General features: G+C 41.7%; 2 protein-coding genes across 3 annotated transcripts; one reads left to right on the plus strand and one right to left on the minus strand.

Annotated features, from left to right (window-relative positions):
• The first annotated feature begins 14,071 nt into the window (after positions 1-14,071).
• On the plus strand, positions 14,072-24,855 carry TVP23A (trans-golgi network vesicle protein 23 homolog A). The gene is made up of 7 exons (XM_050317310.1): positions 14,072-14,194; positions 14,277-14,356; positions 18,490-18,634; positions 19,540-19,629; positions 22,129-22,254; positions 23,921-24,050; positions 24,472-24,855. The coding sequence occupies exons 1-7, from the start codon at positions 14,186-14,188 to the stop codon at positions 24,531-24,533; spliced, it is 642 nt and encodes a 213-aa protein (XP_050173267.1). The 5' UTR covers positions 14,072-14,185; the 3' UTR covers positions 24,534-24,855.
• A 608-nt stretch (positions 24,856-25,463) lies between these two features.
• NUBP1 (NUBP iron-sulfur cluster assembly factor 1, cytosolic) lies at positions 25,464-30,973 on the minus strand. Of its 2 annotated transcripts, XM_050317309.1 has the most exons (10): positions 30,759-30,973; positions 30,523-30,659; positions 30,271-30,339; positions 29,727-29,759; positions 28,902-28,992; positions 28,398-28,552; positions 27,228-27,338; positions 27,007-27,109; positions 26,205-26,288; positions 25,464-25,637 (listed from the first exon to the last, which is right to left on the minus strand). In XM_050317309.1, the coding sequence occupies exons 3-10, from the start codon at positions 30,292-30,294 to the stop codon at positions 25,585-25,587; spliced, it is 654 nt and encodes a 217-aa protein (XP_050173266.1). In that variant the 5' UTR covers positions 30,295-30,339; positions 30,523-30,659; positions 30,759-30,973; the 3' UTR covers positions 25,464-25,584. The 2 variants fall into 2 exon arrangements, with proteins under 2 accessions (XP_050173266.1, XP_050173265.1); XM_050317308.1 differs by lacking the exons at positions 30,523-30,659; positions 30,759-30,973 and having other exon boundaries at positions 30,271-30,456.
• Positions 30,974-66,154: the final 35,181 nt, after the last annotated feature.

The following is a 66,154-nucleotide window of genomic DNA, read 5'->3' on the forward strand; positions in this document are numbered from 1 at the left end:
ATCAATTTACCATGGAAAAAGCATGCATTCAAGGGTTGAGGAAAAACTGACCTTAGGAAACCGCACAGTTCCTGCTCTTTCCCTCTGTGTTCGGTACCAAAAAGTGAGGAGAGCTGCCAGTCCTGCCCAGGGTAAATAGAAAGTGACAGCAGAAAGGAGGAAATAAGCAAACCAGAACACTCATAGGGGGAATTCCAAAGAGGAAAATTAAGAGGAACCTCCCTTCTTGCAATCCCAGCACAACAAGCACTGTTACCTTCACTGGTCACTGCCACTGCTAAGAAGAGCTTGCTCGTGTTGCCAGTTTGGAATAGATGGAATTATTTGGTTGGAATTCATAACTGGGTGAGAGCCGACAGTGACAATTTCCACTGCTCCCCAGAATTCTTCCTCTCCTTTTTCATTCCAGTTCAAATCTGTCCCAAAGTCATCAGGAAGAACAAAGCAAGCAGTATGTGGACACTTACCTTGCAGCTCCGCTTGGGGTAGCAGAAGTGAAAGTGTTCACAGACTCTACCGGTGTAAAATTTGTTTGGTATATCAAGCATGAGTCTCTTGCCATTGGTCTAAAATGACAAGTGGGATGTTCTGTGAAACAGGAGCTCATGAATCGTGCCTGGCTTGCACATGGTGTTCACGGTTTGCTTGTAGTGGCATCCGACAGAACGTTTATTCATCTAATCATCACTTCCCTTGCCAGTGCCTACCTGGTGTAAGACAAACAGCCTTTTGAAAACCAAGTTCATTCATGAGCATTCCCATCATGATGCCTGTAGCTGCCTCTGTGTGGCTCTGCAAGTTTATCTGCTTGCTTTTCTCTTGCCTGGACTGATACCAATTAGCAATTAATTACAAAAGACACTATATTCCAAAGTGAGCAAATACTTTTTGTAGTATTATTCTGTTGGCTATAGCTTTAAAGAAAAGTTCCATCAAGGGAAAAGGAGGGAAGTAGGATCTGATAAACACAATGACATCCAGGATTTCCTGCTTCAGTAAGGCAAGATTTTGATCAGCTACTTGAAAACAACTGGCTTCTTCTGCTCCTATAAGCAAAGTAGCTGCTGACCTGTGTAAGCCTTTTCTCTTTGCAGAGGAGATCCACTGGATTCCATGGGAAAATGCTCCCTGAGAAGGGACAAAGCTGTTTTCTCCCTGGGAGTGGCTGATCTCTTCCCTGTATTTACAGACATGGAGCCCAACCTGTGGTGTGGAGCACCATCCTCTCCAACCATCCTGGCTGAGCTGGAATTCTTCTGTGCCCATTAGAAGAAAAGCAACATCTCAGGATAACAGCACTCAGAGCAGAAAATAATGCAAGGCTGCACAAATCCAAGTTCTGTATTTTAGTGCTCTGTTTTGATTGGAGACAAGAAAACAATCACACAAAATTTGTTTTTTGTTCTTATTCTAGTGTGCAGCACAACCCCTTAAGTGACAATCTCCCTCACTCTCCCTGCAGGTGAATTTCCTTACCAGTCTCTGAGGTGGCAGTCCCAGGAGGCAATCTCTGCACTTCAGGAGCAAAAATCTGTGGAACAGGAGTTCAGCTGTTTACTCAGCTATGATTCCACTTCATGACTGCAGCAAAGGCTGGTTGTCCACTTCTTGTACAACACTCATGAGCTGCTTGGAAACAGCAGAAAGAAACGGCTGGAGAAAATAATAGTCCATCCAGTGGAACAATCTAGGAAAGTGGTCTTACAGACAGGGAGAAGCAGACTGGAAAACAGGAGGGTGTGAGACAGCTGAGAACTGCCTAAGCTTTTCAGAGGACCATCAGCCTCTTTGCTTCAATGAGAAGCTGCCTACTGCAAAAAGAGGAGGCAGAGCATATTCAGCAGTACTGGAAGCACTGATGAACAGATGTCAATAATGCACTTTACAAGAGAGAGAAAGCTGGGACTTTTTTGTCCAGAAACTGTAAACATCTGTAGATAAAGAGGAACCCTGCTTATATCAATCTCTTCCTGACTCAAGTTTTATTTGCAGAGCTTCTTCAGAATGAAGCAATGATTGAACTTAAGGTTGACAAATGACCAAATTTCAATAAGAAATCCAGAAGAGAATTTGCTTCAAAGGAAGCTGAAGTCTCTAATAAAATTTGAGTAATTTCCTAGTGAATTAATGTCTTTGAATCTACAAAATCTAGAAAACAGTGACCGTGGTTGAGTATGTGATGGATGAAGACTGATGCTTCAGATATTCAAGATCTTTGAATGTAGACTTTAGGTGTTACATTACAAAAGTGGGAAGGAGCAGACACCTCTTCAAGCACATCAAGGATTTCATTAGAAGAAGAAAGCAGACTGTATATACTCCCAGCACAAGTGGCACTAGGCCACTGTGTACGGTATTCTACCTTTAAAATAAGAATTCTTGGCACTAATCTGAATGTAGGTGATAACAGATCTAGAACCTTCCAGGTCAGTATTTTGCCCTCTCATGAACTATCCTAATTTGTATCCTCAGCATTTCCTCCCATATTTTTACCCATGTCTTTAAGTCTTGCTCTGTCTTCTGAGAATTCCTATCCAAAGCTCTGGGAGATTCTGCATGACTGCAAATATTTGAGGCCTTAATCTGTCTTTGTACCTACTAGATTGGAAATTCTGAACCTTTTGAGTTCATAAATTCACTTGAGAAAATTACCTTCTAAGGAAGCTGCAGGTATGACCAGCAGCAATTCATGACAGGAAGTCAGGTTCATAATATGCATAAAAAGGTTTCCCCTGAGAGCTGCAAACCCTGGTGGAATTACTGAGGAAATCCCATGTAAGTGTGCATTCATGATGGAAGGCACAACATTGGTACCCAAAGCCTTCATTCAGAGATTTATCCAAAACAAGTTCCTGCACTTCTGCTTTGCAAAGTGTACCAAAGTCTGGGGATGGGCTGGTCCTTGGATATTCACCGAGGGCAGCGTTCTCTCCTGCTCATGGGCATTGCTGCAAAGTCCCTAGAGATTTCCATACTGTGTTATGATCAAGGAACTGTGCTTCCTTGAAAATTCCTTTCATGTTGACTGAGCTGTTGACTCTATATTTGAGCTCTGGTTTTCCAGCCAGCTACTGGCTTTGGCCTCTCTGGCCATAAATTTGTTTCCCTAGTAGAATTTTTGTTTGGGATTCCTTCCACCCAGGCTCCTCACACACAGCTTTCCTAGATAAGAGGGATGTTTCATAACAGCTGTATCTCTTCTAAGGCTTGTCATGTTCTTCTCAAGACCCAAAAGAAAAGGCATGCCTTAGCAATGGCAAGCAGTAGCAACAAAAAACCAACAAATAGTAAAAATGTATGGCCTGACTCAGTTCTCCTTTTCACATGCACTGTTTGTGCTGTGATACATTTTAAAGAGGAAAGTGAGTTGGAAAGAAGAAGTTGTGCTTTTGATTTCTCTGCATTGAGGGGAAGTATCATTTCTAAGTAAATATGATGCTGCCCAAAAGTCTACAGCAGATTTTGGAATCCAAATAATATTAATAAAATGTCACTGTTTTTCCCAGGGACAGTGAGGCAGCTGAAAGTGTACCAGTGTAGGCCAGTTATGTCCTTCAGTTCACGGCATCTGGGTATGACAGGAGCCTTTGGCAGATTTTATCTGGTGTCAAGACAGCAAGAAATTTTTTTTTTTCTAGAAATGCAAAACCAAAAGCAGAAATAGAAATCACATTTAATTATTGTCAATTAGGACTGTAGCAGCAAAAGTACTTGAATCAAGTTTTCAAAGCTTGAGCTGCTCTAGTCCCCTTTCCCTTATTTTGGCCTTAGCTACAAGATAATCAGTTCTGAGGTCAGAGTACTTCCAGCACATTGTTGCTTGGTATGTTTGCCTATAGCTTAGCAAAAGCCAGGGACAGCTGTACAGGAACTAGGCTTCCTCCCAGATTATGGTCTTGCAGATCTTGTTGGAAAACTCCTCAGAAATCCTTAAAACCTGTGGGAAGAGTAAAACAGGACCCAAGCTGGAATCTTTATATCTTAACACCTATGCAAAGGCCGTCCCACTTGTGATCTGTCTCCAGTCTGGACAGAAGAGAAGAAACAAAACTGCATTTGGGTTGAAAAGTCTCTAATCTCCTGCTCCTGGTGAACAACACCTGGGCACAGGCCCTTAAGGTGTGAAACACTTGCAGAAAATCTTTTCTCATGTTTAAGTGGCAATCATGATGATGTACCACAAGCTATTTGCTCTCTTGAAACTATCCCATGGAGGGGAGTTCTTTCTCCACAAGAAGTCTACCATTCTCACATTAGTATATCCCCTCACACTTCTTCCCTGGAGCTCTGAGCTTTCCTTATCTGAGTTTTGCATAACTAAGATGCAGCAGCTCAAGGAGTTGAAGGAACCGGCCAAGGATTGCAGTTTAAATTGAGTTTCCTCTTTTATTACACAGCTTCTCATGTGGCTTGAACTCTGCACCTCCCATCAAGAAAGAGACTTAGCCAGGACAGCTGGTGCCTAGAGGGGTCTTGAATGTGACTGATGATGCTAAGAAAGGATTCTGAAAACCTCCCTGGTCAAATAATCAAGACAATACTTTAGGCTTTTTGCTTGTTTGTTTGTTTGTTTGTTTTTTAAATCTGTTGAACCCATTCAAGAGCTCAGTGATTGCAGGAGAAGCTGAAACTTTGCCCTTCCACAAACTGTGGTAAACTCATTCAGGTTGGTTGTGACAGCGAGTGATTCCCAACTTTCCACAATGGAAACCCATAGCTGCCTTCAGCATTTCTTCCGCTCCAAAAGATGGCAAAATAAAAGTAAAGACATCTTATTCAGGGTAGCTTTATGGTGATAAAACTAAGAGAAAGAGTCTTTTTCATGTAATAGCCGAGGAGCAATGCTCTCCCAAATGAATTGGACCTTATTCCTACTCATACATCAACAAAACTAATGTTTCTTCTGTTTTAAATCGATGTAGGAAGCAACTTCAGAGGAAAATACCTTTAAAAGGCAAACACTGATTTAAAGGAAGACTAGAATATACATCCAAGGGATTTACTTCTTCCTAAGGAAAATCAATTAATTGGCTCTTCTCAGTTACCACTTACACAATTAGAGCAAAACTTGTTACCTACCTGCACTGCAAGTTAAAGTTGTGCTATTGGATAATGAGAGAACTTCTTTTTCCAGTGTTGTACTTTCTGATGTTGATTATAAACGCAAGTGTTTGGAAGAAGCAAGAAGCATCAAATTGTTCTTATTCTGAAAAGGTATTTTGGATCTGAAGCAGAATCTGCAATAGGGTACTTCAAATTTTAATAAAGATTTGACATTGTTTCTTCCCAGGTGGAATTACTGCTCCACTTTCAAATGTATCTGACGATGAAAGGAAATAGTGGCAATTTTCAAGACAGTAAAATAAAGAGAAAATATTTAGATTCTATTTGAATACATCTCCCATGTTCAGCCTCAGTCTTGTTTAGCCATGACTGGAGTTTAAATATCCCATCTGTAAGCCAGGCCTAGAAATTTTGCCCCAGTGTTTATTTCAAGGCTGTAGGTTCTGCTATAACAATCAGGCAATCTTTTTCTGAAGTAGATCTATACTCTCTACTGTCTACTGAGCACTGGGGTTCCCCTCTGTTGCTTAAACCTCTGTGTTTTAAGCCTCAAAACATGACAGATAATGAGCCAAGAGGAAGTATATTTCTGGTAAATTAGCTTTATTTTTCTTTTTTGCTTTGTTAAAGATTTACTTTTGTTTATTGCATTTTGAGAATGCCTTGGGGCACGCACAGTACAAAGTACATAACTGGGGACTAGATAAGGAGAAGAGAGCTGAGTACAATGCAAGAGCAGCTACAAAGACATTTACCCCTTCAGGGTGACTACCAAACACCCATTTTTATAGCTGGGCCATAATAAAAGTTGTTCTTTGCCACCTCTTGCAGAACCAGAAATGCAGAGTAGATTTAAGAGACCACAATAAGGGCAGTTTTTCTCAGCTGGCATGGCAGCCACCGACAGTCTGAGGAGCCCTTGTCCATGGCATATGCTGGCAACTCATGCAGGAGAACCTCTGATATTATTCTATCATACATGGGAGGAATGCTTTCCACTTGAAATTCCAGATGTCTATAAGCAACAAAACTGCACTGCCTACATGAAACTGCTGCAGATTTAAATAGGGGAAGTATTTAGTGACTTTGGAAGCTGAATTCAAGACTTGAGGATTTTGGTGGGCAGCGGGAGAGATAAAAATGCAGGCACATTCTGAGGGAGTAAAGTCACTTTTCAGTCTGACCCACCAGGGGATTAATGTGTGTGTGGGAGAAGAGGGATAGCTCTGGGGCAATTCTACTCTTGGAGAACAACAGAACCCCAGCTTGAATTATAGCATTCAGAATTACTTTTACAAAACCAAGTGACTTTAAAAGGAGAGTAAAAGAATATTGGTATAGACCTGTAAAACTTATGGAAGGACTTTGGGCTGCAATTTAGAGAGGAGTCTAATTTTTTTTTTTCTAAAATACAGTATTGGACATTACTTCTCAAGGTGATGTTCAGGTGTCAGAAGGATAAATCACTTGTTGGTAGAACTGCCTTCTTAAGGTTTAGGACTTGATATACTTCAATGACCTCAGACCTAGGAGAAGATTAACAAAGCTTGGGGAGAAGGAGGTACCTTCTATAATGGACACAAAGAGTGCAGAATTTATGGGCCACAAGGACACTTGGCAGAACTCCCAAGATAAGGCTGAGATGACTGTTTTACAAAATCCTGACTAACTTCAAAAGGCATGAAATTCCTGCAGAAATGACCTTGGCTTCTACTTTTATTAGGCTGGGATTTACAAGTTGGCTGCCAGTCTGCCACAAACACTGAATAAAATTCTTCTGTTTCTCTAAAATATTAGTGTTTAAAAACTCATAGGGCTCACGCTTTTTAGCTTGGTAACATCAATTTGTCAACACAGCTTGTGCAGCCTGGGTTTCACTGCTGTGCCAAGAGGGCACAGCTACTACAAAGCTCTCTGTGGGGAATTAGGCAGAGTTATGAAGACAAAGACACAAAGCTGTTTTTAGCAGCAGGGTATCAGCCAAGGAGGGCCAACCATGTCCTCAGGGGCATCAGGCATAGCATCACCCAAGAGAATGGCCTGAAGTTGTGTCAGGGGAGGTTTAGGATGGGTATTGGAAAAAGGTTCTTCCCCCAGAGGGTGGTTGGCACTGAACAGGCACCCCAGGGCAGTGGCCAGGGCACCAAGGCTGCCAGAGCTCAAGGAGCGTCTGGACAGTGCTCTCAGGCTCATGGTGGGATTGTTGCAGCGTCCTGTGCAGGGCCAGGAGTTGGACTGGATGATCCTCATGAGTCTTTTCCAACATAGAATATCCTGTGATTCTGTGAAATATTTTCTATGCTGCCTTTGTGTTGACAGGCCCATGTTTAAACTATGAATTCCATCACTTTCTTCCTCACCCTAATTCCAGTGATTCACCCACCCCTACCCCCAAAAAATTAACAAAACCTTCCTGGTTTAGTGATACTTTGCCAAAGCACTGCTGATTTATAAGCATGCTGTTCTCTTATTACACTATTTTTATTAGCACAAGGTATTTCATCAGGAAGCCAAGGATGGAGTGTGAAGCATTTCCACTAAAAGTTACCTGCTGCCTGGCCTACAGACAGAGGAAGAGACACTGAGAGAACCTCTTATGCCCTCCCTTGGTTTTCAAGAAGCCTGTGAGCATCACAAACACACAGATCTCTTAGCAGTAGCTTTGGGACAGACAGGGCACAACAGTATTCATTTTGCTACAAATGGACTTATAATTTATCTATAGCTAAGAAGAATTGAAGGGGAAAAAAAGAAGAAAATACAAGAAATTTGTATCTTTTCTGTCACCACGACTGGAACTCATGTAACTAGTCCAGTACACGGGTACATTGGAGCATGTGACATAAAACCCCCGGGATTTCCCTCACACTGAAATAAAATAGAGCAAGAATTTTATTCTTGCAGAATAAAATGGAACACAAATGCAAACCCAAGCTAAACAAAGGAAAGGATGCACACAAAACCACAGACTGTGTCAAGTTTCAGATTCAGGCAAAAATACTAAACTGACAGTTGAAGAAACCACATATTTTAGGGGCTTCCCTAGAGCATTTCTGATCTTTGTCAACTAAAACACACACCAGACACAAAGGCTACCATAATACATGTCAGACACAGTAGCTCTGCCTTTAGTCAGTTGAATAAACCAGCACTTACTGTGACTTCCATTCCAGTAGCTGTGCATTCCCTGAGAAAGAATAGGTTTAGGTTCTTGCCCTTCTTCCAAGGTTTATTTCAGCATTTTTAATTGGTGATTATATATAGATTCTAAAGATGTGTGGCTCATGAACTCAGGTCCATTCACAGGAGAGACAAATGCTTCACCCTCCAGCTGGGGAGTCAGGCAGAACAGCTTTCAGCTGTGGACACATCCAACACAGCCTGGAGCTCCCTCCTCTTCTCAGCTGGGAGGTTGAGGCTTGTCACCTGTGAGGACACAGAGGGAATTGTGGTCCCTTCTCAGTCTGTAAAAAGGGCTCATAGGCCACAGATGTGAGCCTTGCTTTCATATTTCCCAAAAGAGGTTGGGTCCCTGCCTCCAGGAGAGGTTCAGGGCTGTGTGCTCCATACAGAGTGAGTTTTATCCAGCAGCACCTGGTAGACCTTGTAAAGATGTGTCAGACCCATTTCAAGGCACTTAATGCCCCTGTGGCTTATATGGGGGATCTAGTGACCTAAAGACCAATTCTGAGCACCTTTTCTTCTCTGTACGATTCAAACACACAGAAATAGTGTGGATTTGGTGACTTTTAATTCCTCAGATATCCCTTCAATTTCTCTGTGATTGAGTACAAGGAATATTAGAGAGCTGAAAATATTTGGTGAACTAGAAAAGTAAGTATTAACAAAATAAGGAAAGATACTATTAAACAATAATGGAGGGACCACAGGCTGCTCCAGAAAAAAATTGCAAGTCAAAAGGCTTGAGAATGGTGGGTACAGGGTTTTCATTTCATTGCATCCCAAGATTAGGAACCCCTTTTTTGTGTTTTGTTTATATTCTTCTTTTTTTTTCCTGATAAAGTTATTGCCTTTACCACCCCCTCACAGACACAGTAATTTGGAATAAATAAGAAAATCAAATGTAAGCAAGTATAGCCAAAGCTGCTTAGCCACAGCCTCCACAACAAAAGGTGAAGTAGAAAGTGCCAGTGAAAGTGGTTGAAGAACTGTCCAACAGGCATCTCAGGAAGCTGAATGAGGCTACATGGGTATTACTAGCAGCTAGGAGAGGAAATAAAAAAAGAATACAAGAAATAAAGTTAATGAATAAGCAGCTTACAGCTTTTATAAGTGTCTCCTACTTTTATTATTTATTAACTTGTTTTTTGCAGATAAAGCAATAGGAGCAACAGCACTCAGTTTTTCTTCTCAGACTCCTATTGTACTAAGTTTCTCAACTGTTCAATAACCCTTAGGATCTTTTATTTAATAGGCTAAGATTATTATTATATTTTTTTTTTTCCCCTCAGCAAGCCTATACAGGACTGGCCTAAGGCAAGAGAGGTCATTGGATACTTGTGTGAGAGTGCACAGGTATGTTAAATTCATAGGGCAAAGAAAGGGAAGGGACTCGCAGCATCTCTTTCGATGAAATCACTGCCATTCCGGGAAAGGGATCCCAGAGTGCAGGGATAAGCCCCTCCCACTGCAGTGGATCTGGGATGTTACTAAAACCAAACTTCGGCTCCGTGCCCAAACAGTTCCCAGCTCGAGGAGTAGGGAATTATTTGCCAAAGTAACAAGTACCAAGAACTGCAGCTGAGAATGAACAAAGCTTTGAACATAACCAGAGATATATAAAGCTAAACACACCAAGAATTCTGTGTCCAAATACTGGGAAGCAATGCAGCCCAGGCTGGCAGAGAGCTGATGACTTTGCCTTGCCTTTGTTTTGGCTCTTGCTAAGTGACCACTGCACAGCCTGAGAATAGAAAAAGATGCTGAAGTAAACTCATTAATAATTTCAAAGATTTTGGATTCCCAGGTAACTGCACCAGAGATTCCTACAGCATGGGTTAAATATGGCCTAAAGCCACACAGTGCATATAGAAGATAAGGTATTTAATAAAAATATATAATGTTTCCTTGGTTTTCTTCCTAACTGAAAGGAATGCAGCTACTGCTGCACTTTTTAGAATGAAACCCAGTTACTGTGCAATGGTGGATGTTTATACTCCTTTCTTCAGATACTCAAAAATTATTTTCCACCTTTTAGGCATAACTGAATGAAGGATCAATACAGGCTTTGGGTTTATTTAATTTGCATTTATATTTGGGACCCAAACCTCTTCAATTATGACATATCTTTCTTACTGATGGCAGAACTTGATTACAGCTACACATCACCCAGCTAAGAGACACTGTCCTGATCTGTTAAGTGTATGCTGTGGCTTCTCCCCTGTTAAGACAGAGTGGCCAGTTACAGCAATTCAGGTATCTACAGCCAAAAAAAATCCATAGGAATTGGTTCTGGGCCAAAGCAGAAAACCATATTTTCCAAATGAATTAGAAAGTGATGCTATTAGAAAGTTATATATTTAGTACCTTCTCTGATTTGCCTTATCTCCTCAAAATGTAAACATTTTATTGAACCTCCAACAAACCCTTTAAATGTATCTAATGAAAGTGAGGTAAGAGTTATTAGTGGATTAACGATATTTTCCAACATTCAGAGGAACAGTATTCTCAACTGTAAACACCACTGAGATACTTAAACCAGAGCAAAAACTGTCAGGTTATTCACAATATCCTCGGGCAATTTACAGGGAGAGTCTCTGATGCCATATCCTGCAAGGTTTTGGGTGGTGCTCTCCAGAGAAAGAGAAATCAGCTGACTTCTTGGTAGCTGTGTGAATAAAACAGCATATTAACCTTAGAGGAGGTCGTATTTATTGTTGAAGCAGAGAATGAGAGGCTTTTCTTAGTTATTCCTATCAAGCCTTTGGCACTGATAGTGCTTTACAATACAGAGGCTGTTATTTGTCTGGGGAGAGGACTGATCGCCTGCAAGGTAATGGCAAGTGCACAGCAGGAAGTGATATATTTTTAATGATTTTATGCTATATATTTCTGTCAGCAATTAAGTGAAATCTTAATATATTTCATAAATGGTCAAGGTTTTCCTGTGTACAAACCTGAAAACCAAAGCACAGTTCATAAATTCGGTGTAACCATCTCCACTTTTGGTGCTGTTGAAGCAGTATTTGAGAACTTACATCACCTTTAGGGTGTTGCTAATCTTTCCAATGTTCAAATAATTTGTGGTTAAACCAGAACTCAGAAAAAGTGTTGAAAATAAGACAATCTGTTCTGTGAAATCCTAGAAAACACTGGAAGCTTTTAATGAGGTTTCACTCAGACGTACTTACTTAAAAAAAAAAAAAAAAGGAAGAATTCTTTTCCAGTAAACTCAAAATGAAGGAATTCTTGGTTTGAGCAATGATTCCTCTAGGGACCAAAGATTCTTTCTAGCTCTTAATTTGCTCTAAAAGAAAATGATGACCCATAAAATACCTCGAATAATCACGCTGCATAATTTGATATAGCTTTTTAGGGAATTTATTAAAAATGTTTGCATGGTACAGTGATAGTCTCCCATGGGAATATCTCATAGATTTTGTTAGGAAAACAGATAATCCCTGCAGTGAGTCAGTGGAGATAAGCACTGGAAGGAGGGAAAATTAGAGGAACCAGAGTAGTAAATCAGGTACCTAATGCAATGACAGGCTAATTGTTACCTCTCTCATGGAAGTTCTGCTTTATCTGACAAGGAACACAGCACACAGTTACTTCCTTAGAACAAAAACGCAATGGCTCAGACAATACAGCAACACTACAGAATTACTAAACTTAAACCATCAGATTTGCTGGCAGAACTGCACTGAGAGGTGCAAGAGGAGCTGATACAGTAGCTGAGATGAAGAATCTGGCAGCCAGGAAGATGCTGAAGGTTTCTGCCAGTGCAGTTCCGGGAGCTGCTTCCAAGTCAGAGCTGGTTCTGTTTGAGTTACTGTTAATATATTGCTTGTGAGCAGAGGTGCATGTTGATACAGTAAATGAAGCAGAGGTCAGCTCCAGGTATGCACAACATTATTTAATAATTGTACCTCATGACAGCTCTCAAAGTGTGGGAAACCAAAGAGATGTTCAGCCTAGAAAGCCAGAGGCAGCTGCCCAGAGAGAGGCCTCAGAGATAACGCTGGAATCCATCAAAAGGCCCTGGACACTCAGTGAGAGGGAAAGAAGCAGCTGCTAATTTCTGTGGAAGGATACCATGCAGTGAATGCCTGTTACCAAAGTGAAAACTGAGAGAAAAAACCTACTTATGCTGTCTTTATCCATGGACTATATATTGATTTGGAATTAGTAATAATAGATATTAGTAATAATAGATCATTAGATAAATGATACAAGTTAGTATGTAAAAAGTGTGTGTAATAGTTTGTTGAGTAGTTCCATGCATATTTCCTACCCTGCAGCCTGTAATATTCTTGTGCTAAGTGTGATAAATAAGCTTTAATGTAAACATTGCATTCCATTCCACTCTTTTTCCTTGGATGAAGTGGACCAAAGAATAAAACCTCTACTTTATTGGTGCAGTTAGACTGTCTTAATTAAGAATTGGCATAATATTAAAAAGTGAAACTGTGTCAGAATAGTTTTTAGGCATCAAAGAGTTTATATCTTTTCAGGGAGTGAGAGGTCTCCTTAAATATTTCAGTATTTTAGGCTGGGATGAACCATCCCATTATATAACAAATCTACTATATTTGCTAGCACACTTCAAAGTGTTGTTTTAACACTACCAAGGACAAAATATGATGATATTAAGATGATTAGTCATTAAAATACACCTTTCCTCCCTTACAGTTACAACCCTACTAAGAACAGCTCTACATTTTTTTTTTTTTCTGACACATTGGGTATTGCTTTGCTCCAATAGCAAATCTTCCACAAAGCTACTTTCCAATTAATGTTCTTGGAATGTTGACTTCAGTAACTTCTGTACTTACTCAACAGATGCAGTCTGGTTCAGTTAGATATTTTAGAAAAGACCAGGAAGTTATTAATTTGCAGGTTTATTTAATGCTAACAGCTAGTCAGACCTACACATGGCTGCAGTTTATCAGATCTTCCTTGACCCTCCACTTTGTGCTTAGCTGACCAGACTATTTCCCCCCATTATTGTGAAATCATTACGCCTATCCTGAAGTTCAGTTGTCTTGTTTCACTTCCCTGACTCTGCTGCATAATTCACCTGCAAATAAATAAACAAAACAAACAAACAAAAAACCCAGGAGGAATCTTTATCACAGAATCATAGAATACCCTGAATTGGAAGGAACCCAGAGGGATCATCGAGTCCAACCCCTGCACAGGACAGCCTCAAGAGTCACACCCTGTGCCCGAGAACAGTCCTTGAGCTCCCTCAGCTTTGGTGCTGTGACCCTGGGGGCCTGTTCAGTGCCCAACCACCCTCCTTGGGAAAAACCTTTCCCCAATATCCAGCCTAAACTTCCCCTGACACAACTTCAGGCTATTCCCTGGGGTCCTGCCACTTGTCACAGAGAGCAGAAATCGGAGCTGCCCTTCCACTGCCCCTCATGAGGAAGGTGCAGACCCCAATGGGGGGGTCTCCTCCAGGCTGAACAGAACAAGTAGCCTCAGCTGCTCTAACAGAAGGGCCGAGTTACCCACACCACACCAGTGGAACACCACGGTGCTGTGTCCTACCACCCTCCCCACCGCGGTACCCGACGGGGGCACGGGGCCGCTGAGGGGGGACAGCACTGGCAGCACTGCGGGTGCCCCCCAGATGCCACACGCAGGTGTGCTCTCACATTTGCACAGCTACGTTCAGCCTTTCTCTCCAGTCCTTTTTCCTCTCAGGGTTTCTCTTGAGCACGAGATCCCAGCTGATGCTGCCGGTGGGGCTGGGGCTGCCCTGGAGCGCTCGGGCTCCCCTCGCTGCCGCCCAGCCCGCGGCCAAAGCCCGTCCGGCCGCCCCGGCCTCGGCAGGCGCAGCCACCGCAGCCGGCCCCGCTCCGAGGCGGTGCCCGGGGAGGCGCATCCCGGCCCCTTTTCCCCGGCACATCTCCCGGCCCGGAGCCGCGGGAGGATGAAGCAGGTAGAGGGGTGGGCGGGGTGGGATGCTCGGGGGACAGCGCGGCCCCCCCGGTCCCTGGGCGCTGACCAGGTCCTCGCCGCAGGCGCTGGTGGACGACACCGAGGATGTGTCCCTGGATTTCGGGAGCGAGGAGGAGCTGGCGCTGCGGAAGGCGCGGATCAGGTAACGGCGCGGAGGCCGCAGCATCGCGGAGCCCGTGCGGCCCTCGCTGCTGCGGCTGGAGTGATGCACGGGAACGCAGAAAGCTCCTTTTAACGCTTAATTCACGTTTTTTACAGAGAGGGTGGTGAAGCGCTGGAACAGGCTGCCCGGGGAGGATGGGGAGCCTCTGTCCGGGAGATGCCCGGACTGGAGAAGGCGAGGCCCGGCCTCGCTGTTCGGCATCTCCCGGCCATGGAAACGGAAACCTGACACACCCAACGCTCCAAAACCCAACCAAACTACCTTTGCTAGAGCTGGAGTAGTGGAGAGGCCTCTCAGCTCCAGCAAAAGCAGCTGTGCTGCAGTGCTCAGGCATTGCACTGCACAGCTGGCTGAAGGGAAACAGCAAGAAACGTGCAATAAAACTGTCATGCTCTCCTACCACGGGGTGTGATGATGTGTGGAGTATTGTACATCTTATCCTTGTGGATGTTACCTAAGAAAATCCAACCCATTCACCCCTCTCACCAGGTTAAGCTGCCTGCCTTTGGGTTTGTCACCTTGGGTGTCACTCTGCAGCTCTGGCCACACCGAGGTCCCAGGTGACAGAGCTGTTGTTCCATAGTAGTTTCTGAAGAACCTTCAGACAAAGATTGTAAAAGGAAGAGTTTTATGTCAAAAGAAATTATGCATGCACCCACCAATAACATACATAATCACCTTTGATTTAGAAGGTGCCCCAGTTACTTTGCCCCAGTTTATTCTGGTCCATTACAATGATAATATTTCTTCTAGGTGTAAACAAAGAAACATAAGATGTGTTAAACCTGATAAAATGGTATCTGAGGTCACAAGCAATCACGTAGCTTTACAGTACAATTACTCTGTTTTGCTGGTGTCTGGTGAAGCATTTCTGCACTTCAGACTGTATTGGATTTTGTAACTACATACTGAGTCAGCCTTCAACAGCAGCACAAATTTTAAATGAAAATTTATATTTTGGTGTTGTCTTGGAGACATAGCCCAAAGGATTCAACTAAACTGAGAAACACAGCTTAGAAGTACCTTGAACACATGAGCCACAGATTCCATCTGTAGGACCAGACTAGACTGAGCATGAAGTGAAACCATCCTGAAATGTTTGTAGGGGGTCCACAGCACCAGTTACTTTACAGATCTGCTCCTGTTGGCCCACACTACTCCACAAATACAGACAAGCAAAGTTCAGCAAACCAAACTATTAAGTGATCAACTTGTTGTAGACACTTATTTTATTAAAGACAGGTCTTCTTTCTTGCCCTCACAACAATATGAAAAGACAATCTCATAGTGAAAATTCATCTGCTCTAGAATGCAGAAATGAAACTGCATTCACACAGAACTGCTTACACTGTTCACACAGATGTTTGTTTTTAGATTTCTGAAGAATCTTGTCTAAACAAGCCTGAAACACACCTAGATGCTGCAAAATTTAGTTGTCTTATTAGAGGGCATGATAAGATGTTCAAATCTTTTATCTCAATTTCATATATCTTGAACTTGGTTAGAATTCGCATAAGTTATGACAAGATGTACTTTTGTGGTTCTCCAAGGTAAGTGCAAAAGGGCTCCTTAAAAGTGAAAAGTTAATGGCTACTTTCCTAGGAAGTTAGAAAAAGATAACTTACACCCTCTTTGCAGTTCACTGGAGTACCAGAACACTGGATCTGGAACAGTCAGGAGAATACAATCACATCTTTTACCAATCAGCCAGGTAGCACGATGATCAGAGAGCCCCTTTATTCAAAATCTGCTTCAGTATATTTGATTCCTTAATGTGGGATGCAACTAAATTCACAACAGCTCATTCCTGTCCTAACAGGCATCATGCCTGCAAATTGAACAGAGGTCATTGTAACAAGGTAAATGGCAAACCTTCAGCCTCAAGGCTCCAGTTCTACACTAGAGGGAGGTTTAGGTGCAACAGGAAAAATGAAAGTCCAAGCAAGAGGGTTGCTATGCTGTCAGGAGCAAACGTCTGGCAAGCGGAGTTTCAGTTACCTTCATCCTTTATTGGATTTGAATGAAGAAAAGGAAACAAGAAAAGTTACCATATTCTAAAGCCTGTACTGTCTCCCATTAGTACAAGGGATAATGTATGTTTATACAATGATATCTTAATGCCATTGTATTTCTGGATATTAACTTTTAAAAGAGTTTTATGGAGTACAATTTAATTCAATATAAATGAGTTCACAGAAGAAAAACAAAAAAGTTATTTTAAAAAGGATGCAGACTGTTTAGCTTCAGGTTTTAAAAGATGATCATCTCCTTATTAAAACTTCTGTTTGTATATGATAGAAACTATAAATTTCGTAATGACTGCAAATTAAGAGAACACATTTGTTCTGTTAAGTGAGGAAGTGAGCAGTTTATTTACTAGATTCTATTAGTTTCAGGATTATTATTTTTTAAGCATAAATTTTCTGAGGTTGAGAGAGCTGCCCCAAAAAAATGAGGTGCAAGTTTTGATACATCTCTACCTTCCTCCCATAGGACAAGAACCTACAAGTCTGTCTGTGGCTTGGTCAGCATATCCTTGGGAGAGGACTGACATTCCACAGCCTTAACAAGTGTTTAGCACAGGAATGAACAAGAGCTTCTTACTTACAGACTTTTTTCAGTAAATACCCTTCAAAGTTTGATACTGGAACAGATCCAGCATCCAAACAGTAATGCTGTTGTAATCCAGTAATCCTGCTCAATCTGCCTTCCAAAGTGAAGCACTGCTTCTCCAAAGGTACTGTCAGCCTTGAAGCACTGACACAGCTACAAAAGCTCAGTCCACCCCTGTGTGAGTAGCGAGGCACTGTCTGGTTTTGGCAGTTCACAATGTCCACCCCACTCCATCCACCTGCTCACAGCAGAAAAAGCCCCTTTCACTTACAGTGTGACATATTTAGTTTTAAGTCAGAAGTAGTTTTTGGAAAGTTTGAAGTTAACATGGGCATGACCAGGAGTAAATATAAACTACAGCTGTGCATCATTTTTCCTTCTGCAGTCATGTGTGTAGTACTGCAAGCACAGTATTGACATTATATAAATATAACCAGTCAAACAGCTATAGAATAATATTACAATAAGGATCTTTAAATAGTTATTACATTTATATAGCTATCATTTAAGTTTATAATAAACAATTATAATTGTATATATATTATATATCTCATTTTATTATACACAATAACAAAATAACATTCTATTGAATAGTTAATTATGGTCCAGGTCACACTACTGTTAATTGTTCATAGAGGTGGAGGAGAAGACAACTGCTGACTTAAATAAAAATATCTTATTCAGAAAGCAAATTTTATTCACTCACCCTTAAGGGAGAAGTTGTTTAAATGCAATAGCCTCTAGTTAATTCTCACTTTCAACTAATTAACACAACTACAACTCTATGGAGTAAGTTTTATACTCGGCATATTACCCTGGAAATTGTACTGTGCTCATTCTAGAATCCTCCAACCCCCGGTCCCACTGCACAGGCCAGTATTCCATGTCATACAGTTACATCTTTCACTGAAATTCCTCCTTGTTTTGTTACAGACAAAATTTTGTTGCATGAGCAAAGCGTAAATAACCAGTGAAATTAACATGCAATAATTCATAAGAACTGTTAGATTCCAGAATTGTTCTCCCTCTCTAGAAGGAAGTGTTTGGGTTTAGACATTAAGTATGAAGGTTCATTTTGTCTTACACCAAACAGATACTTTTTTTTTCTTTTAGTTTCAGAGTTCCTGTTTTGTTTTCAAAACAGTTCTGAAAGACACAAGAACTGTCTCAAATATTTTGTGCTTTGAAAAGCTGGTTTATTTCATGAAACAATGAGGATTTTTACAACACTGTTGAACACAACCACTACAGTCCTTCACACATACCAAAGAAACTGGTGAAAATAAACTTCTTCTTTTAGCTTTGGATTGAAGCTTAGCCATTGAAAATACTATTGCTTTGATAATGAAGATACCAATCAACACTTGAAATAATAGAAGCTACAATCCAAAATACCACTTTAAAGTAGAAATAGTTATGTTATGCTATGCTGTCAGCGAGTACTGTAACATTCCTTCTTGTCCCATCACTTCATACACGCTCTGTGTTTTCTTTTCTAGGCACCCACTGGCCACCTTTTTCCACCTGTTTTTCCGAGTGAGTGCTATTGTTACCTACTTGTTCTGTGACTGGTTCAGCAACAGCTTTGTTGCCTGTTTTGTCACTATTCTCCTCCTTCTATCCTTTGACTTTTGGTCAGTCAAGGTAAGATGACACTGAATAGTAATTACCTTTGAAAGTATTTTGCTTGCCATTGAATAAAACGAAAAAAGGGAATATGCATACTGGCAAAACATCATGATTTGTTGGTTTATTACATGTCTAGCCCAGTTTAATGAACACACATATGTGTGTTATTGATTATCATCATGTTCTCTATGGCTCGTGAGAGATACTAAAATGCTGAGAAAACTGCTTTGCTGTAGGTAGATTTCCTTGTAATTTTCCCCTTCAAAAAATAAACATTAAAGTAATGAATGCCTGAGGACGTTCAGAGCTGCAGAGCAGACCCCTGCAGAGGCTGCAGGAGGCCCCTGGAAGCCCAGCTATGGCTCTGGTGCCCTAATCACATACAGGCAGGTGGGTCAGGCCAGCCCAGGATCCAGGGGCTCCCCATGTGGAACAAGGTTTTTGTTTTGTAGAAGCGAAGCACTGATGTGTCTCCGGTATTCTGAAAGCTTCCAGTGTTCATCCAGGTGCAGGAATATTTTCTTAGTTTGTTTGCTTGATCCACACAGTTGATTCGCTTACCATTAATCTCCCATTTTTCAGCGTGTTTTTGTTCTCAGTGCTCCTCTTTTACTGAGGAAATTTGTTTATTACTGGGTGCTTGTCCAACTGACTGACTTGAAAAAGATACAACCTATAATTTCTGATCTAAATAAGTTCTATTGTGCTAATCATCATATTAGAAGAGAACAGGCATCTAAATTTGTGGTAATTCCATCCATCATTAATGGCCATTGTGCTCAAGCTGGCACAGCTTTTAGAAGTAATTTTAACATTTGATAAAAGAAGATGATTTTCAAACATGCTTGTCTTTTTTATTTTTAACTGTTAGACAAGTGACTTGTGCTGCTGATTAATGCAAATAATGGTTTCATCACTAGAACGTGACAGGAAGACTCTTGGTTGGTTTGCGTTGGTGGAACCAGATTGATGAAGACGGAAAAAGCCACTGGGTGTTTGAAGCAAAAAGGGTAAATATATTAATAGAAGGAGGCACAGGGCAAACAATGCATAGGAAATTTGTAAAGCTGATCCGAAGTCAAACAGGGTAACAAATAGAGCACCTTTTTAACAGTTACTTTTTATCCAGCCTCTATAGAACACAGTGTAGGTGTTCATACAGAACACAATGTAAGTATTGCAAACACTGGTTTGTCACATCCTGGAAGCCTGCTGGACAAAGCTGGTCTCCCAACATTGTCAGCACATGGATCAGCAGAATAAATATTCACAGCATGGTGCTGTAGGTATGAAACGTTTCCGGTGGTTCTGTTTTATTTTCTAGTGAGAATATCTTGCAACAGACACATCTTCCCGTAGATAATGCCAACACAGAATCCTCTTCAGGAAAGGTCTGTGTGGAAAGCAGTGCTAAATAGTTCAGATTCCTCATCACTCTCTACAACTCCCTCACAGGAGGGTGTAGCCAGGTGGGGGTCTGACTCTTCTCCCAGGCAACCAGCAATGGGACAAGAGGGCACAGTCTTAAGCTGTGCCAGAGTGAAGTTTAGGTTGGACATTATGGAGAAGTTCCATACAGGAAGAGGGATTGGGCATTGGAATGAGCTCCCCAGGGAGGTGGTGGAGTCATTGTCCCTGGAGGAGTTTAAAGAAGGACTGGATGTGGCACTCAGTGCCATGGTCTGCGTGGCAAGGTGGTGTTGGGTCACAGGTTGGACTTGATGATCTCAGAGGTCCTTTCCAACCTCGTTGATTCTGTGATTCAGTATTTTAAAACTGATATTTCATTCACGCTCATGGAACACGGCAGAGAATAGAACCCGGATCACAGAGCACTCCGATACTGCCAGTGCTGCCCCAAACACCCTGAGCAAACAAGCTGTAAAATAGCATTTGGCATCACTACCAGAGTCAAGACTCAGGTCTGTGCTTTCCACAGCCTGATTCGGGCAAGAGCCTGGCAGAACAGCGCCCAAGGGCTGCTCAGTGGGCCATCCATCCCTCTGGGGCCTCCCGGCTGTGCGGGGCTGGAGTGCCCTCTGCAGCCCCGCACCGAGCTCGGCGCTCCCCCGAGCAGAGAACACAGCTCCGCGTGTGCCCCGTTACCTAAGGGAAGCTAAAGGCAGAGCACAGACACCCCTGCACGAGAGAAAAGAAACCAGACCACTGTCAGAGAACCTCAGTTCTGTGGAGACGGGAATAAAGAGCTTTCTTAGTACTTAAAAGCAGTGACACCCATAAAATGACCTCCAGACTTCAAAATTACTGTGAGATGAGCAAGCCTTGTTCACCTATTGCAGTTTTTCATTCTAGCCCAGAAGTACCAAGTTGATTCACCTGCATGGGCTAAAGCCTTCCAAAATTTCTGGCAAGTGGTAACTTCACTAATGCAAAAATTATAGTACCACAAGAAGGAACATATAGATGGTATTTTTGTCATAGCTTATCCATGAGAAAGACTTAGTCATAGCAAGGTCCTGGAATACCTGCAGTTCTCTTACTTCCCAGAATCAGGCATTCCCACCTCCTTTACCAGTCCTCTGGCAGCTCACTAAGGTCTCTTTCTTTATGGGTAAATATGCTTAGAGATATTCCAAGTCACTCACCAACAACTAATTCTTGGCACATGGTTGTTACAACAGAAGTTCACCTTGGAAATCCTGCTTGCTGCTGATGCTTGGTGAAAGAAAAGCAGTTCTTACTAGTCTGCTGAGTGTAGCCTTTTGTAATCTTTCATCAAATTAACGAGGTCTTTCAGGTGCAAAGTTCTCAGGTGTTTGGGTTTGGGATTTTTCCTCCTACATAGTTAGTGCAATGCAATGCCACTGCTGGGTAATTTGTCAGTAATTCAGGATACAGGTGATTAAACCCTTTTATTGACTCAGAGGATGTGTCTTTTTATGTAATTACAAAGGCATAGAATGTTATTCTCTGGACCTCTGCAACATCAATGGTCTAGAGGGTACATGAAAAAGTTAAGACACCTTATAGTTATTGCATCTTTCAGGGTTTTCTTAGGCAAGATGGAGTAATTTAACTACATTTACAAGTTGCATGACAATGTCTGACTCATGGGGGAAGGATGGGTTACTCTTATTTTTACATAGAAAATTAAATATACTGAAAATTAACTGAAAGGCTTTTCAGTTTTCAGAGTGGAAGAATCAGAGTGTTTCCTTTTTCAGGTGTGAAGCTTTGTGTTTCAGAAGCTGATACTACTGGTGGTTGAGTGCTCTGAGGTTTAGAGTAAGGTTTCAAAAACTTTGGAAAGATCAGAACCTTTTGTACAATTCTCTTTCTTGGTTTTTTTTTTTTTTTTAAGTGTAGTAATTAACAATGAGCCTTCTAGTACAGACAGAGACACGAGTTGTCCTGACCTAAAGAAATCTGTAACCAAGGCTTTTGCAGCCTGCTCTGAGGTGTTGTGCTCTCCCTCAAGAGCCCAGATATTTGTTGTTTATTGTGCATTTTGACTTGGTGACAGATAGTTTCAATAATTTCCCATCCAGGTGCCTACAATCGCTGCCTCAACTGAAGCTGAAGCCCGAATCTTTTGGCTTGGTCTCATCATCTGCCCCGTCATTTGGACACTGTTTCTCTTTAGCACCTTGTTCTCCTTGAAGCTGAAATGGCTGGTGAGTGAGGGGATAATGAAAGATCTACAGCTGACAGACAACCTTGGTAGAGGGAAACCCCAGATCTCTTGGTCTTGAACCAAATCTTCCAACAGTACAAAAGTCCCACCAACAGCTTCAAGGAACCCCAAAGAGTTTTCTGCACTCAAGCCCTCCACTCTGGAATGGATTAGTAATTTTTAGCTGCTCTTCTAATGGGTTATTGAATGTCAACTCCTTCATGTGACTGGAGAACCTCAAGTGGTGGGCAAAATTTTAGCCTTCTTTTTAACTGTAACAAGCTACTCTTCCCCAGCTTATTTCAGTCCAATGAAACTATTGGAAGAGGACAAAAAATGAGCTGGTGATGCTGGTTTTCAGGTTTTCAAGTCTCCTTGGGATTCAAATGCTACTTACTCTGAAAAATAAGGATTTTAGGTCTCTGGTACCATTCCCTTTTAATGAACCAGCATCATTAGTGCTTAAAACCTTGATAAATGGAACTATAAGTATGTATTTTATTATTATTTATAAGCCATCTACTTTACAAAAAAAACCAAAAACACACAAGGGTTTGGTTTTTTTTTTTCCTAAATACAAGAGGAATTGTATAGCATTATGGATATACTGCATTATGTGAGGATATTTTTGTGTATGAAATCCTCATGTTTTCCCCTGCAAACATCAGGTACTTGGATAATCACCACAGAATTCATTCTGTCACGTGCCCAGCCATGCTCAGTACCATTTCTTAATTCAGTATGGAAGGATAAAAGGCACCTCCAACATGTACAGCCACATAACCAGTTGACAACCAAGATTGCATTTTATTATTCAGTTAAACAAGAAATTTAACTATGGGCATGAATCAATTGCAAATCATTAACTGCTTTTTGGTGCCCCAAATGGCACAGCTAAAAAGGCAGCAGTTAAAATTAAACCAGCACTCTTTGTTTATGGTTCCACCTTTATTTTTGAAAACCAGAGATTGTTTGCTAAGCCAAGAGCTGGTTGGAGACAGAACCCCAGCTGGCTCTGAAGGCAGGTTGCTCAGGTGCCCGTAAAAGGCAAGTTGCACAAAGGAAAATTAGATCCTTCCAGGAAACCAGTCCTGAGGCTGAGAAACATTTTTTGTAAGTTACTCCATTAGTCAGATGGGTCCCAGCTGCTGCTAAGCCTGTAGTACCACAAAAGGAGCCAGTTATTTTCACTGCCTGTCAATGCTAGATAGGGATTCCTATCTATGGATGCTCTTTGTAAATTTGTAAATTACAGGATCTTATTTGTATATAAGGCATTTGGCAGCTAACCAGCCCTGCAGTGTGCCATGGATCTGGATGCAAAATTTTTAGATACAAATCAGGCTTCAAAAACATGAAATCTTTCTGGAATCTGTTGAGGAGGTCCTTTTCTGAGTAAGTGCTTTTAGCAAAGTAATGAAGTCTTTAAAGATACAGAATGACACAAGTGGTATCGGTGTTCTGCTAAAAGAGACATTTTGCAGGAAGGAACTACTGTGTTTGACAGGATTGCATCTCTTCGAAGGTCATTTATTACGGGAAGGGCTATCTCCTTCTTACAGCACACACTTCTCGAGGTGGTATGTACAGGTACACACGTGTGTAGATCCTACATGGTTGGGAAGTAGTGGTGTACTTGTCCCTGCTGAACTCCTCTTTGTCCACAGGCTCTCGTGATAGCTGGGATATCCCTGCAGGCTGCTAATTTATATGGCTACATCCACTGCAAATTAGGGGGACAGAAAACCATCAGCAGAGTAACTTCGAGGCTGTTTGGCACGGGAGATGTTCCCCAGAGTAAGTACTGAGCTGTCTGTCAGCCACAGCCTGTGAGGCAGCACAGCCCAACATGACTGTCACGGTTGGTTCTGGCCCTTCCCAGGTCTCAGTTCCTACAGGAACTCCTGGCAGGGTGATCCTGATTCTCCAACAAGCCTCTCTTGCAGTGCCACAGAGAGGGGACCTACCCCAGGTCACTTTGCTCTGTGTTTGGAAGCCTTCTGAGCTTCACACCTGAGCTGCTTCCAAGCTTCAGGAAGAATGTTCTCTGAACTGAAATCCTTGGAGTTACTACAGTTGTAATGTAACCCTCTGCTTAGTCACAGCTGGGAGAGCCACCTTCAACCCCCTGTCTTCCACCTGGCTCTTCCCTGCTTTTACAAAGATTCCCATGTCTCAGGTTCTGCTGACAGCCACGTGTCCTCTGTTCACTCTGCAGGGCAGAGCAGGAGGATTTCAGAGGACGGAACTGAAGAACACGGCAAGACAGTCCCTAGGTAATCAAACAAGGAAGAACTAAAAGGATGAGCAGTAAAATTACTAATTCATGAAAGCTGTTCTTCACATGAAGATATTTAAATAAAGCTCTTCTAGAATTATGCCTGCATGAAATAATGTCATTTGTGTTTGAGTCTTTAGATCCTAAAAGGTTTAGAGCCTTTGTTACTTAAAAGCTTCCCCAAAAATGGTTTATACAGAGCACACTGCTTCCAGGAAAGCTAACCAGAAACTGCTGGATTACCTTAGCCAAGAATTAAATGTAGTGAAAAGACAATGCTAAGTTGTTTAATTTTGGAACTACAATAAACAAAATCAAACTGTCTTTCTCTCTGGTACACTCAATTTTCAAAGCTTTGATTCCTCAATAAAAACGGGAATTACAATCCCAAAGGGCCTCTTAGTTAAAGATACTGAATGTTTATTTAGTATTGAGGCTCAGGGTCAAACAGGGGAAAACAAAATTCAGGAGGCATGTTCACACAGCACTCGTGTGAAGCAGGCAGTTATGTATTGTTAAAATGTTAATCTATTTTGATACCTGTAGAAAAAAACCAAATAAAATACTGTACTTGTGCTATAATACTACACTGCATTTCACTCTAGATATGGATCTTTTCCACTGGAAGGAAGGACCCTTAAATGAAGTTATCCAGGGGCAGAACAGGCATTACAGTTCATCCCAGCACAGCAGGCAGGACAAAGGCCTGCCCAGTACGATGCCCCAGTGTCAGCCCAGCATATTTTATATTCAGCTGCCTAAACAACATCTTGGTTTCAATGTCTTCAAATGCCAACTTCACAGTCAGGTTATTTGTACCACGACACCATAGGCAGAATGCACCTCTTAACCCACATGCAGACTCAGTTTCACAGCTTTCCCGTGAGGGAACAACTACATGAATCCTGAACTACGGAAAGCACTAAGGCAAGAACATTTAAATTAAGAATTTATTTGCAATATACAAAAAGAATACATTCCTCCTATTAAATCAAGGCATAAGTTACTTTTCTGTAATTAAACAAGAGCTACATTTTTTATTCCATTCACAGATTAGATCATCTTTTCTTCCTGAGAATGGTGTTGTTCACAATACTCCTGAATTCCTGCAAAGACAGAGAGAAAGTAATATAAATGGTACTTCAGTTGCACATCAGGAGTTTGTTGTTGCTGCATCACTGTTGGTACAAATATCTCAAGTTGGGCCTTTATCAAGGTGAAAATGGCTTCAGGGATTTCCCAGCTGTCTGCATTCTGTAACAGCACATCACCAGCTCTTTAGGTAGGTTTTGAATGGGAGTTTTGTGCCATTACAGTTAGAGGTGGAGGCATAATTAGCCAGCTGCATCCCATGGGTTATGGAGAGCACCCTCCACAGGCCTGCTCAAGAACCTCAGAACTTTTCTGTGAGGGCAAGGGCACACACACCTCTGTGAATGAATGACTGAATCGAACACAGAAACCAGTTATCAAACACAATCTCCTTATGGCTTTAAAAGCCTGTCAGAACCGATGCCCAGAAGCAAACGTGGCATTTGCAGCTGTTACTTTCAGAATTTCTGTGCACATTTCCTGTTTTATTATTTGTGGCAGAATAGCATAATCCTGTTTACCACCTTTATATATTGCAGCAGTGCTCGGAACCAAGAGTGCACAGTGATTCTCAGACTTACTTTGAATGATATTCTTGTAAGACAACGTAGCTGGAGACTCTGGTGCTTCAGACAGGAATGACTGGCCTCTGTCACAACTTCTTCCTTGAAGGACAGGGAAAAACACAAGAGCAAACCAACAAGAAAAGATGAGCTTTTCTTTTTTTTTTTTTTTACCCTTTATCCCACTTCAGTTACACCCTTTCAAACAGCCACCTATATCTATTCCTTTTAGGAAGCCCTGATGTCAGTAATAAAACTATAGCTACAGCTTACAGTTTTACAGGGGAATTGTGTTAGAAGAAACCTTCATTTGCAATGTTGGGAGTACTGACCTGTTCCTTGATGTCATTAATTCAGGTATTAATTTTAACAGCTGGTGGGCAAAGAACCAAGACCCCTCACAACCCACAACAGAATTTGGGCAGAGCCAGTAACACTGAGGTTAAAGCACTAGTTTTAATGCTTAACATCTACAAGGTATTATTCTTTGAAGTGGTTATGATTTTATTCAGCCTGCATTTCTAGGTGATTACAGCAAAGAGAAAGACGTGTTGTATTTCAAATATCATTACAGAGCTGAAAGCATGCATCATCTAATCTTAAGTGATTAAAGTTTCAGGGTAAGGAAATAACCCCAGCACTTTTCTCGTTCACATCATGCTATGTCACAGTTCCAGTAACTTTTGATTCAAAAAAACCCTTCTATCTAAAAGTGGCTATTTCCCTAAGGGACATCACTACCCACATCAGGTTTTTCCAGTAATAACATCAATATAGGAGGAACAACTTGTTTTAGGTGCAGTGCAATAAGTAACTTTACCTATCTGTGGATCTAGAGGCACTTTACCCAGGAGAGAAACATTCAAATTCTGGCACATCTTCTCTGCACCACCAGTAGTCGGGGGAAAGATCTGAGATTCTTTCTGGGGCAATGGGAAATTCAGAGTTAAAATATTGCAATTCTGAGAAAAAGGCATTTTTGGAGCAATGTTTTATACACAATGCCATGGCAAAAACGCTGTAACACACAGCCAGCCTTACCTTACACTTTGGACACACAAAGCCACTCATGTTTTCCACAACACCTATGATGGGCAGTTTCACCTTGTGGCAGAAGTTGATCTCCTTCCGAACATCCTGAAGCGAGATTTCCTACAAATATTAGCAAAGGCTCATATTTCAACTGTCATGTTTTCATGCTGGATCCATTCAGTTACCTCCTTAGAGCTATTTTAAAGAGAGTTAATAATGAATTATTCCAGCTGTCTTAATATTTTCAGGAACAGAAATCTGTGCTACCTGTGCTAGCAACAATTCTGAGGAGCAACAGAGCAGGTTCAACAGTTCCAGCCTAGTGAATGTGGTTCTGTTTTGAAATCTGACTGTATAAAATTCACCATATTTATCTCCTATGTTCACCTCATATCTTCAGTTCTTTTAAAGCAACTTTTTCATGTTTTCAGTTTACAAAAGGACCCTTGGTATTGCCTGTAGACCGAGGACTAGAACCACCAGGCTTACACTTGTTAACTCTTCCAAAATAAATTTCAAACATCTTATCTTCTCCTCAGACTTTCTGCATATATGCTGGACCTCACTCATTCTCCTGTTCCTTTCTCCTTCCCTCACCACCTCTCCAGTATCACTCTCACCACTTCATTTCCTTTATCCTTTCAGCTGCTGTGAAAATACTACATGTTTTTTGCTCCTGTTCCAAACCAGGCATTAAAACCTCTGTCTGAACTGGACTTATTTTGAGTTTCAGCTTTCCAAGAGCTGAAAAAAAATGCACATGACAAAACTGCCTATTGGAGGTGACAGGTTACTTCACAGGTGTCAAACAGTGCACAGTTTATCACTTAAAAACTGAACTTCTTACTGACATTCTTCAGAGCATTAAGCCATTGGTGAGTAAATTACAGACTCACAAGGATGTGAACCCTAATTTTGAAGAAGAAAGTGAAACGCTGCATTTCCTTTCACCACACAGAACACAACAGCTTTTGATTGTGAACTGCCCTGTGGTTTAGTGACCCAGTGGGATCCCCAGCTCCACTGAGACACCCACCCAACCCACACACCAGCACAACACAACAAAGTCAGTCCTCGGAGATTCTGTACCCTCAGATTTCTCTGAAGTTCAACAGCCTTTAACCCCAGGACTGCCTTTAACCTGTGAGCTGCTTCTACGTGGAAATTCATCCCCCATACCTGCGGGGTGGTGACTATGACAGCCCCGTCGATGTGGGTGGCACTGAGGTACTGCACGATGGACAGGTGCTCATCCGACGTCCCTGGAGGCGTGTCCACGATCAGGTAATCGATCTCCCCCCAGTCCACGTCACGCAGAAACTGCTTGATCAACCCTAAAAGAAAGGATAAGAGTGTGAAAAAGAGAAAAAAAAATAATCTCCCTGTATTGCAGATTTTAGGGTCTACTTCAACTCCTGTAGCCTAGGTAGAAGATTCTTCTGACTTGTCAACTTCAGGACAAAAACATGTATTTTGACAGAGCTTAAAAAAACAAACAACTGACATCATTTGACCTCCTAACTTCATCAAATGAACATGTTCACCTAAAGAAGTAACAAACCATTCACTTATTTTTTCCTTATACCTTACTGTACTATATTTATGTTATTAAACAAACTCATGATATTTACATACTTGAGATTTTAAGTATGTAAATTATTGTTGAAAACATGCAATACACACCATTTTTTTTGGGTCCTCTCCAGATGACAGCATCATCAGGGCTGCTAAGCAAGAATCCCACTGACATGACACCTAAGTTTTCTTCAACATACTGAAAGAGAAGTAGATAAACAGAGCAGTGAAGAAAGAGTAGAGAAACCAACTCTGAAGCCCTATTTTATAGAGAAAGCAGCTGGGGGGGGAAGATATTAATAAAATAAAGGCAGAGAACCTTATCTTCTATCACAGGGCATTAAAAACTGCAGTCAGACTGAAAAAATGCAGCTGTTACAGCAGTTTATGGAGACAACAAAAAGATAAAAACAGCTTTCTCCCTCAGCCCAAGCTGCCTTTTTAACAGCAAAACCCTCCCTGCATTTTCTAAAGTATAATGAGGTTTTCCTTGGTTGCAAGGTACTTCTTGGCTGTCACAGAAAAGGTGACACACTACCCAACATAACAAAACTGAGGAACTTATATTTATTGCCCACAGTAGGGAAATCAGTAAATAAGAGATACAGTATTACTATTATTAACAAAAGAAATTTAACACTCTGAATCTATAGAATGTATATCCAGATTCCATAGAATCTGTAAATATATTCTACAGCATTCTCTGTATGTTCTACAGAATCTGGATATAGGTTATACAGAATCTATAGAATCTGGACATGTAGACCCTATAGGTTGTGAATCTTCTATCTATAGAATCTGAATATTTAAGTCACTAGAAAAAGAATTAACATAAGTGCCTCCTGCTCCTCCCTCACTCATTTTTTAACACAGAACATGGTGCCCAACCCAAACAAACCCAACAAACTTTCTGAAACAGCTGCACCAACTCACCACTGGAGACCATCCAGATCCACTCTGATGAACCTGAAAAATTGAAGTGATACATAAAGTTATAAGAGAAACAAATACAGATGTTACACAAAATATGAACATAAGTCAAACCTGGGTAACAGCTTTCCTGCCTGCAGGGACAATCCTGCTTTATTGGGGTGGCTGAGGTAAAAACTGCAGGAGCACCAGATCTCCATCAAGAAGTGAAGAATAACTGTTCAACCCTTATGCAAGTTTACCTGTGGCCTCACATATTTATATAAAATACTCGAGGGCTGATAAAGCCCATCATGATAATACTACTCAAGTTTTAAGTTGTCATGAGTACATGGATGTTATGCAAGGAAAGCTGGTTTGCAGAACTGTTCATCCTGGTGACTCTTTTACAAAATTAATTATGCTGAACTCCTCTATCTCAGCTTACTTCCCTTCCCACTGCCACTTCCCAATTAACAGTCCTTTAAAAGCTTTCAGCCTACAGAGCCCAAAGCCTGTAAAAACGAGCAGGAATCCTTTCAACAACGCATTCGAGCGTTTCGCTCACCTGTTCTCCTTCCAGACCCATCATTTTAGGGATCGATGGCCCGCAGATATCGATGTCCAGCAGGGCAACCTGGAAAAACAAACCGGCCAACGCGCCCCACTGGAAACAAGGCGGCACAGGGCCGTCCCCGCGGGGAACTCGCAGCACTGAGAACAGCCCAGCGCGGTTCATACACGAAGGCCAGGAGGCCCTAAGGAGCGGGGGCACACAGCCGGAGCCCCCGGGTCCCCTCCCGCCAGCCCCGGGCCCCACCTGCTTGTGCTCGTCGGCCGCCAGCCCGTGGGCCAGGGCTGCGCTGAAGGTGCTCTTGCCCACGCCGCCCTTGCCCGACAGCACCAGCACCGTGTGCCGCACCGCCCGCAGCCGCGCCCGCAGCTCCGCCGCCTCGGCTGGGGGAGACACCGCGCCGTCAGAGCAGCCCCCGCACGGCCCGGAGCTCCCTCAGGGCCCTCGGACCGCCCGGACCCCCTCCCGGCCCCGACACTCACCCGGGTCCGGCCCGGCCGCGCCGGCCGCGCACAGCCCCTGGTTGGGGCATCCCTGGCAGGCGGCCGCGCTGCCCGCCTGGGCGCTGCCGGTCCCCGGGCACTCTGCAAGGCACAGCGAGGGCTGTGGCGCGGGCACGGCGGGCGGGGGCCCGTCCCGGCCGAGCCGCCCTCCCCTGGGCCGCTCACCCTCGGGCCGCGCCGGGCCCGCCGCCTCCGCCATCGCTGCGCATCAGCTCCGCCCGCGGGGGCGGGGCCTGCGGCCGCTCCGCCAGGGGGCGCTGCGGGGCCGCGGAGACACCCCGGGGACAGCGGGGACAGCTCGGGGACAGCGGGGACAGCTCGGGGGGGATGTGGTGACACCCCCGGTGAGCTCTGCTGACACCCCCGGAGGCACCCACTCACACCGCCGGGGGGCTTCGGTGACACCTCCGGGACACACCTGGTGACACCTCTGGGGGAGTTCTGGTGACACGCCCGGGAGTCCCAGTGACACCTCCCGGGGATTCTGCTCCGGGGGGCTCCGGTGGCACCGCCGGGGGGACATGGTGACACCCCTGACACTACTCCGGGGTCTCCGCTGTCACCCCCGAGCAGCCCCGTCCCGGGCTCACCCCGCCGTGCCAGCACCCCTCGCACCCGCACCGGGGTCCGGCGGGTGTCGCCGGTACGGGAGCGACGGCAGGTCCAGCTCTGCCTGCAGCCACCGTGGGATTTCTCCTCTGGAACTACGCTAGGCAGAATTAACTGACCATTAACTGCACGGAGCCATCCCGGTGCCGCGGGGAGCGTGTGCCAGCACCGCGCTCTGCCGCTGGAAGCAGCCGTGCTCCAGCACCGAGCCAGCTCACAGCGCTGAGCAGCTGCCAAGGACAGCGCTACACAGGAATGCTCTTCGCTACTGCGTTTCACAGGTTTCATACCCAGGAGATTATGTATAATTCCAGTAAAATCGCACCGTTGCGGTATTTCGTGTCAGTTCTGAGTATATTAAATCTGTATCTTGCTGATAGACAATTTCCAATAATTTAATTGGTAGGTTCACTTGGAAGATTATTCTGTCTTAACTTGGCCAGTCAATTTCTGAGCAATCAGATAGTCACTGTGCTTGGTGAGTAAAAAATAATGAAGCCAATTAATAATAAATTAATTTTCCAAAGCAAGGAAGTATTCACCAGTTTGTGATGCAGGTTGGCCCCTATTCCTGGCCACCTTATCCCAATCACTGCTCCCTGTCTGTCTCTCCTCTGGCTGCTTAGCACAGCTTTGTCCTGTTTTCCCCTTGTAACATCACAGCTTAAGAACTGATTTAGTCGCCAGTGTTGGTGATTAGTCTTGGTGCTGCTCGGGCTGGCAGTGCACCTGCCAGAGAGCTGTGTGTGTAACCTGACTCACCCAGACAGACCTGTTGGGGATACCCCCCAACATCCACCAAAAGGCAACTCCTGCCTCAAAATGTTTCCAGTCTAGTCCAGCACTAAACCCAAGTCCCATATTTAGTCTTAAGAGGAAAAAAATGTTATTACAAGACCTTTAACAACCTTTTCACCTTCCCTTCATTTTCCCATCACCGATAAAATTCTCATGTCATGATGTTCAGAGTCCCAACCATAGTAGATGCAGCAACAGCATGGGAACAGTTGGCACAGGAGTAAAGCTTTGGTGTCCAGAATAATGCATTAAACAGTGTCACCACTTTGCACTGGAAGTATTCACACAAAAACTGAATACTGGTCCACGCACAAAACAAAAAAAACCACACCAAACCAAAACAAAAGCAAACCTAGAAAAAAATCTGGAAATACATTTCTCTAAAGTATTTGAGGAGCTTGTTCTGGTTTTTTTGGTCATTAATAAATAGGCTATTACCCATTTCTCATTCTGAGTGTATTCACCCCAGGTAAATGCTCATCACCACTGGATACCTGTGCAGCTCCTGAACTTCCTGCTCTGTAATTCCCTTCTATGGGAAACTAATGAGAATGTTACATGGAAGCAGAGCCAAATGCTTAAGCAAATTGAAATGTCTGTGGTGGGAGGAAAACTGGCCAGGAAGACATATCAGAAATTTATACTGTACCTTGCCCATGAAAAATTTGGCTCTGTGTAAGACCACAGCTCAGTACAGCACTTTGGGTCTGTGCTTCCTGTCAAACATATGGACTACATTCACTGATGTCTGCAGAACTTTCCACATTTTAAACTGAGGTACGTGTTCAAATATCTTTCTTTTGGGGCCAGCTGATCATTTCCTGTTCCCAAAGTTATAGAGAACGTTCCCCACAAAAAGCACCAGAAAGGTAAAAGTGAATTTCTTCCTCAGCACCTCTCTTGCTCTGAGCCAGTGGGGGTTCCTTGTGCAGGACTCTCTGGGAGAACACCCGGCCTTGGAGTGCTCAAGCCAGGCTGAGCTCAGCCCAGGGCTCTGCCAGCACTCTTGCAATCTCACGCTCAGCAATAACTTTACCCTCCTTGGCAGCTGCTGAGAATTAGTTCCATCAGCTATTGCAAGAGGAGGGGTTTTTTTTGTGTGTGAGCATTTGCAGTATCAATCTTACCCTGTTTACACACAGTTTACAGTGTGTGGGTCCACTGCCTGTCCCTCACTGCCTTATAGTTTATTTATGTAGTTTTTAAACATCATGAGAAGATAAAGTTAACTGACAATGACCATTTCTTTAAAATTATCTCTGCTTTTTTTTGCTGGGTAATGACATGCAGCTTTCTGAGACAAGATAGGCAATGTGTATGTATTTATATATCAACAGAGATGCACAGCATGCCCTGGAGAAGGATCTTTCTGACAAAAACTCAGCCTATTTTATTGATGAGAAGTGCTTTAACCTGAGGAACACATTGGACAGCATCAACTTTTACCATAGAGCGGAAGAAGCAGCTGAGAAGTGGGTATGAGTGGCTGCTGTAGCCTTCCCTGTGCGTGCTCCCTGCTGTAAGCAGCAGCCTGCTTCAGCCCAGGCTTTATCTTTGAGAACTGATATAGAAAGAAGTGGCTTCTCTCTCTTCAGGACCCTGTTTTTCCCTGCTGTGAGACCCTCCATCATCATCCCAGGTCCTGGTTTACAGCTCTGCTGCAGTTGGCTCCTTGCCCTCAAACTCCACTGTGCAGGGTCCCCCCTCGATTTGATTTACACTGTTCTGTGGCTTTCAGGTTTCAAAACCACATCAAACCAAATAAAAATTCAGCCGAGCTGTGCAGGTAAGTGCAATGCAGCAAACAGCACCTAAGTGGTCACCAAGGACTAAACAGACTGTCTGTGAAAGAGCTTGGGTTGTTGTGAAATTAGTCCATTTGGCACAGCTTTAGTGTTACAGATTGGAAGAAAATTACTGAGCTAAAATGTCCCAATTGTAGGCAGTTTTCAAACTGTTTATTAGCAGTGTCCTCATCAAGCCCTGCATCCAATCCAAGTGCAATAGCAGCAGCAGAGCATCTTGCAATAGAGGGCAGTGTTTTTGTGCTAATGACTTGTCAGTTCCCTTATCATTAACATAGCAGTACTTGAACGGTGAATGTACTTCACAATCTCAAATGATAACGACTCTGTCTTGTTGGAAAGAGAAAAAAAACCCCAGTATTATTTGTTTTCTTATGCTCTGCTTTTCATTAAAAGATCACCTCATTCACTACTGAAACGAGGGCATAACCGAAGGAAACTTGGCAGGCATTCTGCTGACTCCAGTAACACTACCCACTTTTAGGATTAGCAATGAATAAAATTATTCTTGTCAGCTCTAGTATAAAGCAGATTCATGGGGATAAGTTTTGGAGCCCTTTTCCTTTCTCACCATCCGTTATCCAAAGAAACTACATTTTTCATTAGCATTTTCCTGAAACCTCACTTGGCAGTCTGAGACATACCTGCAGCACTCAGGAGCAGAGCAGGTGTTTTCTGCCTCAATAGGCCCAGATGGATAAATTACAACCTGAAAAAGCAGTGTTAAAGAACGGATTCAATACTAAGTATTTCAGATAGTCAAGATGAAAACCTACTTAGAAATTTAATTTTCTTATGAGAAGATGAATATAATCCATCAGATCGTAGAGCGGGGGAAAAAAAACCCAAAGCAAATATCCTGCAGAAAATACACCAAGATTGTCTGGATCAGTAGCTGTAAGCAGAGCCCCCTCAGGTTCAGTACACTGATTTATGCACTTTACTATTGTATAAGGCTGCTTGCCTGAAACTTTTAAGGGCAGCTGCCTAAATAAGTATGCAGCACTAAGGAATTCCAAATCATTTAAGAAGATCAGTACTTCAGTTTGGAGGCAGAGGAATACTTATGAAAAAATGAAGAAAGGTTACTGAGAAAACAAGCTCTGACAAAAACAAAATTAACCTTTTCTTTTTGCATCCCTTAATATTTACTCTCAGCGTTCAATTAAAATGCAGAGTAAATGTGAAAATCAAAATATAGTGATATATACCTGCAGAGTTTATCATACAGGCATAATTCTTAGAAAAAAGTTTTGTGTGGGGAATGAAGTCTAAATGCAGACAGAAGTTTGTCTCAGCCTTTCAGTTTGGCAAGTAAAATATCTGTACTTTTCATAGAATACACTAAACACTTGTGTGAAGAAAGGAGTGATCTAGCAGGCTAAGCAAGGCATTAAAGAAAGTGGTGAATTTAACTCCAAAGACAGTAGCTTACACTGCAACAGCAGTTTTGAAGCCAGGGGCTCAGGTTGCAAGTTATGTTAAATCCCTTACAAGTGTTTCAGTCCCTGCAACAAATTCCTGGGCTAAACTCAGTGGAGACAATACCAGGTGCTCTCAGCATGCAGGGAGCAACTCTGTCCTGCCCTGAAAGGATGCAGAGCTTGGACTGGAGTGCACATCTGAGATTTATTCAGCACTAACTTAGCCTTTAACAACCGTGGTGCTGAAGTATCCAATGCAAAGAACAAACTCCAAGCACAGCTGGCCAAGGTAAGATTCACTAAGAGTTGGCAGCTGCATATTATTGTACCCAAAAGGCATAGAAATGTTCTGTGCAGTTTACATCCTCCCTGAACGAGCACCCCCTCAAAGGACAGACCTGTATTACCTTTCCTGGAGCTGCACTTGACTCACACGTGGCTTGAGAAGCGTTTGCTCACAGAGAGATGACAGAATCACACTGATTATGTTCATTTGCAACTTACATGTTTAAAGTGGGGAAAGATGTCTTAGATAGTATGGTTTTGATATTACAGTAATTGGTGATACTTCCTGTTCTTTTCCTGATACAGAAATAGTACATTAAATCTTACTAATTTTCTTTTTTTTTTTTTTTAAACAGTGAATGAATTTTGGAAAGTGTGCAAATAAAAAGGCCCACAAACAGCACATTTATCTGTTTTAGAGGAAGAAGATGACTAAGCTCTTTCATTTTTATTTTGAAGCAGCAAGGGGAGAACCCTAAATTAACTAAAATTTAGAAGTATTTACATACAGAATGTCATTAGTCTATCCTTGACATGTAATTTCCAAGTTTTCCTTCCCTTTTCATAAATACATTTCCATATCTTTAGCCTGAATTCTGGCCTAGTTCTGGTCAGAAACAATCTCATATTTGCCAGCGGGTCACATTTGTTCTGCCTTTATCTTCCTATTGTACAAGGCAGAAATGGCACAGACCTCTATCAGTCTCTGTGCTGCCTTTTCAGCCAGTTTTCACTGAAATAAGTCACAAGTGTAAGTGTAGTAGTTGAATTTTTACACATATATTCTGAAGTTGACCTGAAGGTTAACTTTATACTGACAGATAAAATCTTCTTAAGCAGCAATACTCACTGCGCTACTTTCATATGGCTTCAGTCAGAGTTCTACTGTAAGTTCTTAAGTTCTTCCAGTAAGATTCTTTCTCTTATAGAGCAGCCTCACATTTACTCTTTTTTTTTTTTTTTCCAATGCACATTTGGAAACAATAGAGCTTTCCTGCCATTCTACTTGTCATAAGTAGTTTAAGATGTTTTCAGTTTATTTTTAGGCACTCTTAGGAAAGTGCAAACTAACCAGCTAAACATGTAAGCTCAGACCACAGCACTTAAATATGTTTCTTTGTTGTTGTGGTTTTTTTTTTTCCCTCCCCTGCTTACAAAGCACGAAAGATGTAGGTTTTTTGTGTATTTTAACTTGTATATGGTCTGGCCAAGTACAGCACTTTATCCTTGAATGTGTCATCCATCTTAGTTTCTCCTGGATTTACAGGTATGAACATTTGCTTCACATTTTCCATTGGTGCTTTCTATTGCTCTTAAGTGCCCCTTTTATAAAATAACTTAGGGCATAAGGCAGCACAGGGTGCACACCTGCAATCACATACTGACACATGAGCAGGGGTTTTGTCATGGAGTCCAGCTGACACTGGGACATAACTGCTACAACTGGATTATGATGGAAAAAACAAGAGTTATGTCCCTATGCTGTCACACCATTAAATAGCAATAACAAGCTACCTGGAGAAACTTGATTGTTTGTACAAAGAATAATTAATTTATTTGGTATACATGGATAAAAAAAATCAAAGAAGACTGAATTCTGTGAACTAATGCTGCTGTTTCTGCTGAGTTACCAGTTAGCACACACATAGCAGAGATATTTTACTCATCACAAACTCCATAGTAATGTAGTTACATCAGGATAACAAAATGCTGGAGGGGAAGCAAACAGCATGTGCTGGTGAGGAGGAATTCTGGCTGGTCAGCGTTGGCAAAGGAAAGGAAAATACAAGAGGTTCACTGAGGAAAAACACTGCTGGTTAAGCTCTGGGTGAAGTTATAAGGTAAAAGTGTGGTTAATTCTGACTCCTGACCTCAGAGGAACCAGAGGAAGGAGAAGGCAAGTGAGGGCAGAAGTGAGTATGGATGAGTGCCCATCTAACAGGTATCTATCAGTAAGCATGATGGGGTACCCTTTCTTCTTTCTCCAGTCTGTAATAATTAGAGAAAAAAACATTGCTAGGATATGCTTTAATACAACAGCCATTGGCTTAATTCTGAAATCCTACCACAGCTCTGTTCTTCCACTTGGGTGTGATTATAGTCAATGCAGCTACTACAACTCCTGTTCCCTTCTCATCTAATAGCAATGAGACAATGGGTGCCACAATTTCGGGGTTTGTGTTTAAAAAATATCAATCCTTTGGTTTTGCACTGACACTCTCTGAGACATCCTTCTTTCTGGCAAATTATTTCCCTAGCTAAGCAGGGTAGCTGTCACAAAATGAGAGAAAAATGTCAGGAAAATTAGCATAGAAATGCTGTTATTTTAATGAGGTCTGGAGCACATTTTGGAATGAAAAATACTTTTGTGATTAGTGAAACAGCAAAATCTTTTCCAGATCAAAACCAACCCCAAAACAACATACAGGGAACCTCCTGCAACCATTTGTTTCTAAAAATCAGTACTCTGAAATGGGGAAGAATCAAAAACTACACGAAAGAGTAAATAGTGGGAATATGGTGATGATCTGAAAATGACCTTATGTTGAAATGGCATGTTTTCTTCTGTTTATATGCCTTGCACATAAAAGTCTATGATAAATTTATCTTACTCGATTCTGGGCTTAATCTTGGTCATAACAATGTGAGTTCATCCAGAATTTGGATGGTGGAACACTGGAACTATGAGGTGCTGGAGGCAGAAGCCCAGAAGCCCCAGTGAGGTATTTGGCAAGAGCTGAAGATCACAAGCCAAAGAAGGTTTTGCAGCTCCACTGTATTGCATCATCACTGGGCTCACAGAGTTTGTGGTTGTTTGGGGATGCAAATATTCTGAGGAGTCTAATCCCAACATATGACTGTGGTGAGGCTCAGAGCTGCTCTAGGACCACATCTTTAGTCTGGTGAACAGAAAATACAGTGTACACAACTCAGTGTAGAAGAGGGTGCCTCAAGAAACACCCAGTCCATGCCAAAAGACATTATGGTAAATATATCTTACATTTGGTGTAAAAGGACACGAATCTTTAGGAAAAGAAGGAAAACTTTCAATTGTGGTCCCATTAATATGTTTGTGTCTCTTTTCCATAAAGTGAATATTAACATAAATAGTTACCTTGGCTTCAGTCTCCTGGAAATAGCCAATAGGGCAGGCTGTTTATGTACATCAGCTCTGGGAATCAGTCAGACCAGACAGCAAGGGACATGTTTACATAGTCCAGTATTTACACCATATCTAAACAGAAGATCATCCCTACCAGCCCCAACACCTGCTCAGAAGTGTTCCTGTGCCCAGGGGCAGAGTGCCCAGCACCACCCTCCCTGCAAGCCTTGCTGTGCCCCTGGGAGCACAGGGATCAGAAGGATGCTAGAAAAACAGGTGCATGTTTACTAAGCCCATGAGAAAGCAACCACCCACTCCAAGAAGCAAGTCACCATGGTTCTGAGTATTTCCACTCAGCTCTCTGGAATGTGTGCTTTTAGAAACAGCTCCATTTTGTTGGGGATTTTTTACCCCTGGAGTGTGAAAAGGCAATATATTATATCAATATAGGAGGGAAAATGACTCTCGCTTTCCTTTCTGCCTGGTGTATTTTTACTCTTTACCTGAAGAACCTACAGTCTTTTGTTTTAGTAAGTTACTACCTCAGAGTCCACATCCTTCCCACACTACTTTTATTAAACTGATTTATAAATTTAAGGTAAAAAACCTTCCTGTCTTAGCAACTATTGAGTATGTTTATGTGGTGGCTAGAAGAATTGCATACATTTTATATTTATACAACTTTCTTCTAATTCAAGGGAGAGCCTACTTAATTTTACAACTGACATAAAACATAGAAGGAAAGTCAGGAAAACCTCAGTGGCAATAACAGCAGAAACTGCCTCCCAGCCTCTGAAACACTTTTCAAACTTCTCATCTAGGGTCTCAAACGAGCCCTCCTACGGCTCTTGCACAGGACATAACCTGTTCCTCTGAGTGAGAATAAAGAAATACCAAAATTCCATGGGAGGTGCCCACGCAAGGAGCATGGAGAGGAGCAGCAGCATCGGGAGCTGTGGGAGGACATGGTAGAGCAGAGGGAATACTTTCCCTCTGGCACTTGCCCCACAAATACTTTCATCTCAGACCTCACTCTATCCTCCCGTAACTTTTTAAATATATTTTTGTTGATTTTGTTTTCTCCCCTTCGTCTTTTGATGCCTTAAACTCTCAGTTATTTACAGTTTTTCATGCCTGTTCATGGTGAGTACAGTTAATCTTACAATCTAATATTGGAACTTGTTTGAGAGTAACGTTTTCAGGTGATTAGTGAAGGGTGACTCAGAAGTGGTTGGGAAGGTGTGTGCTGCTTGGTGTAGGCAGCTAAAAATTTTCTGGAAAAACCTGTTTGAAGGAGGAAATAGTTATTTAGGAATAGATTTTTGCCTCCAAACCAAGAGAAATTACAGATCTGAAGTTAAGGCAGCCACTTGAAGACACAACCAGATTTATCTCTCTCCTAAAATGGTTGCCTAATCTCATGGAGTCAAAAAGACTTGCACAGATTCCATCAGAATATGAACTACGGACAAGTGAAGGAACGAGACTGGGTCTATGACATGACAGTAAAAACTGTCAGGTCCAAATTCATTTCACATTCAAGATCTGGGTTATGCTTGTAATCCAAATATTGCAAGATAGCATAGTTTTACTTTGAAATAATGTGGCATATATCCAAAAATTAATTGTGAAATCAGTCATGAGGACACTATTCAGTTAAGTATAACCTGAACAAATGTTAACTTTTACGGTATAATTTAGGTGAAATGTGGAAACGTGGACAAAAAGAGTTTAGAAAAACTGACTGAGCGGCAAAGTATTAAAGAAGTTTGTAAAATGAGGAGGCACAAATATGTTCCTCCCACCACATTACCTGGCTGCTGCTTTTTGCCTTCAGATAGCAACCACTGGGTTAGTTTAACCTCAGAAAGAACAAAGAAACAAGGTCAGGCTGCAGCATTTTAAAAATGCTTAAGTTGTACCTAAAGACTACCCTGAGTACGTGACGAAACACGTGGGACTGCTCTGGGCCTAACTAACTCAGCCTACAGAAATCGTGGCCTTGGTCAAACGAGCAGCAGGAGCAGTTTTGTCCATGCTCACGGGAATGCTGTGCACAAAACTTTCCTCATGTCCTGGAAGGGGAAAGTTTCCGGATGTGCAGCTGCTGGTGCCCCACCACGCTCTCGGCATTTGTTGTTTTTGCTTCCTGCCCTTGGAGGTCATCCAGGGATGACGTGGGCTGGAGCAGCTCAGTCTGGTGATCCTCCCCACCAATCCCTTTGTGTGCAGCACGTGTTCTAAACCATTCCATCCAATGTGTGGCCAGAGTGAGTAATCGAAAACTGTTTGCACAAAGCTCCTGTGATGCATTGGAGGTGGTTCCCCTGAGGCCAGTTTTCTTTGTATGGCTTAAATGCCAGTGCTTTTTTTTTAAAAAAAAGAAAAAGCTGAGAACACACAAGGAACCTAAACCACATCCACTTACATGCAGCCCAGCAAGCCAACTTTATAAAAATCAGTCTGTTAATTAATCAGTTCAGAGTTCAATTGCTTGTTGGTGGTTGATTTCTTTCAGGATTCAGTCTCATATCCAAGTTAGGACTTTAATTCAATTCTATATGAAACAAATTTCACTTTGGGAAATATCTGTTTTAAGAATATCTGAGACAGAAGTCTACCTTATGATGCAAAAAAACCCCTATCTAATCATCAGGCTCCTCAAAAATTGCAAATAGGAATGAGGCAGCATGTCTTGCTGTCTCAACTAATTTCCAACTATATGGTGACTCCAGTACCATCTTGGTACAGATTAGCTCATTTGGTAAATATTTTGGCTGGGGGGAGGGGGGCCCTTTGTTGGCATCAGCTTGGTGATCCCTGTGCTGTGATCCCTTGTGTCTTTCTGGATGTATGGGAAGATGTCTGAGATTCCCTAATGACTGAAAAAGGGTCTTCTGAATTTTAATTGCATTTATCTCCTTCCAATCGCTGTCAAGTATATCTTCTTTAAAATACTGTCTTCAAACTGTTCTGTGGGGGTTTACCCAAGAAATACTGCACCATTCCTCTCACAGCTGGAGTGAATTTCTCAGCCTAGTAAAAAAATCTTGCATATTTCAATGAAAAGTAGGAAAAAAATTCCCTTTTAATTTTTGTCTCTAGCAAAAATCCTACTGTACCCAACAGCTTCACATACAATGAGATTAATGAAGTACATAATGCATCAACTGAGTATATTATTTTTACTAAACTGTTCTATCAGCTGAAAAGGCTTCTACTCAAACAAGGAAGTGGCAATAAATCATAGTTTATTGTACTGACATATTTTCACTGTTTCTAACTCCTTAAGCCATAAAAGTACAACGTAATGTATCTCTTTTTTTAGCCTCATACCTCCTTAATAGGATCCTGACATTTCCTTTGGTGCATCCATATATTAGATTTCTTCAGTTTCATGCTCTGCTCTCCACATCCATTCTGTCACAAAATATTGGTTTGGATCCAAATTCTTTTATACCCATTTGGATAGTTTTATTCACGTGGTTTTTCTATCACATAAATCAGGCCTGTTCCAGATGCAGGAGTTCAGCTGCAAGAAACCAGAAAAAGCTTCTGATTACACTGCAGCATCCACTTAGCAGCTACATTTATCATGGGAGCAGATAATTTGTCACTTCTGTTACCACCACACCATCAATTAGGCAGGCATATAAGACAGTATAATAATTTTATTAAAACCCCCAACAAATGGAACAAAGCAAGATGGGCTTAAATATTAATGCACAACCCCAGTTTCAGACTCACTCTGAAGATCTCTTCCACAAAACTGCAGCATTAGGATCGATATCAGTCCTGTCAGCAGGATTTCAGGCATCCAAGGTACAAAACACGTTTGATTTAGCAACAAAAACGCAGAGTGTCACATTATCCCTTCTTCTTCCCACAATTGCCAGTGATGCTGTTGATGGTCCAAAGGATCCTGTTTAAAAACAATTTGGAAGCTTCGTTTGAAGTCTGTGGAACAACAGAATGTCTTTGAATTTTTCTTCAAGTGGACTGAAAGGACATTCACGTGACATACTTAAAGCCCAGACGTACCCAGGGGTTCTGAATCAAACTAATTCCTGGTAGCTCCAGAGTGAAGTGAGAGTGTCACAGACTGTCACACAGATATTCACAAGTAGTTTTGGCTTAACATACATGCAAGTTTTCTGCCAGTCTAATATGATTTCCACTATTTCAACCCAAATGCTTACACAAGTACAGTGTTTACTAGATGTAGTTATCTTGACAGATAATTAACATATCCTGTTCTCCTTCCTCCAATGCATATATATTTTACTCTACCACAGCTCCCTAGTTCAGACCAAGTTATGTTGGATGCTGTAGCTGATTAATTATTGAATGGTTTGTTCATCAGAACTGCAACTAGAAATAGAAATTCTGACAGGGTTTTTGAAATTTGGACACTTTTTTTCCACCAGAGGTTTCCTTGAGCCTACATCTCAAATAAAATATATTTTCTTAGAGAAAAAAATCCTATCTGAGAAAGTAAAACTGTTTGCTACTTCACTTTTAAAAGATTTTTTTGCTTTTAAATAATTTAACTGTATTTCTCTCATGTGGCTTAAAGGAAGAAGAATTCAGCCCAATAGCTCAGCTGCAATAGAGAAAGAAAACATCAAATGAACCACTTCTTGTAACATGTAAATGTTATCTGAGTTACTGTTTATTTAAATGGAAGTGCTGATGTTGGCATTTGTTCCCTGTGTGTGCTGCCAAATTTGTAGTCGGAGGGATTTGACAGAAAACAAATTAATAAAGTCTAGTTTTTCTGTGCTTAAAAAATTGGGACTATCCTAGGATGAGTTAAAGTGGTTTCTGGAAAAATCAATCTTTCTTATAGCCCATAGTGCATGGAGCAGTTAATAGAACATTAGACAAAACACAGAGTTTTGGCAGTATGAAAGAATTTACCAGCTCAGTGACTACACAAGAAGATTTGCCTCGTGTCCATTGATAAGCCAGGGGAAGCAGCGTGGCCAATGTCAGCTCACAGAACATCTTGATTTCAGAGCCCCACGTTCAATGGTTGTTCTGGCAAAGTGATTCTGATTAATGTGCTTCTGTGTGCCAAATCTGGCCCAATTAGCACGTCCTGCCTCACAAGTCTAAGCTATCATGAACTACTCCAACACTCTCTGGTAACATCCATCCCAAAGGGATTCTACAGGACCATATTCAAGTGTTCAACACAGCCATGATGCTCCCAGAGAGGCTGCACAAATGAGAGGCTGCAAGTGAATACAGCAATTAAATATATCAGAGGGGCTTAATCCACTGCTGAAGGTCAACACAAGCAAGAAAGCATCAGTTCTTACAGGTGCTATGCAAGCTAGTTTGGCAGATAGGGTCCACATTGATTCAGTCCAAGACAGCTGCACAAATCCTGCCTGTCCACTTTAAAAACAGGAATGGGGTGAGGGACAGCCAAAATTATGTGAGCAACCTGTCCCCTTTTCTTTTCAAGGCCACTGAAGTTTACACTATAGATGACATCATACAGGCCTTCAAGTGATGTCTGCAAGAAGCAATGACACTCTGCAGATACTGATCCTCCACAAATCAGTGCCAGAAGGTAACATTTCTGTGAAGCTAAACTCCCTCTTCATTTACAAGAAGCGTGCAGGAACACGTTGTTCTTAAAGTGCTCTGAAATTGTCCTTTAGTCTGTAATCAAGACTGCTCAGCTTTCTAGTTCTCAGTGGAGCACTACCCTGTGGGATGGACAGGGGAAGGATGGAATGGGCTTTGAGATCTGACGTTTCTGGATGACAGTTGAACCATATTAACAGTGCAGTAATCATGGTAAAGGATTTAGAGAAAGAACTAATGGTAAAGCAGCGTGGCTGTTTTGGACAAAATGGAATAATAAAGTTCTACTGTTGTTTGTATTTCTTCCTGGATTTACTCACACTACCTTACAGAGTAAGCAGCAAACTACAGTTCCAATAACTGAGCCATTCCCTGCCACCTCAGGGTCCTCTCCACGGGGCAGCTCTAGGAATGCTCAGAACGCATTTTACACTGAACAGAAGCCAAATCCGAAACAATGCTAGATCTGAAAGTCTCCTGAATAAACTGGCTGTGTTCCTTCCCCTTTGTTTTGTGTGGGTGGTGGCCTCATGTAGCTACCAACACAAGTACCCTTGCAGAGCACAACGGGCTGTGGGGGTGGACACGTCCCGGAGTCAGCCCGGGCTGTCACAGCGGGTTGTGGCCGAGCCATCCCACCCACAGGTTCTCTCCTTCAGGTAAAAAAAAGTAATACCTCCTGGCCCTTGTGCCAAACCATTCACACAGAGATAACGTCTCTAAAGATTTTAAGTAATGGGAAACCAATCTGGAACACAAGACTGGGAAGTGACATCCAGGCTTGCTTCTGATCCCTGTTAAAGCCACGTCATGCTGACCACTCTGCACCAGGATTTTTCTCAGGGTGATGCCACAGTCGTGTGGCACATGCCTATGGAGAGGGCAGGCTGCTCCAACAAGCAAGATAATACCAAATGGTGGCTTTCTGGCATGAATTTATCTGAACATAGGGAAAGTCCCAGAAATATCTGAGTTTTGTATGCACTATGTGACTGCAGGGCAATTCAGGGGGTCCTGGTGGTACTGCTGGAGACAGGAGGAGCTCTGTTCCTGCAAACTTCACAGTAATCTGGTTCGAATTAATATCATACCTTACTGTTTCTTACTCAGAAACACATCACAACAAACTTCTATCACAGACCACCCCCTGGGACATGACTTTAGGTGGGAGGAGTGAGGAATCTCACTGTTTTGTTTCCCAGCAGGGAAGACTGTTACCACTGGTAACATTTTTCTCCCTCTCTATGCCTTTGTATGGAGACAAGGGAGATTTTATCACTTGCTTCTGTTACTACCAAGCCCTGGAATAAAGCACTTTATTTGCATTTCATATACTATTTTTACAGTGTATGAAGAATAATATTTGTGTTGAGCTGTTAAATATTGACAATAGTCCCACCCTATTTATCAAATACTGACAGCTGACCAAGCAAAGGAGTAAAAGTTATTTGGAAATTTGGATCTTCTTGAAGCCTTTAAATATATTTCTAGAAGCTGGAGGCTCTCCCAGTTCACACAGCTACTCTAATAGCTAGACATACTTGCTCCCTTCCTTATGCCAAGAACTCAATTAAGAAATATATAGCAGAAGGGAGGCACTTCTAAGGGAACTAATTTTTTTTAGTGGTCCTTAACAGAAGAAAAAAAAAACAAAACAACACACAAAACCTCTTTTTCTGAAAACAATTAACATAAGTGAAAAGCCAGTATGAGTCAAAGCCCTGAATTTGAAAATTTGGGGGCTTCAGGATGGAGACGGTAGGGCTGAGCAATAGTTCTGAGCATTACAAATTCCAGCTCCTTCCTGACAGTGCCTTTGTTCAGAAATTTTCTCTCCAAGACCTCGGACTCTGCTTCTGGGTGGAGCACTCACTTGGTACATCGTCAGTGCAAACAACACTGAACTTGTCTGCACTCCATCTAGGAGTGACTGCCTGAGCCCAGGGATTTATGGCAGTGCTGTTCTTTGACAGCATCCTTTTCCATGAGTACACTAATTCCCAGAGATTCATCTGCCATCGGCAAGAACAAATCTTTACTGAGTGCTGCAAAAATAACACTTTACAAAAATCATCTTCTTCTCTAAATATAACTGACCAGAAGATATTAAGTGTATTGTCCTAGTGGAAAAAAACCTCTCAGTGATAAAATTGCTCTTGTCTTTTATTAGTGGTATCCACACATGCAGCACATTTCAGTCTGTTGATAGCAAACATCCTCTTTTAAAAAGTAAATGGTTTTCTTTAGCCTGTCAAAAGGGAGGAGACTTCCATGGACTTTGACCCTCTATTACCAAAAATTCATCCACGTGAACCCACGACATTCTATAAGCCTGTATAAATCCAAAAAGGCTAGAAATCATTCACTCTTTGCTCCTTAAAAGCCAAGGGAGATGGACAATACAGAAAAGTCTTGTTCTGCCACTGATATGTGGTGTAAACAAATTCACACTCAGCCTCCAGAATGCATTTAATCCCAGCTGTGATGGGAATATGTTAGAGGAAACACATTTCTAACAGTCATAAAGATACTCACACAGATAAACCTGAGAATTTCTTACAAAAGCCCCCGAGAGAATATAACATTCTTTCAGGTTATTTTTCCATAGATTTCTCTTCCTGTGAACAGGATCATTAATTATTGTACTCATATGCAGCCACAGACATCAAGAAGCCACAACTACTCTATTTTCATGTATAAAACCAGAAATTTAATGTGCAGTTCCATAACACTTAAAAGATAAGATCTGTTTTGTAGCAAATAGACTAATGTAGAGAAGACCAAAACCTGTCCCTGCCTGTTTCAAACAATGAGATAATTTTAGATCCAGACGAGGCATTTCCTAACATTATCTAAACTATAGCTCATAAAAGTTTATGGACTCAATTTCCAAATAGAGTTAAAAAACAATGGATCTAAGTATCTTCACTAACAATAATAGCAGTTGGGTGCCATGAGGTTACTGCTTACAGTGAAATTTTACAGCAGTTTCTTTTACCCAAATCTATTAGTGGTTTATTCCTTTTTTTAAAAGAAATTTTAAATCACAGAATTTGTAGAGATGGTGTATTTTAGTCAATATATGTGATGGTGTTCACATTACATATATAGCCTTTCACCTGGGTAAGACCTGGCACGTGCTTTCAGAGTAGGGTGTTAAGGTGTGAATAACAGGAGACAGGGAATATTAACTATGGAGACAAAAGAGTGCTGAGTTTGGGATTCTTCATTTCACTACCATTACAGTGTGGCAATACAGCTGCACAATTGCACCTTTTCATAACATTAGTATATTTTAATTTTATTAAGGGGTATGGCATGAGAGGCACCTTTCAACATTTCTTTCCCCCCACCCCCCCTTCCTAGAGGTGCAGTTTGGCATTTCCAGTTTTAACAGAAGTCCAGGAATGTCCAGTTCTGTATTTAATTGCAGCACATGCAGGCCCACTGATGTAATAAAAAATCCCAAATCGAATGAAGAACAAATGCCAACAGCTGGGTAAGTAGCTCCTGTCCTGGGTAAGTTTGTGTGCTGACAACACAAAATTGTGGAGCAGTGTGACTGGAGCTTGTTCTTCAGCACATTTTTCCATGCTCTCCTTCAGAGTACTTGTTGTATCTTTTTGAGACAGACCCAGCAACTCATCATAACTGGCCTCCAAGCCTGTTTTGCTTCACTCATTGTTTTCAAACCTGCATCTCTGTCATTCATCATTGTTAGGAAGGCAAACTGTAGGTTGATACTAACGTGGCACACCCACCCTTCCCCCTAAAGAAAGCATCTTCTAAAAGCTTCTTCATCCCATGTATCAGCTTGGAAGTTTTAACCAGAAGGTATTTTCATTCCCTAGTATACAAAACTAAGCATTAGCTACTTCAAAAATATAATTATCTCTCAGAAGATCCTTTTCTGACACCATATTGAGAGTCCAACCATTTCAAGCCCATGTCCTTGGGTCTTTTGAATGTGAATTTGGACCTATAGACAATCTGAACTCTTATACATCCCCAATCCATGCCACTGCTTTTGCCTCAGAACATGATCAAAGCTTATTTTTCTACAGCAGAAACACACAAAAGCCCTGAGAGATATGTGCTTTACACTCCACATAGACATAATGTCACTGTAATGAATCAAAACACATTCTAATGATGCATTCTCCCTCACAAAAATGGTCAGAATGCCCCAGAGCAGTCAATGACTGCAGAAAGTGCCAGCCCTGGGGTAGGATGGTCAATACAACAGAGCTACAGACCAAAAGGATTTTTCTGGGATTCCCTCTCCTGCCCAGAATTACAGGCATGAATATAAGGCATCATGATCACGCATTTTCTAATACAACACAGCTCCTGGTAGCTACTTAAAACAATGGCAAAGTGCATGAACCTGAGCTACATTCAGCAGAGATGAGAGTTCAAACTTCTGTACCCTCGAATCCTGAGAAGAGACCTCTGTGTCAGGTCACGGAGTTTTTAACCCCCAAGGAGGTCTGACACAAGCTTGTCACTGCACACAGTCGTTTTGGCTCATTTTTGTTCATCACTGCAAGATAAAGTATAGGGGGCAACACATTCTATAGAGGAGACTGATGAGGACACAGAATTGCAGCCCAGTAGAAGCAGATACACCAGTGACAAACACAAGCAAATCAGGAGGCTCTTGATCCGAATTCTGACTCCAAAGCAGTACTATGACATTTCTAGCTTATTTCTACTTTTCTTCCCCCAAATTCTTTGAAGAAGGAAATCTGTCCCAAGTTTTTACAGGCTTCTTTTTCAAACCAAGGGAGATTAAATTCTTAAAGGAAAAGCACAACCAATTCCAACAACGGAAAACTGATAACCAATAACATATAAATAAATAATGTTTTACTGTGCAATAAAGAATTTGAATTTATAAAGGATGTAAACCAGCAAATCTTTCTTCCAATGCAAATTGCTTTGAAGTATTAAAGAATGGCAGAAATTTCGCTATCACTGCATTATGATCCCACATCATGTAAGAACATGCTGGCTCAAGCCATAAAATAACCACTGGCTCCTTATTATGTGCACTACCAGTTCAGATCTGTTCCCTGCCCTCAGGGCTGCTGAAAACCATGCTACAAAACAAACCACCTACTAAAACTTAGTCAGGAGAATAAGATACAGGTCAGACTGGTCTAAGTATTGTTTGATGAAGGAAAGACCCTCCTAACTATTCAGACTTTATAGCTCTAGTTATTTTTCAACTGGAATCCATAAATGTTTATCCAGTCTTCCTGTGATGTCCTTTGATCTCTTACACTTTTATTTTTAAAAACACAGATAAAATTCCTGTATCTATATTAGACAAATAAGTAGAGGAGACAACACAGAGATTTGAACTTTTGTTTGGATTTTCTCTCTCTATTTATAAACAACAAGGGAATCCTGCACTGGTTGTCAGTGCAAAGAAATTCAAGCTTATAGAAAATACACATGCTGATCTGGTGTATTTAATAGAAGGCAGAGCTATGCTACATAAACAAGACTCCACAGGGGCTGGTTTTTGTTGTGTGGTGCCTTTTTTTTAAATGGCATTTGCTACTGTATGACTATCACCAAAACCCCCAGTATTGAAAGAAAGTTTTAAAGTAGAAGAGATTGAAGGCAAATATGTCTAAATAAACAAGAGAGGTTGTCTTCTGGTGAGAAATCTCTTAGTATTGTGAAACAAACCTTCATAAGAGAATTCAGCACAAGAAAGTCAGGCTTTAAACAAACAAAAAAGATGGTGGTGAGAATAATCTCCAGGACAGGGGGCAATGAGCAAAGCATGGTCAGGAAGGTGGTGGGACAATGAGTGTCAGCAGGTCTCTGCTCTCCAGGGACAATCACAGTTTTCACAGCCAAGAGGAGCTGTCACTGGGAGCTACAGCAATGCTGTGGGGCCCTGAGTAACACAGACCCGTCTACTGGGCCACACTGTACAATTATGGTCACAAGAGCCATCCTGCAGCTGACAATTGCCTCCAGCACAGGTATCCTGCACCAAGCCCTGCACGATGCACCCTGTGCAGCCTCGGTGGGGCCCTTCCTTGAGAAGGAAAAGTGCTCATTGAACAGGCTGCTGACGAGGCAAAGCTCGGGCTAAACATCCCAGCACTTGGTGCTGCTGTGGTGAAGTTAAAACACCGTAGGAGGAAAGGCGACATTGTTTTAAAAGCTCAGCTTCAAAAACAAACCCAGTCATGTTATTACAAACACGCAACAAAGACAGGAGTGTATTCACCCCCTCCTATCACATCTGTGCCCTGCAGGCAATGTTCTGAGAGAAGTCTGTGAAACTTGTACTCGCAGCTATCTCAGGCAGCTCCACCTCTGCCTGTCTCAGCCCCGGCTCTCCAGAGCCTGACTCGCTGCCAGGGCTGTGGACGTGATCCCCTCCTGTTCTTACGCAGCCCTCGCTGTGTTTAACTCGCAAGCATTTACAAACACGCCATACAGGAAAACAAGGTAAACACGAAAATGGACTCGGGAATTTTATTTGCATCTCCTGTGCTCGTTTGCGTACACTGCGGAGAAGCGATGTAAACACGCCGCCGGACTGCGCTGCTGCTCAGCCCGGGGGGAGCTCCAACCCAGCCCTCTGTCCACGCAGTTCGTGATGCTCCTGCGACTTCAGCCTGTGGGCTGAGCTGATCGAGTGTTTATCGAGGACCTTCTACATGTTTTAGAGCCAAAACTGAGCTCCCTGCTGCTGTGGTTGCTGCATTACCTCCCTCAGCTGCTGAACTGGCTGCTGAAATGGCAGTGGCTTGTTCTAACCTGCCTCTGGCAAGCTCTGCTCCGTGGCACTCTCCATGCATCCTACCCTGCCCCCTCTCCTTGGGAGCGCTCCCCTTCCCGCTGTTTTCCTTTCTGCGTGCTCAGGAGGCTCCGTGTCCCCACTTCACCTTTCCCATACACGGCTGAGCACAGCCCTTGCCGGGCCCCTCCCTCCTGGCATCCCAGACACAGAAGAAAGGGCAGCTCCACGCCTCCATTTCATGGAGGAAAAGACATATCCAACAGGCCTGGGGACAAGGCTGGCAGATGCCAGTGCCACAAACGCTGCACAGCCTCCTCAAGGACAGACCTACCCTGTGAAGAGGGCAGGTCCCAAAGAATGATTGGCTTTCCAGAAGAAATTCCTAACTAGAAAGTGCCGTCCCAAGCTGTGTGGCCTCAGGGGTGCTATGGAAATTCAGTGACAATTAACCCATGTGCAACACAGAGGGAGATTTATGACTAACTACTTAATGCCACACGTTACAAAATATTTCTTCCTCTCCCAGATCCATAAAGCTGAGCTTATTCCTTAAGTCTACTTTGGGGGGGGGGGAAGGAGGAGGAGTTCAGCTGTACAGGTCACTCACTACAAAACCAATTTTGTACATCAGACTGAACACAAATGGATTGATTTGCCTAAAGAAAATATCAGTACCTGTATTTGACCTCGTGTTTCTTAGTCTGAGCAGAGAGAACAGTTTTACAGCTAGATGGTGAACTGCCTTTTAAAATGTTCTCTAAATACTTCATTAAAGAATTTTGGCATGGCTGAGGTTTCCTGTGTCCTGAGCACTGTACAGACAAGAAGTGCCTAAGCAAACAATGGTGCTTTACTAAAGGCACAACTCTATACAAAAGAAAAACCTGGGAATAAAATGGCCTAGCAGAGAAATTAAGTATCAGAGGGAGACTGCTGAGCAGGTTTGGCTAGTTTGTTAACCTGCAAGTGATGTACAAATCTTTGGTGCTAAACAGGTCATCCAGAGGTGGGTGGAAAAATATTAGTTTTTTCCTCGTCTGCAGCTTGTACAGGAAAGTTGACAGTCTTGCCAAGCAGACAGCCCTAAATGATATATTATTTTTCATACCTCAAATGAAAGCACATATGCAAAAGAACTGCTACCTGATCCTCCCCAGGGGCAGATAAATCAGAGCTGTGCACTGGAGAGCACAAGTTCTATACATAAACATTTAAGTATTATGATATATTACTGGTAGATAGCTCCAGAGTGCTAATGTTCATTTACCTTTCACATTCCAAGAGCAGCAGAAGAAACTATTCTCAGTACAACAACATTTAGAACAGAGTTTATGCAGCCAGATTTGCCTACTCAAGGCCATCACTTTGTATTTAGACCTGTCATAGTCTTGTGGAGTCCCCCAGCACAGGACACCAAGCCTGGTGTCAAGGATGGTTAATGCCTCGAGGAAAGCAGAGGCAGAGCTCTCTCACTGGGGAACATTCAAGGTGCAGGTGAAGAGAAGGGAGAACAACTAATGAAATGGTGACAGACTTGTTTTTCTGAGCTGAGCAGTACACAGGGCTTTAGAACAAATTTCCAAAGAACAAAAGCAGAACAGCTGCAGATACAAGTACAATTCAAAGAGGGCAAAATTATACAGACTTACCACAGGCAGAAAGCATCCAGGAACCTCCTCTCTTCCCCTGAAAAGACATTTTTTTGGTGTCTGTTAAACAAGGGAAATGCCATACATCTAGCCTATCTGGAATTCTGGTATAACACTTTGTAACTCATGGGGAATTAACTCTGTTGAAGACAATACTGAATAATACAAGAATTATTAGATGCTGGCTAACATGAAGTGTTTCACAGTCCCTCCCTCACCTCTGCTGGTTTCCTGACCCTGCTCATTCCTTGGTTGGGCTGCTGGGCAAGGACTGATCTGCCTTCTCCTCTAACCAGAAGAAATGCATATAATCAACTAACCATGGCACAGTGGTAACAACTGGCCAAATAACTGAGTGCTGAGTTGCCTGAATGAATCCTCTGGAAGGGTTTCCTGCCTGCAAGTCGCTAAATCAGTACAAAGTTGTGTATTTATCCTCTTCCCCACACCACCAGCACCCTCTCCAGTAAATGCTGAACTTTGCTAGAACTGCTGTCCATATTATCCTTACAGCTTTGCTTTTTTTGGAGGTAAGATTCTTTGATTTAGAAGAACAGTCCTTTTTCCTGGAAATTTTCCATCAGCTAAGCAGCATGAAGTCTGGAACAGCCCAACGGAAGGCCAAGCCTGCCTTTGTATCTACTTTTATCAGTTTTGATGGGTTAGGCTCTCCCTGCTTTCCTCCATTCCTGCTCTATAATTTAGGCATTAAAAGTCCGAAATGGAGCTTCTGGTGTTTCTCCTTTTACATGAGGCTGTTCTTGGTTTGGTATTTCTGCTCGTCAGACTCTGCTGGCTGTTACTGTGAGGGAGGAGGATTTATCCCACATGACTCCTGACCCAGCTGCAGACACTCTGGAGAAGCCAAGAAAAGACTGTAATTCTCACATGAGCTAACAAGCATGCCATGATCCTATCAGGCATCAGGAGGGGCACCTATTCTCACCGTTCCTCTTGGGGTGTGTTTGGGAAAACTACTTTACAGCACTCTCAGCTTTGTAGGTAACCACAAAAAGACCCTCCAAAATAATCTGTAATGAAAAAAACCTAACCCAGCAAATAAAACATGCAGCTAACTGACAGAAATTAAATCCCGCATCAGTAAAACTGTTTTTATTCAAAATTGTTTTCAAAAATGAGCCAGAAATCAGAGCTCTGCAATGAGTCTTTTTTTTCTCTTTTCATTCCCAATTCAGATTACTTTCATTTTTCAATGCTAGTCTCTGAATGAAAATCTTCAGATTTCATTTGAAAAACATGCACATGCATGTTGATTGGTAAAATTCACCAAAGGCAACAATATTTAACTCAGTAAATATCTTGGACTTACAGGATAATGCTGGTAAAGTTACACATCTGAAGAGCCATGGGTTTTTTTTTTCATCCTATCCTCTCTTAGTTTTACTATTTTGAAGAACAGTGGCTGCAATTTTCTCATTGACATTGAAGTGGACTCAAAATCTGAACGTCCCATCCACAGCTTTTCATGAGCTTACCTAGTGGGAAGAGTAATTTGGAAGTAGTTGCAAAGGATGGGGGAAGAAAGTACAGTGGCAACACAAGGACAGAGGAAGATGCTCAGAGGAGTTACAGGAATCAGCATCATTTTATCATATACACGAGTGAAATAGAGAATCACAGAATACCAGGTTGGAAAGGAACCTCAGGGATCATCTGTTCCAACCTTGTAATGGAATAGTTGCCATCCAAATACTTTCTTGCAGAAGGCATTTCCTTCCTGCCTGATGAACTCAGCAGTGGCAGCTTAACCAAACTCTGACCTTTGCTTTTCAACTTGTCTCAGTAATAAAGAGAAAGAATTACAGTGAACAGCATTAGCTACAGCTTAAATATACTGATTTTTCAGTTTTAGGCACTGATAACGAAATATCCCAGAGCTGCAGTTCACTCTGGGGTATATAGATATGCCAAGCATGCTTACTTCAAAATCATATATGCTTTTTTATGTCCACTTGCCTGCTCCTGTACATTAAACAGCAGATCATGGTCTTAGCTCATGATTCTTTGTCTTGAGGTGTTTTACAGTTCTTTCCCAGGCCACTACAGAAGAATTAGTCTGTCCTTGGGAAAGACTTATGAAAAATATGTTGAGACGGGAATCAAAATTTGAATTGTTTTTGCAAGTTTGTTCACAGCAAAACAACCAGGCTGCACCAAACCTCTACTTTTACAGTTCTGGATGAACTCTGACTTTAAAGCACTTCCACAGGCACCATGAAGGTGAAGGTCTGGATAATGTACTTGGTCAATCACACGAAGCACAGATTTTAAAAAGAAACATTTATCTTTGCCTTGTGAGCAGAAGGAGATGATGACACTGATGGCTCATCAGTGGGAATCACTCACACAAAAGCCGATAGAAGCCTCTCTTCCTGACTGCTGAACACTCATTCTGGATGCCACAGGCTGGAGAATCACAGCGATGGGGGCACATTTTTGTGGTGGAAAGTCTTGTTCTATTATAGTCAAAGGCCTTCAGCACAAAAACTGTGAACAAACTTATACAGGAGATGGGCTTTTTGTTTGGTTGGTTTGTTTAATTGTGCTCCACTTTCAGTAATGACAGTGATCATCAGTTAATTGCTTCTTTAATTGCTCCTTTACCCACTGGACTGTTCAATCTTCATGATTTCTGTGCTGTAGTTCATCAGCAGTCCCAGTGCTGAACTAGTTTGTCACACAGAAAAAATGTGACATTTCTTGCTTCAGAAAGCAGCACAGTCTGGGATTTATACCAGGTAGGGAGGTTTAAAATGCCTGACTCTCTCGGCATTTCTAATTGTTCTGGATATTTCTCATATAACACATCATTACAAAATCAAAATCACCAAACTTCTACTTGTTATTTCTTGCAAAATTAGGAGAAAATAATGTCTTCTACAAGTATTCTGCATTCTTCTCTTGTTTAGAAATGTCAGGGTGTAAACAGAAAACAAAGTAGTAGCTTGTTTCCATTATTGTTTCCCAGAGTGCACTGAACAAGTGGCCTCTTACATACTGGGGACAGGGGAAAAAAAGTGATGCAAATAAGAAAAATGACGATTTTATTATTTTCAGACTTCTCACATACAGAACATCCTTCAACATTAGCAAAGCCAACACCCATGTATTTTAAAAATAAAATCCTTCTGAGGGTCTAAAAAGTCTCTGAGCAGTTTCCTCCACCTCTCTAGGGCTAAAGATGCCCGATGTTTCTACACAATACTACACAAATTACCTTCCCTCTAAAATGCCTTCCCATTGCCAAGATTTTTTTTTTTTCCTGCTTCTTAAAAAACAAACAAAAGCTTGTTTTGAAAGAAATATGAAAGGAACCAAAGGAATTGTGTTGAGCCAAAAGTCCTCCTTTCTCCACCCTCACTGTACTCATCTGGAAAGCATCTGGCAAACAAATCCATTGATAGTTTAGAAGAGCCTTTTATCTGTCCTCACAGTCTTATGAAGGAAAGTGGATAGCATACACATTCTGTGGACTAATTGTACATCCCCTCTGTATTATTGCCATTTTGAAAACATGAGAGTGCAGCACATCATCTGCCACACTCGTAGAAAAACCCTTCCCTGGTAAGGCTGCATGAAACTCAGCTTAGTAAAATTTGCAGGAGAGAGGGTCAGCTCCATTAATAATGAGTTATCCAAATAAACATGGGTGAAGAGCAGCATATAAATCTTGCCTCCACACTGTGAGGGATGTCAGCCCAGGCAACAGAATTACAAAGTGCTCATCCCTCTCCTGGTATATAAATTTAAAGCATGTGAGACACCAGAGGAAATGATGAGCTGCACTGCCTTTCATGCATATTTATGTAAATTCCAGGATTACATTAAGTAATCAAAACAGCAGTAGGTAAATCTGAACATGCATCATCGAAGAAATGCAAATATTTATATAACAGTTTAAGTGGGAAACATTTAGGATGGTTCTTTGCTAGGAAGAGATTAATTTTCAAATAGCTGATCATTGTAAAGCAGGAAGCTGCCTGTTTATTAGAATTCAAGCATTCAGCAGACTTTTGAGAACTTAATTCCTTTCTGTGCTTACAGGTACCCTCAGGAATTAAATTCCCCTCAGAGTTAAAACTTAGCCCTAAACCAATACAAAATGCCTAATTACTATCCTGTTATATTAAAATCCCAATTGTCTGGTTTTAGTCTTCTTAGTATTTGGCTTCCTGCAATCACAAATACAAGGGCTCCAATGCCATTTCCCACAAAGTGGCCACAGTATTGCTTTCTCCTTCCTCAAATATGTAAGATGTACCTGCAAGATTTAAAAAAAAAAAAAAAATCAACCTTTTTTTAAAAAACCACATTATATGAACCATCACACTATAGTCTTTGGCAGATGCATAGTCTCAAAGATTATTTTAAATCTGTTAAGGAAGTTAAAAGAGGTTTGCAAATGACTCAGACTGAGGAAAGCTCTTGGGGATGCTTTCTTGGCTGTTTTGCAACCCTGAACTAAGAGGGAAGGAAGAATTAGTTGTTTGTTTGTTTGTTTTGCAGGTTGTTTCATGTTTTTATCACTATCAAACTATTTCAGAGGCCATTATTGCAGCCCTTAAGATTCCTCATGTCCTGGAAACTTGTATGGCTGAGCTGTACAGCAGGCAGTGCTTTTCACCGAGAGCAAAGAGCGTCACACCATGGAAGAGTACAAAGAAGTCCCCTAAATATGATGAAACATTGAATTTCTGGGGTGATTTGTCCACATTTTTATTTCTGATCTATGATGAGGGCTACAATTTGTTTTGAAGGGTCTATTTCGGAATGCAGAGCAGATCTGTGGAAGCTGCCCCGGTAATGACAATACAGGATGTCTGGCAGTCCTTGCTGTCTTGCCTCATGCTCCTCCCAGCTGCAATTCCATTTTAGCCATTCCTCTGAGCTCTCTAATGGACTATCAGAGCCTGAGGACACAGATGTTAACAGCTACCATCGGTTATAAACAAAAGCAATTACAAAGAGAAATCGTTTCCTTTTCCTGGATGGATGACTACTCACCTCTTCCTAGCGATAGTAGTTACGTGGGGCTGAGTTACCATTGTAATGCCAGGCTATTGCTCATGAATTTGTAACTGACTCTCACCCAGCCTCTCCAATAATCTGATTTAGACACAGAAGGGTGCAACAGGATCTCTGCCACGCTCTTGTGCTTTCTTTGATTTCCTTCTACTCGCTACAAACGTGATCTCCCCACCTTTGCGTTCAATTATGATGAGAGATCAGCTTCAAATGGGCGACTGCATTGCCACTAGATTACTTTTACATGGTGAGATTTGGGTTCTTTTTCAGGTTAAGTAAACTGGGCAAAAATTGAGGGAACAGAAAGATATCTAACACTGCACAGAGAAATTCCAAGAGCTGCTTGTCATCTGTTGGCTACGGGGAGAGACAACCCCCAGACACATTTTTAAAAAATTCTCTTTCAGTAGCAGAAAAACAGGATTTGTAGGATTTAGACTGAGCTAACATACAATGGAATCTTATGACTGTCAATCCTCACTCATTCTTTATTAGGCTTATCTACTTTTTAATAATTACAATAGCATCCCACTTCTCTCATGGAACATTGTATAAAGTGTATTTCATTGAGGATTTTAAAGGTTTTATTATTTCAGCCACTTAATTCTGTCTAAGACTAGGGGGACAGAAGTCAGTCCATTATATATACATCAGTAAAATCACATCATCCCATTGGATTTCTATAACACTCTTCCAGAATTTTAAGCCAAAAAAAGGTAATCTGACTAGATGTTGTAATTTTCATTCAAAAGGGGAATGTAGAGAAAATATGAATGCACTGGTTTAAAAAAATACCCTCCTGCTGTGCCATGTTTTCAATTCTGTGTGTGCACAGACCTATGACCTCCTTACTTCTGTGCTCAGGCTGCCCTCTCAGACTCTGGCACTGCCATGAATTAGTGCACACAGGCAGAAAGAATGAGCACAGGCTCAGTGCAGGCTCCACTGAATGCCAGTGAGTGTCACAGGGTTAGAAGGTGGCAGGAGGTGACTGTGCACTTGAAGTTCTGTGCTGCCATGAGCATGGGAGAAAAGGAACTAGGTTAGTTATATCTAACAATATAAAAGCCTCAGTTTTAAGATCTTGAATGTCCCGAACTGCCACGCTTAGATTGCGTGCTGACCATTCAGCTTGACAGCCCAGGAGGCTTCTGCTCTGCCTTTCCCTTGGCAGCAGTGGCCAAGGCTCATCCATAAAGTGTGTGAGAATCCTCTAAACAGAAGGTATTTCCTATAGTTCAGAAGGCACCAGCAAGCACTGGCAGTATTAGTCAGTGTAATCAGCACAGATCACAGCCTTGTGAGACAAAACCTTCCCAGTCTTCTTTCTGCTAAAGGCTTTCAGGAAGAGTAAAAAATAAATCTAGATTTTACTATTTAGCACCTTTTTATGTAAGTTTGCATTCCTCTGAAGAAACACAAGCCAAACCAACCATTTTATGTCTGACTGATTACTACTTGAGTAGTTTTATTAGAGACCATGGAGCCTTATACCTTGTGGCAGTTAATACAGCTCAGCATTTCATAAAGAACTGAAGCCTCTCCTCCCCCTTCCTGGTTCACGCTGTCTAAATTCTGTTTATTTTGGAATACTTTTGTAGGTCCTAAGCCTGATTGGGCTCTGTTGATATTAACCACGAAGCTGAAAGTATTAATGGCAAAGGTTACAAAAAGATTATCTCATAACTCTTACTCAGACAGGATCTTGAGGTTTGACTCAAGTTTATGACTATTACACCATGCATTTCACTATCATTTTGTCCAATATTACTCCTTATTAACAACTGGTTATTTTTAGAAAAGATTCGCAATTAAGATTAGCCATCCAATTTTAATGAAAGTGTTTATAAAGTGCTATTCTTTTCACACATTCTACTAACTAGGATCTTATTCTACACCCAAAGGAACCCAACCTCCTGAAGTTTTACTCATATCAGAAGAAGAGGTCTCTTCCAGCCTTGATGATTCTATGATTCCAAGAGTGCTCTTCCTGTTAACTGTTATCCAAGTATCGTCTTAAATTAAACTAGATATTAATTTTGTTACAAAATTAATGAAAAGATAATGCTTAATGAAAAGGAAAGCAGAAAGAGCAGAAATATTTTACTCACACCAAGGAAACTAAAACTGAAAATAAAGCAAAAGCCCAAAATACACAGAGCATTAAAAGGTTACGAAAAGGAAAGAAAAATAAAACCTGTAGTCACTGCCCTTAAAGTGATTCTGTGCTTGGGGCTGCCCTCAGACCAAGCCAGGACATCCTGCAGCCTTGCCAGCCTGAGGTCAACACCCAGCCATGACTCACGGGGAGGAAGCTGCCCTGGGAACCTGGCAGCTCTCCACAGCTCCGGGGGCCTGGGCTTGTGGTGTCCTCTGCCCCCCCTGCAGCCCTGCCCACAGAGCTGCTGCTGGGCCCTGCTCACAGCTCCTGAGAGCAGAGTCCTGGTACAGCAGGACCTGCTGAGGAACCAGCCAGCTCTGTGCTCCCACAGCAGCCTGTTGTGAACAGAGCACTGCCTGTGTTTGCTGGTGGCTGTGCCCCCTCTCCCAGAGCTCAGGGGTGGCTTTCTGCAAGGTGGCAGTGGGTATCTGTGCCTCTTGGCTGTCCTCATCCTGGAGAAGCAGCAGTGAGACCGAATATAGATATATTTTAAGTGAAATGGCTTTTGCTAATACATACAGCCCTAAAACGAAGTGCACAGTTTTTCAAAGCAGCATTATAGATCATGTCCAGATTGTGCTTAAAAGCCAATTTTTACACACAAACCACACAAAAAACCCCCATCCCCTTGTACTACTTGGGGTCTACTTGTGTCTTGCAAAGCTGAAGCCTCACACATCTTGGCATGCCTGAAGTTACCCTTTCTTAAGCAGGGGTTTTCTCCTTCCTACCTACCTGTAAGTAGAGACTTACTCTCACCTATATTCCCTTTGATAAAACTGCTCTTGAGAGCTGACCCTTGCTAGATATGCAATAATCAGGTGAGAAACGTGGCATTCCCTTAAAACTCTTGCACACTAGCTGACAGCACGATAGACAGTGAGCCAGTCCATACCACTGGAAGGGTTCAGGCATACCAATCTCCACTGGCATATTACCTAATACTCCTATGCAAATCCTAATAGCACAGCACTTAACCATAGTCTGTCAAGCAAAATAACCTCTTCAGTCTTTTATTTTTTCCATGGAAGAACCTTAAATCAAAATTAGCCTCTAGATAGCATTGTGGTACAATTATGCATAAACACATTAGATAACCAAATACAGCCTCTCTGTTAGTCTGTACTGACACACTGTGATGATGTGCCCTACTTCTTAGATTGAGAAATCCTTTAACCTAATGATTCTGAAGTCTTAACTTCTCCTTTTGGATCCCCTAAATTACTGACTGCTGCTCCCTGTAGTTCAGGATTTGTGTTGGTAAAGACAACTGGTTTTTAATAGAAGGGGACAAACACGCCAGCACTGAGCCAGGATGTCCAAAGACATCTAAAGAGGAACCTGAAAGAGCAGGGCCCAACTCAAGGCTGCCAAATGTATCTTATATCTTTCTCATCTACCCACTCAAAAAAACTATGAAAAGACATAAACGCCATGCAATGCACCCAAAGTAGCGTGACTGTCTTTGAAAACTCAAAGGAGAATTACAGACTAAGACAATATTCAAACTGAAGACTAAGATCAAGACTCAGCTGCCTTCCCAGTATACAGCAGATGTAAGTTGTTTCTTGACTTAGGAAAAAGGTAAACAGCTGAAAGAAGCAGCAATGCCACCATTCCTAAAAGTCTGAAAACCTCATACTTCGGACAACAGAAATATTGTTGCTGATCTCCACGATGTTAAAATTGCATGACTTGGCAGAAATAATATGCAGTTTCCAGGACTCAAACTGAGGTGCTGCAGGAGAAGTATTACAAGACTGCATTCTTTCTCTTTGAGTTCTCTCTGAGAACTCACAAAGCAGTCAAAATACACAGAGACCCCTAACATACAGCAGGTCATTGGCAAGTCAAGAATTTACCTGTTTAATGATTAAAATAAAACTCATAAAAATTATCCTGAAGTTGCCCTGCAGTTACAAATTTGGAATTTAAGGCTGAGGTTTGAGACAGACATACAGATGTCTTTTCCAGCACAGGAAACTGGGAAGATTCCAAATGTTTATTTAGCAAATTTCATTATTTTTGCAGTGGCCCAAAAACTTGTGGTAAACTTCATCCTCTTGTGCTGTCTGTAGTTTTGCCATCTTCTTTATTGATATAGGATTGTTGTAGGGTTTTGAAAAGCATTTTGCAGTCCAGAGGCCTATGCAGTTAACTCCTTAATACCAACATTAAAACATATTTAGTGATACTATAGGATACCACAAGTGTGAGTTCTTTTCCATTGTAAATATCCCCACAGAAGTGCAACATAGAAAAAAGAAAATTACTGGTTTTTTTCACATAACTCTTTTGACAGGCTGTCTTTCAGGATTTCAATCTGCAGCCCATGGGCTTTTCTTTGACATCGAGAAGTTTGTCGCCTTTAACATCAGCTTTACTTTCAAGGAACAAAAGAGTCTTATCCAGAAAACTAGGAATAGATTGCTATATCTGGTGATGCATTTTTCTCAATCCTCTCCTGTAGAAGGGTTAGGTCTCAAAAAAAGAAAAATTAGGATTCATTGCATCTATAACCACATCTCAGACTCTGAGGTGCTTTCTCTATGCTTTGAAACTCAGTACAGACTTCTCTAGTTGGCTGTCTCCATGGGGTTATCCCTCCCTCAGCTCCCACACACAGCTGAGATTTGCATTCCTGCTGAATGCCTATAGTTAATTTTGGAAATATGCATTCAGGAATAAAAAACCTGGGTACCTAGACTGATGTGATAAACACCACTGAATGCACAACTCTAGGCAAACAATAACCATGTTTTACTTTACTTAAAACACAGGTTTTATCCACTGAGACATGTCTTGAAATTAAAGGGTAAGCAAAAAAACTTAATAAGGAGGAAGGGAAGAGAAAGATGAAAGCAACTTTCTTTAACCACCCTCTTTGTCAGTCTCCAAAATATTCCTGTTTAATCTTGCCTTGAGGTATTCATTAAGACTTTATGTGGAAGTACATCATATAGGGGTATGAACACTTGTCCACATCCTAGAGTTCTGATGGAAGAACAGGATTATTTCCTGGGCTGGTTGACTCAGTGATAGAATAACTCAGTACCTCTTGCTTCTCCAGACCTTCCAACAAGGCTTTTCCTGACTATTCTGCTTTATTTAGTCTTAAATGTGTGAGATTCACCTGTCTGCAGTGTTTTAGAAAATCAGGCAAAGATACTGCATCTCCTGAAAGGTCTTTGGAAACAAGAAATAGAAACAACTATTCCCCCTCTGGATCCTTGCCTGTCCTGGGGTTCACACAATGTAAATTATGTATGAAATCCATGAAGTGATAGTCAGAGGAATTGTATTCTGCCTGGTCCTTGTCAGAGAATGTTTACTTGTTGCTATTTCTCCCTTATATTCAACCCTTACTTTCATCAGCTTATCCAATCAACCTCTGCAGCTTGGTGGGAAAGTCACCCTGAATTAGCTTCCTGAGCCTTTTCTGGAATTTCAAGTTCTCCATGACATGATAAAAAATAGAGCTATTTTTGGAAAAAGACAAGCTGCTTTATCCCTGGCAAAATTGCATGAGGCTATCATTAATGCTGTACAAATCCAAAAAGGCAAATAAGTTTAGTCTAGCAAAGCAGAGAGTTACATTCTTGATTACAAAATAGGAAATTAAAAGTTATCAAAACCAAAACAACAACTAAGACACAGAACATACTTGAAACAGTTCAATTCTCCCAGCTGTCACAAGACTTTTCTGAGTTGTGTCCCTGGAACAGATATGGGAGAAAATGGGTTTTGGTACAACTACATTACAAGTTTTGACTTTTAGAAATAACCTCCCATTATTGTTGAACTGGAGACTCAGCTCTGCTGAGCTCAGAGCTGAAGCTTCACTTCATAAACATCCATTTCTTCCCCCTCATTTTTGGTCCCACCTCGAATGACATTTTCTCTGCCTGTGTAATTTTCTGGCTTTACAGACTGTTTTCATACATCCATTTAGCTGAAGTGGTCTTCAAGAGGGATAACATTCTTTAACTGAACACACTTCAGTATGTCATTATATCTTCAGAGAGGTCACTACACCACATTCATCACACAGATGATCCCCTTGGCTGTGAATGGGTGTCCCCTCCCTAATACTGAAGGGCAGGAGCCTTCAGTGTGTGTTCCACTTTCCCCTAACACAGAATGGGTGAGGCTGGAAGGGAGATTTGGAGGCCAGCTGGTCCAAAGCCCCTGCTCCAGCAGGGCCATCTCTTCTCCCCTGGAGGGAGAGGAGAAACATCTCCATCTTGGGAATTTTCAAGACTCTGCTATGACTGATCTGATCTAAAGGCAGCAATAGCCCCACTTCACTTAAGAGACACTGGGCACTGTCATACTGGAACACATACAGCTCTGTATTTTTAACGCTATCATGGCTTGGTTCATTAACTACTCATGTTGAGCCTTCCTTTCATGAAATATTTACAGCTCTTTGGTACTATTTTGTATATCTGTTTTTTCCCCTCATTCATCTAAAAGCCATTACTAATGTTTGCATAATAAGGGACTGTTTCAGCAAACAAAGATAACAGTAGTAGGGCAAGAACAACATGAACAAATTAAAATTAAAAAAGGAAATAAAGCCACTTAGAATTCAACAATACAATACACACAGCCACAATACTGAAGTATATTATTCCCTGCTAATACTAAGTAATATTTAAGTGTATTATTTTATTCTATTCTTCATGGTACATCTTGTATTACATGTATTACATCTACAACTATGTATTAGCTTATTAATGAAGGAGAACATAAATCTGATTATCTTTTCTATTTCCTTAACTAAAAATCTGGATGAACAGGTTCAATGTAGCACTTCTATATTGAATGAACCGGTCAAGGGACAGAAAGAATAAGTAATAATTTCATCTATTGATCTTATAACCATTAAAAAAAAAAATCTTTAGTTACATACTAAGAATCTAACTGGATTCTTGTTGACACACGGCAGCTTCCACCCTGGATAGTCCAAAAGCACTGGCTGCACACTAGTAGATGGATTTTAAAGTTGTATTGGAGAAATGCCATTTAGCCACTGGCTGTAATATGAGAGGTATCTGTTACAAACACAAGCTAGAAGACAGACAGGAACAAGACTCATCATTTCCTTAGTGGAGGTGGAACAGCACTGATGGAAGAAACTGCTCAAGAGTCCATGGAGAGAGATCTTGTAAAGAAAGGGGTGGATCACTGTCCTGATATGGAAAAGAACATTCTTTCTTGCTCAACGAAAATGATTACACTTAATACATGCCACTAATCCTCCCACATGCCCTGGAGACTGAAGTGAGCCTATGCACATTGTTCTCTGATGTTTTTGATGGCAACTAATTAATCTTAATGAGAGGGAGGGCTGAGTTTAGGGATTTTATCTCACTGCACTGCAATTTGTTTTCATTGGAAACTGGCTGACTTTTCCTAAACCAGATGCAGGTCCTAAACATCTCATTTTTGACAATGCAATCACAAGGATTGATACCTCGATGTTTAAAGCAATATGCTTTTAAAAATTGCAGTTCAGAGTCCTATTTAAGTACCAAGCCAACAGTGATTTATTTAAGAGTTAATTGTGTTCTCAATTACTAGTTCAGTTGCTTTTGGAGCTTTTTCTCTGGCCCCCACTCTCAGTTCCTACTTGGATACTCTTGTACATCCTCATTTGCTACCCTCTGAAGGATTTGGCATCCAAACCACTGCCTTGGTTTTTTTCGCTTGCTCAACAGCAGCAAGAGAGAGCCAGTGGCAAAGGAACCTGGCAAAGCAACCATCCACCACTAACTAGTTCCTGAAACCACACATCATATGGAAGAAGTTACTGTACACTGGGTATGATGCCTTGATTCCATTAATCGAATAATAAAATTCTACTTGAACAGTGAAATTTGAAAGATAAGTAAAGAAATACAGAGATGAAAAAGTAATTTACTGTGTTGATGAAAGCAAACCCACCCATTCCTTTCAGCTCCTAGATTTAAGTGGTGTGTTAAAACCACATTTTTAATTTGAGTGTTTAAAAGTAAAAATAACATATGGAAGCAGTTTCTGAAATTTAGAAACCTTTTTGTATTTATAGGAGAAGAAAGCATGGTGGGTGAGACAGAAGTAATATACTCTAAGATGCTGTT

Source organism: Myiozetetes cayanensis, unplaced genomic scaffold (assembly GCF_022539395.1).
Source record: "Myiozetetes cayanensis isolate MyiCay16 unplaced genomic scaffold, myiCay2020 scf20-37, whole genome shotgun sequence".
Classification (NCBI taxonomy): Eukaryota; Metazoa; Chordata; class Aves; order Passeriformes; family Tyrannidae; genus Myiozetetes; species Myiozetetes cayanensis.

Bases quoted from the DNA above. Each gene is read 5' to 3' on its own strand.
- TVP23A (XM_050317310.1), top strand. The intron at 14,357-18,489 runs GTAACGGCGCGG...TTTCTTTTCTAG, and splicing joins CTGCGGAAGGCGCGGATCAG to GCACCCACTGGCCACCTTTT. The intron at 24,051-24,471 runs GTAAGTACTGAG...TTCACTCTGCAG, and splicing joins CACGGGAGATGTTCCCCAGA to GGCAGAGCAGGAGGATTTCA.
- NUBP1 (XM_050317308.1), bottom strand. From the start codon at position 30,441: ATGAACCGCGCTGGGCTGTTCTCAGTGCTGCGAGTTCCCCGCGGGGAC. The intron at 28,553-28,901 runs GTGTGTATTGCA...CCTTTCTTTTAG, and splicing joins GAGAGGACCCAAAAAAAATG to GGTTGATCAAGCAGTTTCTG. The intron at 26,289-27,006 runs GTAAAGTTACTT...CTGTCCTTCAAG, and splicing joins GCCTCTAGATCCACAGATAG to GAAGAAGTTGTGACAGAGGC.